General features: G+C 41.1%; 1 protein-coding gene across 1 annotated transcript; it reads left to right on the top strand.

Moving 5' to 3' along the window:
• The first annotated feature begins 27,010 nt into the window (after window positions 1-27,010).
• LOC131231308 (subtilisin-like protease SBT5.3) lies at window positions 27,011-52,821 on the top strand. Its single transcript, XM_058227458.1, has 3 exons — window positions 27,011-27,604; window positions 48,602-49,592; window positions 51,954-52,821. Exons 1-3 carry the CDS (start codon window positions 27,042-27,044, stop codon window positions 52,722-52,724), a joined length of 2,325 nt encoding a protein of 774 aa, XP_058083441.1. The 5' UTR covers window positions 27,011-27,041; the 3' UTR covers window positions 52,725-52,821.
• The last annotated feature ends 19,268 nt before the right edge of the window (window positions 52,822-72,089 follow it).

The following is a 72,089-nucleotide window of genomic DNA, read 5'->3' as shown; positions in this document are numbered from 1 at the left end:
AGCTATTATTATAAGAAAATTCAACAAAATGTAAGTTATCGTCCCAACTACCTTTGAAATCGAGAGCACATGCATGCACGTAACAAATCTTCAAGTATTTGATCCACACGCTCAGTCTGTCCATTAGACTGTGGATGATAAGTTGTGCTATAGTCTAAAGTCGTGCCCATGGCTTCTTGTAACTTAGTGTAGAATCACAAAGTAAAACGAGGGCGGTTGTGATCTGACATAATAGAACTGGGTATTCCGTGTAATCGCACTACTTCTTTGATAAATAGTTTGACAAGAACATCCATTGAATAAGTAATACAAATAGGAATAAATGCGCTGACTTTGTTAATTGGTCAACGATCACCCACATTGAATCGTGTTTTCCCTGTGTCATAGGAAGTCCAACTATGAAGTCCATAGAAATGCAATCCCACTTCCATTCTGGTATCTTTAAAGGTTGCAATAGTCCTGACGGGTTTTGATGATCGCCCTTTACTTATTGACAAGTGTAACATCGAGAAACATAATTGGCTATCTCTTTCTTCATGTTCTGCCACTAAAATGAATGTTTCACATTCTGGTACATCTTAGTACCCCTTGGATGAATAATGAACTTAGTTCTGTGCGCTTCCTTCAAAATTTCTTCCTTCAGTTCTGGAACATTAGGCACACAAAGACGACCGTGATACTGAACTCCCTTATCTTCCCACACTTTCCAAACTGATGTCTCATCACCTTGGTGCTTAGTCACCATTTTCATCAACCACTCGTCATTTCCTTGTGCTTCAATGTCTGCTGTAATGCTATGTTACATAAGCGAATACATTGTTCTCGGAACTGTAGTTCAATGTCGAAGTCCTTCACATAGTTCATCTGTAACACCCCGAATTTTCAGGGGCCGAGCTGGAACTCGGCTCCCAAATTCCCGAATGCCATGTGTGTTATAATGGGCTTCAGACTTTAATTACATCTGGATGATTTCATAAGCAATGTAGAGTTTAGCAGGGCATGAAGCATAAATAAGTCATAAAGCATAATCAAGTGCCACTAAATGTAAAAATATCCAAACCACAAATTTAAAAATATCCAAACAGGGAACTAGTCCCACCCATACATATGTCCCCAAAGTGACTAGGGCCCTAGCCCAATCCCCGTGGTTGCCAAGCTTAGTGTAGAAAGATCTACCATAAGTTTGGTAATGCTCTCGCTCCTCCTCGTCGTCCATGTCGGCATCCTCCAGCACGTCCAACTCCATTAACCCTACATTTATAATGTATTTTGGTTAGTTTTTTAGAACACCGTCCCAGGTGGGAGTGAGTAGCTAACTCAGTAGTTCCATTAGTTCTAAGTTACACATGTTATCAACTCAATCAGCGCAGGTAATGATAAAATAAGAAATCAAATATTTCCTAAATACTCTTGTTAAATATGCATATGAAGATATGACATGATGCATGCCCTTTCCCACAACACTCTCTCACACGCGACTCCAACCACCTGGTTCGCAAATGACAACACTCCCTCAAACGTGCGACTTCAACGCCTGTTCCGCCACATTCTAACTAATGCAATATGGTGCATGATCATGTTAGCTGAGTAATTATTAAGTTCAATTCATCCAGCATATTGGCGAAGTTTGGATATCGAGTTATATCACGAGTCCTTATCTGAATCATGTGGCTCGTTACCACACATAGCGACTCCTTACCAGTATCCCTTAATCCAACTTTAGGTATCACCCGTTTATCTCACAAATCAACAATTCAAAGATACGGTATAATACTTAAATATATGAGGATCAACGCATAAAACCAAAACACAGAAGAAAAGGGCTTGCACCCAATTCCATTCACGCCCTAAGTTGTTCGAATAGTACTCTAGCACGCAACTATCGGCCGGGTAATTTGACGAGGGTCGTTTGAATAATAGTCTATCACCTCCATCAGTGCTCACTGGTCACTATGGGGAGGCTCGTCACCCCAGCATAGGCCGACAGCTCAGACATGGTGTCCCATACCACCATGCCCGGCTCATGAGTCTTAGTTGCTCACTGGTCACTACGAGAAGGCTCGTTACCCCAGCGTAGGCCGACAGCTCGAACACAGTGTCCCATACCACTATGTCTGGCTCATGAGTCTTAGTGGGATCGTATCGTACTAACAGTTATGAATGAACTCATCCATTGGGAACGGGTATCTTAGATTCGATTTGGTTGTGTCATACGTTGTGAACATACATGATCAGACGACTTGTGAACTAATTTGATTGACCTAGGAGAACCCCAACGCAACCGACATTAGGTGCAAGCATCCCATGTAGTCCAACTACTGTCGGTCGTCCATATTTGACCCGAGTCGATCAAATAAGCTTAGGGTGGCCGCTCTAACTCGGGCCACCCCTTTAGTTTGAATGGTTAGCCAACTGACCCAACATCGTAGCAATCATAAGTATCGCTATGGACTAAGCATTACATTACATAATTATAGCATATGTTTTACTACACAACCACTTAGGCATTTTATCAAACATATGGGCATCAATAGAAGCAACACACCTACTTAGGCATTTTATCAAACATGTAAGCATCAATGAAACAACACATCTACTTAAGCATTTTATCAAACATATGGGCATCAACAAAGTAGCACATTCAATTGAACATTCAATCAAGCATATGAGCATCCATAAAAATAACATATTCAATCACCTAGACATTCTATCAAACATGTGAGCATTCGTATCTAACTAATAACATATATTATAGAAAAACTGAAACGTTGACATATTAGCATGCACAAATTCATCTACAAGCATCTAATCATTAACCGAGACCCTCAAGGGTCGATAAATGATAACCTAGAGATAATGGTCCGTACCTTAAGAAGGAATATCCAATTTTTGAGCTCTTATGGTTAGGGATTTGGAAAAAATCACAAATTCCTATATAAACACCAAGAACTATATGAGATTCATGTAATTCATTTTAGAAAGAACCTAGGTTAGGAAATAAGTTTATTTCCTACCTCCAAATCGCAAATGGGGTGGATTTGATAGAGGAAAATGATCGATGCTAGGGCTTTGATTGGAGAAAATTGATGAAGGGAAGCACTAAAGCTTCCCCACTCCTACTCTCACTCTTCTTCTCTTCTTCCCTTCTTCTTTCTCCTTCTCTTTCTCTCTTTCTCTCTTTCTCTCCCTTGGAGGATGTAAATTCGTATGGAGAGATGGGGTGCGCAAATGAGGCCCTTATATTGTGCCAGATTTGGTGTAAATGGCCCCAATGGTTGGGTTTTTACTATACTAGCCCTATGAGAGGCTTTTTCTAACCTCTAGGGCCCATTATGGGGTATACATGTCGATATACACCGTGGGATAGTTAGCTCTAATGATGATCTACGTATGGATATAATCGTCTCACCATTTGGATGTGCCAATCAACGAATATGATTAGAAGTGTGAGGCCCGTATCCTAGCCCGTATTGTTTCGTAGGCTTCCGCGGTCCTCCCGGTTGAATTCCAGCAACCCACGATCTGTTATCGACAGTTGCATGCAACCTTGAGTCGTGTCCCGTATTTCAGAGTCGGCTCAACCTAAGCTTGTACTTTAGCAACTGCGTCGTCGCCGCGGTTCCGATGCCGCGTCTCATGCGCCGAGGTGATACCCGGGCCAAGAGATGTGGGCCCGCATTCTGTTTGAGAAAAACACCGCATGTTACAAATCTTAAGAGAATCCATCACATCAAATTCAAGTACACTCCCATCACTCACCATCACTCACACCCATCCCCAAGTACAACCACCCTCCCTAAAAGTCAACCTTTTCTTATAATAAAGTACCTACTTACATCACTCACCATCCCTCTCTCCCATCATCTCTCTCTCATTTCTCCCAAGCACCATAAGAGCTTGGACGTCCATGGCTTCCTTGAGAGAAACTAGGTGTGGCCCACTCCCTACCACCCAATCCCACCCTCCAAAATCGATCTCAACCGTTGAATCACACCCCTTAGAGCTCTTGAACGCGTTGGTGGAAGAAGGAAGAATAAGATCATAAGGTGGGTGATCTTATTTGTTGATTTTGATCAATTGAGGGCCCACATATGGTGGGACCCATCTTGATGTATGCATTATTTAGGGAGGGCCCATAGTGGCCGGGTCCCTCCCCTCCATCTCTCTCTCTCTCTCTCTCTCTCTCTCTCTCTCTCTCTCCCTCTCTTTTTCCCATATTCCGCGGCCCACCTAGTGTATGTGTGTATGGCCCACCATGAGATATCTTATCCATGCCATCTACGCATGGGACACACCTTGCTGGACTGTCCAGCGGACGGGACTGCTGCCCGTCCGTCTGGACAGGCCCGGATGAAGGGATAACACAAATATTAGCTTTGTACAGGCTGCTGGTGGGCCACACACGTGGACCCACCCAATTCATGTATTTTATCCTGGCCATCCGTGGCCCTCATGATGTATGTGAGAATCCTCACTGTCCAGATCTGGACGTGTGGGAGTCACTGTGATGTATGCGTTCCATGCATGCTGACCGGACATGGGACCCACCCACACGTGCTACACGTGTGGGGTGGGTGCCCACCTTGATGGCATGTGTTTTATCCCCACACTGTTCATCCATTTATCCATGGGACCCACCTGCGGCAGTGGGGACCACCCCGTAGTACGTGTACCGCGTCCAGGGCCTGGACGTTGGTAGATTGAATATTTATATATATATTAAATATATATTCAGTACATATATGTATATATTATATGTGTATTACTATATTGTGGGCCCCACACGTGTAGTGGGACCCAACCATGATGTATTTGTTGTATCCTCATCGTCCATCAGGGATGGTGGGACCCACCATGATCTATGTATTTTATCTGCTCCATCCATCATTCAATGGGACCCACCTTGATGAAAGTATTTTTTTACCCACCGTTCAATCGTTTAGGATGTGGAGCCCACCATGCTGTATGGATTTCATCTGCACCGTCCATGTGCTGGGGCCTTAGACGTTGGTGCCTTGCATATGCACCATCCAGTGATTTGGATGGTGGAAAACCCACCATAATGTATGTGCTATGTCCAGCCGTCCATTCGTACAGGGCCCACCACTGATGTTAGTATTTTATCTATGTCGTCTATCCGTGCAGGACCCACATCATGTATGTGTTTGTCTATACCGTCCATCCACCCCAGCAGTAGCATGGCTGCTGTCATGATGTCACCAAGCTCTGTGGGTCCCACCATTATATGTGTTCTACATAGCCGTCCGTCCAGGATGTGGCCCACCCCACACGTGTGGGATGGGGCTACCTTGCACGCATGCATATTTTCATCCAGGCCGTCCGTCCATCTCTGGACGTTGGTTGGGCCTGGATGCCTTTCATACTCTATATTTATTATATTATAACATAATATAATATAAATTATAATTTACATTATTATATTATATTGTGGTGGGCCTTATGTGATATGGATTGGCTGTCTGCCACACGCACCAGCTATATAATTGTTGTGGTGACGCAGCTGTGCTGTGTGGAGCCCACCTTGATGTATTTATATCCACACAGTCCAGGTTGTGCTGGACGGTGTTGGACAATGTTTGGACGGTGCTGATTTATCTGGACAATGTTTGGACAGTGTTGATCATCATTAGTGGGCCATGTGCCCCATGGAATGATTTTTAGTGTGGTCCAAGTCCACTTGAGGCCCATTGGTGCGGCCCATCCATGAGGCCCATCATAATATATATTTGAGGCCCATGTGATAGGACCCACCTGCCTTATGTTTGAGGCCCATGTGTAGGGCCCAGCCGCTTAAATCTGAGGCCCATGGATGCGGCTCACCTATTGTGCATTTGAGGCCCGTGGTTGTGGCCCATTGTGATGTATTTGAGGCCCATTGATGTAGCCCACTTGATGTGTATAAGACCCATGTGTAGGGCCCGCATGTTATGTATCTGAGGCCCATGTGCAGGGCCCACCGGTTGTGTATATGAGGCCCACGAGTGAGGCTTATTGTGATGAATTCGAGGTCCATGTGATGCGGCCCATAGTGATGTGTATGTAGCCCTTGTATGAGGCCCATTGCGATGTGTATTAGGCCTTCGTGTGATGTCATGTGCCCACTATATGTTTAACCCTATGTGGGCCACTCCCTGGGAGCAATGTTGGTTGAATGTCCACATTGATGGGCAAAGATGGTTGGATATCCACATTATGACCTTTCCTTAGGCCTTGTTAGGACGATTCCGATTATCGATCGATTTCAATTATCGCGACTGATTTATTGATTCTGATTATCGATCGATTCTGATTGTCATGGCCGATTGCCGATTAGCAATCGAGGCCAATTATCATGACCGATTGCCGATTTCGATTGACGTGACCGATTTTTCGATTTCGATTATCGATCAATTCCGATTGTAGTAACCGATTTTTTGATTTTGATTATCAATCAATTTCGATTGTCGTGACCGATCTGCCAATTCTGATTATCAATCGATTCCGATTGTCGTGACCGATTTGCCGATTTTGAATGTCATGACCGATTTGTCGATTCCGATTATCGATCGATTCCGATTGTCATGGCCGATTGCCAATTAGCGATCGAGGCCGATTATCATGACCGTTTGTCGATTCCGATTGACATGATCGATTTGCCGATTTTGATTATCGATCGATTCCGATTGTCGTGATCTATTTACCGATTCCGGTTATCGATTGATTTCGATTATCGTGACCGATTTGCTGATTCTGATTATCGATCGATTCCGATTGTTGTGATCGATTTGCCTATTCTGATTATCGATCGATTCCGATTGTCATAGCCGATTACCGATTAGCGATCGAGGCCGATTATCATGACCGATTGCCGATTCCGATTGACGTGACCGATTTGCCGATTTTAATTATCGATCGATTCCGATTGTTGTGACCGATTTACCGATTCCAATTATCGATTGATTCCGATTGTCATGACCGATTTGCTGATTCCGATTGTCGTGACCAATTTGCCTATTCCGATTATTGATCGATTCCGATTGCCGTGGCCGATTATCATGACCGATTGCCGATTTCGATTATCGATCAATTCTGATTGATGTGACCAATTTACCGATTCCGATTATTGATCGATTCCGATTGTCGAGGCCGATTCCGATTGTCAATTCCAACTCCGATTGTCGAGGTCGATTGTTGAGGCCGATTTTAATTCTGATTGTCGAGGCCGATTATCGAGGCCGGTTCCGATTGTCGATACTTATTCCGATTCAGATTCTGATTGTCGAGGCTAATTATCGAGGCTGATTCCGATTGTCGAGGCCGGATATCGAGACCGATTGACAAGGCCCATTGTGATATATATGCGGCTCGTATTTGAGGCCCATTGTAATGTGCATTCGGCCCGTGTTTGATGCCCAATGTAATGTATATGAGGCCTATGTGATGAGGCCCATTGTGATGCATTTGAGGGCTAGGCGTTGTAGCCCATTGTGATGTATATTAGGCCCATGTGAGAGGCCCATCGTAATGTGTATTAAGTTCTTGAGTGAGGCCCATGGCATTATATATTAGGCCCTTATGTGAGGTCATGGTTCTACTATATGTTAGGCTCTATGTGGGTCATTCCTTGGGGGCAATGTTGGTTAAATGTCCACATTATCGAGGTCCATTGTCGATGCCGGTTATCGATACCGATTATGAGTATGTGACAGCATAGCATCATGATACATGCCCATATGCATCATCTGCGTGTTTGTTATGAGATATGGTTAACCATTGCATATGTATTGGGCAGGTTGTTATAAGACTCCTTGATAGGTGGAGGTTATCTCACATGAGCGCACGGTATGTGCAGGATTGATGCATGACTGGATTGTATGACTCATGCATCTTGCATTGTGATTACTGTATGCCCTAGCGACATCAGGGCCGTAGCCTCCATAGGCAAATCGTGGATGGCCAGATGGGACACCGAAAATCTGTTCTAGCATCGAGCTGCCATAGATGGCCCTGAGTGAAAATCCTTAAACCCTCTTAGTACCAGAGGATGCCCCAACGTCGAGACCGAGTGGATACATGAGCGCCCAAGTGCTGAATACCAGGAGGTCGCGTCTCCCATTGTGTTGTGGTCGGTTGGGAGGGGGTGTGGCCTTACCCGCCCGAGGGTAGGGGACATAGCTAGGCTAAGTTTGACCAGCTCGTGAATGGGTCCGCTATCGTCATGCCGGATAAGTATTGGTAGACTATTGTCCAGACAGATAGTGAGGTTTCTTACGCTCACTTGGACTGTGCGGCTGGGAGAGAGGCACTGCCATTTGGAGTGTACTAAACTCCGGTGATGATCCTAGAGAGAAACCGTACTGATATGGACTTATTGAGCAGGAGTTGCATACTCATTCATTCATTCATTCACTATCCACTTAGGCTGGTGATGCGTAACTATGTGTTACGGGTACCTTCGCAATGGTCAGGATTTCGGTTGGGGCGCGTGACTAACCTGAGATCAGGAGTCTACCACATTGAGTCTGATTATCTAAATTTAGGTATGGGACTGGTTTGGATAGAAGTCCCTTGTGATGGACCCCATAGCCTGCGATACTACGTACTATCATCCCGACTACACACTCCAGCATGGTCATTCCATTCGCACCACATATTGCATTACATCCACGGCATATGATATTTTGAGTTACTATATTTCTGTATTTATATGACCTAGATGAGGTTGTTGATATTTTTATAGACTTGCAGTATTTCCGCTTACTCTGATATCGTATGATTCATGCCAGTAATTCTGGTATTGTATGATTAAGGCATTGTATTGAATACTTGGCACTTATCTTGTACACACACTTACACCACCCTCTAACCTTTCTATAAGCTTATGCATGATAGATGCATACAGGTGGCAACAGGACACAGTCGAGCTGAGGCAGGAGCGTGCGGCAGAGCTTCTGGAGATTTCATTATATGCATGTATTTTCTTTTCAATATTGTACTCAAATGATTATATTAGTGGATATGTGGTGATGATGTTGTTCTTATGATTTGGGTATACTTGTGGTTATGCTTCTTATGAAACAAATTCATGTTGAAAATCCTCCTTGTAGGATCCCAAATTGGAATCTGGCGTATGAACGGTGGGAGTCGAGAATAGGGTACTACGGAGGTTGTTTGCACCGAATTCGGCGATCGAAAATTTTGTGAGCCCGGTTTCCAAATTTGGGGCGTGACAAGAAGTCTGTTTAAAAGTCACCGATGGTCGATCGGGGCCGCGGCTATACAGATATGAGCAAGAAAATATCATTAATCGGTACTCTAATTTTGGTTGTGGATTGATGGTCCAAAAGCCACAACTTAATGAAAGAGGGGAACGTCTATTTCATTTAAGTTTCAGATTTCGGCCTAAGGGATTCGCGCGTTACAAGCACTTAGCTTTCAACCCAAGTTGAGCCGTTTCAGGTACTTTTTTGGTTCGCCACCCACGATGGACGTCAAGCCCAGTGAGACGGATATTATTCTATAATTTCGAAACTAGTGACCCACTAACGAGCAGTCTAGAGCTTGTTCGGGAAATCAGGGCATTTCTGAAATGAATTAGGTATCAAGATTTCTTGTGCGCAATTGTTAGGGTTTGGATTAGCTAAGTTCATAGTGTGACTTATTCGCAACCAGTGGAAATGAAGATTCGATTATAATCACTCTAAACCGTCGGTTCTTAAGCTAAAAGAATATTGACTCAGTTTGATTTGTTAATTAAGATCCAACCCTTAGTTGTCACAACTTTTGGCATGTCTTTATTTATTTACGGTCATCTCAATTAGTCAGTGATAGGTCAGCTAGAATTGGACCCTACGTGAACAAATCTCGAGGCTATGCTCGATGTTTAAGTGATCGGGCGAATTCGTTGGTCTACTACGGTCAATCAATCGTATTTGTACGGTTCTTTATCGGTACCAACCACGTATAAGGCCATCTCGAGTGTCAAGGGTCAGTAAGTGATGACGTGGCTAGTTATAAAAAAGAAGATTTAAGGATTTTTGAAATTTTCAAAATAGCGAAAATTCGAGGTGTTACATCATCATTTGCCACTCTTGAAGCATTAGTCTAGCTATGGTTTGCTGCTTATGTTGCTTCATACTAAGGGCATCTGTCACAAGATTTGCCTTCCAAAGATGATATAATAGCTCAAAATCATAATCTTTCAGGAATTCGACCCATCTTCGTTGCCTCATATTCGGGTCTTTCTGGGAGAACAAATATCAAAGACTCTTGTGATCTGTGAAAAAATCGAATCTTTCGCCATATAAATGATGCCGTCAAATCTTTAAAGCGAACATGATTGCGCCCAATTCCAAATCATGAGTCGGATAATTGTGCTCATGATTCTTCAATTGACTTGACGCATACGCAATCACCTTATCTTCTTGCATAAGTACACAACCAAGGCCCAGAATTGACACATCAGTATATAAGACAAACTTTACTCCATCCTTTAGAAGAGTGAGAACAGGAGTAGAGGTTAAAAGCTTCTTCAACTTAAGAAATGCTTCCTCGCATTTATCAGTCCATTTAAGAGGTACACCCTTTCGAGTCAGACTTGTTAACGGACCAGAAATTTTTAAGAAGTCCTTGATGAACCTCCTGTAGTACCCAGCAAGTCCCATAAAGCTCCTAACTTCAGTTAGACTCTGGGGCTGCTCCCACTTCATCACTACTTCGATCTTGGCTGGATCAACTTCAACACCATCCTTTGTAATTACATGTCCTAGAAATTTAACACTCTGCTTCCAAAATTCACACTTAGAGAATTTGGTATACAGTTGATTGTCCTTCAATGTCTGTAGAGTAGTTCTTAGATGTGTCTCATGATCTTCTCTAGTCTTCGAATGGATCAGTATATCATCAATAAATACGATGACAAATTGATCAAGATATGGCTGAAATACTCTGTTCATTAAGTCCATGAACACAGCTGGGGCATTGGTCAGTCCAAAGGGCATAACAAAAAATTCATAGTGCCCATAGCGCGTCCTAAAGGCTGTCTTATAAATATCTAACTCCTTAATACACAGTTGGTGATATCCTGATCTTAAATCAATCTTGGAGAAATAACATGCTCCTTTCAACTAATCAAATAAATCGTCAATACGAGGCAGAGGATACTTGTTCTTAATCGTCACTTCATTCAGCCGACGATAGTTTATGCATAAACGCATACTTCCATCCTTCTTCTTTACAAAAAGTACCGGTGCACCCCATGGTGAAGTACTGGGCCTGATGAAACCCTGGTTCTTCAATCCTTCCAATTGTTCCTTCAATTCCTTTAGCTCAACTGGCGGCATTCAATACAGCTGCATCAATATCGGGGCAGTGCCTGGTAACAGATCAATACTAAAGTCTACTTCTCGTCGGGGCGGTAATCTAGGTATGTCCTGAAAAACTTCTGGATCCTCTCTTGCAATTGGGATTTGTTTCATGCTCAACTCTAGTGACTCCTCTTCGTTCAGCGCTATAATACGTTCCACGTTACTATCTCTTTGTATTCCTAGAATTTGGAAAGATTCTTTCCCGGGAATAGAGAATGTAACGGTCTTAGCATGACAGTCGATCTTAGCATGATTAGCGGAGAGCCAATCCATACCTAGAATGACATCATATTCATTCATATCCATAACTACTGCATCAACTGGCATTATAATACCACATATATTGACTTTATAGGACTTGCATATTTTGTTCAAGGTGACAATTTTCCCCACTGGTGATTCTACAGAAATTACTTTACTAAGGTTAATAGGTTTCAACCCTAGTCTTTTCACTATGGTACTAGCAATAAATGATATGGTGGCTCTAGAATCAAATGATATAGCAATAGGTTTATCGAGTACATTAACCGTACCTTCAATAACATTGTTATCTAGTTCTGGCTCTTTGACAGGTGTTATAGCATATACTTTGGCTTGAGTGGGCTGCTGTCTGAAGGATTGTCCCCCTTAATTCTGAGACACTGGAGGTTGAGCTGCTTGCTGAGGCCGGTTCTACTAATACTGTTGCGGCTTGGGAGGTAGAGATCGTGATGCCTGTGAAGACTGCCTGGACTGTTGAGACGGTGTAGGAAGTTGCAACCGAGGAGAAATCCGTTGAAGTGGCTAGATCTGGCCAATATCTGTAAGTCGAGTTCTACAAAAATGGAATTTGTGTCCGTACTTCCCACAGTAGGTACAGTTCCCAAAAAAAAAAAACTGATCTTGACTACTGGGACCTTAAAATTGACCGATAGTTCGCTGTCTCTTCTCTAACGGCTGTCGTTGGCTAGGAGTAGTCTTCACCTGATTTTCCATCTCTTTTATCTGTACTCGAGACTTTAAGAACCATTCACTATCTCTTTTAGCTCGAAGAGCCTTGTTAACAATTTCATAGTACTTTTTAATATCATCACAACAGAACTTGGTTCTAATATTTTGACGAAGGCCTTCATCGAATTTAGTGATCTTGTATTCTTTATCTTCCATCATCTTCGGGTCATATCTTGATAGTTCAGTGAACTTCGCCTCATATTGTGCCACCGTCATCTATCCTTGCTCCAGTTTTGAAAATTCGGCCATCTTTTGATTATGGTAGGCCTTAGGGAAGTATTTCTCATTGAATTTGTCTTGAAATTCTCTCCAAGTCCATACTTGATTAGTTGTAACCATTCTTTTAGCCGATCTCCACCAAACATCTGCTTCGCCTTGAAGCATAAAAGACACCAATCGTACTTTCTCAGTATTAGGGCAATTCATCACGTCTAATATCTACTTGACTTGCTTTAGCCAATCTTCTTCTATTAAAGGATCTGTGGCACCTTTGAATATTGGCGGCCAGAGTTTTATGAATCTCTCAAGGAGATCCACTACACGTGTCTGGCCAGTCCTAACTGGTGATGCCTGATGATGAGCTTGAGGTGTTTAGCTCATATTGGCCAACATATTCCATTGAACCGCAAATTACTCCTGTTGTTGCTTCGTCATGGCGGCTATTTGATTTACTAATCCAAACGCAACGTCCCACGGCTGCGTGCTAGGTCCGGAAAAATTGGCATGCATTGTAGATGGGGATAAAGGAAATTGGGTGCTTAGTCAGCCCCACCTTGATCTGCTGCAGGTGGAGGCACAGGATTTTGCAATCCCTCTTCAACCCTGTCCCCTTCGACTTCATTCTCATCTTAATTTACATTCGTCGTTTCACTTTCTTCAAGAATATTGGTGTCCACTACTAGGTCACGAGGAATGATAGCACTAGTAGAAGGGGCTAAGTCACGGATGTTACGTGTTTTCTTCGGGGCCATAGTTTTCTTATAAGACAAGAATTTGAATTTTAGTAGGGATTATGGATTTTTAACTGTACAATAGCCTCTAAATAAAATATTTTAGATAAAATTATTATTTTAATCAAAGGTAATGATCAAAATGAATGACACTATCAGTTAAACTGACAGGACACCATTTTTAGGCAGATTAGATTTCTAGTTGCCTGTTGTGGTTATAATTACCATTTAATATATTTAGGAACTTTAAATTAAATTCAAATTTTTTTTGAAGATCCTATTATAAGCATATACTCTCTCTATAAAATTTTAGCTAAATCTTCCAACTACAGAAAATTTTAAAATTCCTGTAGTAAGATCTGTCTAAAATTTGATGAGTTTTGACCAGCCTATACTAACTCCCAAAATCAGTATAATGATAGTCAGATTCAAATTTTCTAATTATTTTTATTTTTATTTATACTTGTCTATCATCGATCAGGATTTTGAATCGCCTTGATCGGATAAGTACTTTTATAGTTATGAATTTCATAAGTTGGGTGATTCCTGCTACCTATTTTTGTCCAGCGGGACTTTGTGGACTCAATATCCTAAAAATTAATTAGAGTCAAACTAACCCATCTCAATGTAAAATACACTCAAATTAGAGTACTTGGAATATCCTACTTAGTTTATAAGTTTTTGTTTCTACATTCATTATTTCTCACAACAATATCCAAATAAAAAATCCTAAGTGTTGTGTTTCTAATTTTAAGGGGGCCTACCAATTATGTACATGAGTGAGCCACATAACCTACGGGCCACACTAGGTTATATAAAAAGCCTCTCTCTGATACCATTCTGCCACGCCCCGAAATTCAGGTACTGAGTGTTATGCAAGGCACAAATATTTAATACATTAGAAATCATAATACAATAAATTATATCAACACAACAATTTATTTTAATCTTATGGAAAGGAAACATGTTGGGATTACTCACCTGATAATTTAGGGAGAAATCTAATGGTACAGATTAGATAATACCTATAAATAATCCATATGCAGTACACCATAATATTAAAAAAATATTAAGTTCATAAAGCATTTGATTTGTTTTGATTACTAATTAAGGTCATACATGGGAGTGATACTTAGGTTTTACAAAGTAATATACCTAATAAATAGGGTTTATTTTACCTATCGTAGCAAAAAAGGGCAGACTAGATATCTTGTAAGATGACCCACTATATGGATGGCTTGGATCTTGTAATAGCATGCCTTGATGATACATAATTTAGCCCATTATGTTTTATCCTAAACATGCATGTACCTTATATAAGTTTTATCGTCCATCCGAATGCTAAAATATATTAAATTATATATATCCAGCATACTTTTTTTATGTGGGTCCTACTTACAAGGATCTGGACCGATTATATGGTTACTACCACTATATTGACCATTGGAAAGAAATTTCAATCCAATCTGAAATCTGTGGGACCCATAATAGCCTAAATGATTATTGTACAGCTACTATCATTTTCTTCCTGTATGGGTCGCACACATTTTGTATATGTCCTAAATTTACACTCTTAACCCACACAAATCTTTCAAATCAAATGGATAGAGTGGATACAATACATATATCATTGTGGGTCCACAATCTGATGACCCAAGATGGTTTCTAACGTTAGAAACCGTACTTGGTTTCAACGCTGGAAACCAAACTTTTTTTTTTTTTTGTACTTATTTATTTATTTAATTTTTTTGATAGGTCCCATGATAATCTAAACCATGGGTGAGATGGGTAATCTCCTCATAAAGGACGAGCCCAAAAATCCTCCTCGAAATAACACTTTTGTGGCCCACACGAATACTCAACGGTGACCATTTAATTTTCACTGTTTAAGGTGTTGTGGTCCACATGAGTTTTCTTTCGAATAAAATTTTCAACTGTCTCTTATTAAATAACAAGATTAATAGACAGTATAGATTTAATACTTACATCAAGAAAGCCCTACATAGAAGGCCCATTAATTCGGAATAATTCGATAAACTTCACTTTTGCACGGTGGAGTGTTTTTGCACCCATTTTATATTATTATATCTGTTTTCATGATAGTCCATACATAATATGTGTGCATAAGATCAATCCCATTTACCATTTTACCAATATTATTTTAGGACATTGGTAAAAAAAAAAAAAAAGGTGGATTCGTTATTTTGATAGGCCATACTATCATGAACAACACCGACCGTTCTTCCACCATTAAAATACATATATTTCTTATTGCAGACTCTCCTAACTGTCTATATAAGATCTGAGTTGTTCATTGGTCTACCCAATTATTTTTTAATGGTCAAAATAATTGGTATCTCCTTCGGAACTCCCTGCGGCCCCGATAGATATTCTAATGGCGAATGCATCATGAATTCCATTTTGCATATTGTGGCCTACCAAAATGTTGATTTAGCCTAATTTTTGGAGGTTTTCCATATTTTGGTCCTTAGAACCGAATGGACCAAATTGATCGGGCCGTATATGCAAAATAAGTCCAATTGTAATTCAAGTATAATAAACAAAAACAACTTATGTGTTTACTTTTAATTCTTGTTACATGCGTAAGGTGTTCCAAGGTGCATCGTGTATATGCGCACATATTGATATATGTGCACATTCATTGCACCCATGGTAGATCTACACCATCCATCACATAAACCCAAAACATAATAACATATTAAAAATAAAAATCTAAAATAAAATAAATAAGTACTTACCTGTGAAAGCCATTCTTCTACTAATTTCTCTCATTTTATCTTTTCTCTTATTTTTGTTTTTTCTCTTTTTGATCGGCGAGAAATGTTCATCCTTATAAAGAAAAGAGAGTTGCTCGGATAAGATAGATAAGAGGTTGCAACTGTTTTAATCCCTTTTATAAATAATAATAATAATTAAAAAAAACAAAAATTTAAAATGTAAGGAAATGAAAAATTTGGAGTTGTCACACAGATGGGCTTGCTCGTATGGGCAATGGTGGTCAACTCCATTCGCTTTTTCTATCCACGCCCGAGTTTCCCCCTCTCATTAGAAGGCCTCCTTTTTCTAGACAGAGTAGGCTTAATTAGGATGCTTTTGAGAATCTTAGTGCAGATACCTCGTTTCAACACTTGAGGTCTTGGTATTGATCCCTAGTGGGGGTGGCTAACATGGACTGTGTGTACTGATATGGGTGTGTACTAACAACCTAACCTTTAAATAAATAAATAAAAAGAAGAAGAGAATCTTAGTGCTTGTTTATTCCCCTTCTTGGTAGGTGGGCCTGGTTATTCCTTTTTGTTGACAGGCTCATCCTTGCAAATATAAAACTTCTATTCTTCCTATATATGAAAATGCCTTTTTTGGGGAAAGAAAAAAAGAAGGTCACACTGTCCTATGCCTTCAATGGGCCTAAAATTTCAGAAGAAAGCAAATTTTGTGACGGCGGGTTTGATGATCGGTTCAGATTTAGAGCATATGGCCCAGGTTTGGATGTGTTTGAGATGAAATATTTCACAAGGGTGGCCCAACATGCAAATAGAGCCAAGTAAAGACTTGGTCGACTCTCCTGACTCACCTGTGAATGCCAATGGCTTGAGTTTTCGGGTTTTCTGAAGGAGGAAAACAATAAATAAATGGGTGCTGCATTCAATGCATAGACCAGATGGTTAGGATTGCCAATGGCCGGAAAGCTACTTAAACACATTAAACTGGCCTTGTCAATCAAGAATACTTCTGGTTACTAACAATGTGATTCACGTTTCCACTTGGGATGTGTGCTCCACTGCGACAAAAGACGGCCCTATCATATTCGTCGTATTCTAGCTCTACCACAGATCTAGAAAAGAAAAAGCTAATGCAGAGCGAAAAATCCACTCCAAAGAAAATTCCATACCACACAGGTGAGAAAACGATCAATGAAATTATTGATTACAAAGGAGACTCCAAGCATACAACTTGGATGTGTAACCACTATCGATGAATCAAAAATTGGAAGTTGGATTGGTCAAAAAGCAGCAACCTTTTATTCATGGACGTTAGCCTTTTTGAACGAGTTCGTTGATGTTTTTGCTTTAACCGTTCAATTATTAATTACAAAGGACACGAGAAGCAAATGGCTTGTGCGAATCCCACCCACGAAAGAAACTCCCCCACGTACGGCCAATAAGTCTTCTGCAATTCTGCTTCATAATAGAAGGCATTTCAAAGGTCCATAGTCACTGCCACTTGAAATGTAATCTTATTGGCCTAGAAGAGTGCATGAGAACCATATCTATGTACTTGGCCATCATGTATCTAAATGTTTTTTTTTTTTTTTTCTAAATTTGGATCTTTCGACCTTCCGGTGAATTCACATTCACTATTTTTTTAACACCTTGAGCAATTTTACTGAAGAGAAACATACATACACCAGCATATTCTGACATGCCCCACAAAAACACAGGAGAAGCCTATCATCTTCCTCTCCACCACTGCACAAAACATAAAAAATAACCAACTAAAAAAATGACCCTATTTCTTCACATGCATGAAAGCGGCCACCCCAGCTGGATCTGGATGTAATCAGAACATCACTAGTGTCCACATCCTCACTTGACTCCGTTGCATTGGCCTTTTTTGACATCATATGCTTTATCTCCTTTCTGGACTTTAGGATTCCGACAATCTTTCTTCATATGTCTATGTCTTCCATAGTTGTAACACTTCATCTTTCCTTTGCCCTTACACTTAGACTATAAATGCGACAAATTTTTCTTCTTCCTCTCTGAATTCATTCCCTTAACAACCAAAGCATCGGTAGAAGTACTTGAACCGTTGTCCTTCTTTCTTAACACCCTCGACTGAAAGGCTGAGATGACAGTCTCAACATCACTGGTCTCTCTATCATTGTACATAGTATCTACGAAGGTATACCACGATTTCGTCATGTACAACCTATCTAACTTCTTCCAAAGTCAATCGGTGGACTTTTGATCAGGAACAAAGGACATCATCTGCCGAACATAGTTGGATCGAGGTTTTTACTATTTCATTCAATTCTTTCTACTCTTCCTCATTCATAGATTCTAAACGCTTCTTAAAACTAAGGAGTGCATATTGCAGCCCCTATGGAACTAGGCCTCTCATATCTTCACCTTTCATAATTCGAAGTTTTTTTTTTTCCGAGGAACTTCTTCATTTCATATTTCACATTCAATCCCTTAATCGTCATGACGTCAATTCAAACTCAAATCCCAATGAACATGCATGCATAGGAACAAATGAGTTTTATGTGTAAAATTCATTGCGAGAAAAAACCACAGCATAAAGCGACAACGAATCACTATGAAAGCAAAAGTACAAGAGATGGATGCATTTACAACGAATCACTATCATTTTCTCCTTCCCAAACCCTAGAAACGTTTAACTCTCTATTAGAATTTCTTAGGTTACCCTAATCCCGTAATTACACCCATACAGTACACTTACACAGTTCCGCGCATGTCGTCGATTTATCAACTTGATCTTTTGATCAATCGAGTAGAACATCAACCGATTGAGCACCCATGTTCAATTGATTGAGCATACTTAAAATAGCCCAGAGAGTTTACATATGTTTCCAAATTTCAATCGATTAATTGACCCAACTGTTCAACCAATTATTGAGAATATCTAAAATTGTATAGAGACCAATCTGTATAATTTGGGACTAGTTCAATCGATCGATCGATCAAGGTGATTGATCTATCAAACCCCTATTCCATATACAGATTTAAGACATCTCATATATAACATACACAGCTTTATATTTATAGATTAGATAGCATCTATACGTCAAGATGAGTCCCACATAATGTGGATAATCTGATCAGTCTCCTCATCTCAACTGTTTTTAGTGTAGTCCAACTGCACTTCGATTGCCTAATTTTTTAGACCATGTAGAAACACAGATGGCACACATGATAGATGGGGTAGACTTCGTCAACATAGACAGGGAAGCACTCAGGCATGTGTCAACGCAAGTAACGGGTCCCTATGGAGCCTAGGGATACGCTCCTCCTAAGATGTCAGTAATCATCAACGTCCACCAGGTGTGCACCTCGATCCTTAGGCAAAGGGCTAAAAAGCAGCCAGATCCACAGCCACAAAATAGAAACTCCGAATTGGTGTATTTCACATATGACTTGTGGGGTCCTAAGAGCTTGAGTGCTCTCCATGCTGCAGACTGTTGTTGCAGACGATTTTGGACCCGTTAACAAAACAATGAGCTGCGTTTGTTGAGAGTACTATGCACCCGTGACGCATTCATACAATCCATCAAATCGATCACATGCTTATATTACCTTAAGCGCTTTATAATAAGGCCATATCAGTGAATTAGGTGGGCCACACCACAGAGAACAAGTTGAGAGGAAACGTTCATCATTGATTTGCATGGAATGTCCATCATACCGTTCATGTCAAATCTCTAACATGAAATGAAGCATCTGATGAACCAGTTAGACTGCCTTCGTTGACCTCGTGGATCCCACATCGACGGGTACGGTACCTCTTGAGCGCGTTCCTAATTAAAAAGGGTAGTTAAGGGTAGTTTTGTCATTTAAATAATCTTATTTAGACCACGCCAATAATAATAATAATAATAAAGTATTATTTTGTTCGTCTGATTCAATGCCCTACTTTTCTCTCCCTGGACTTGGATTGCGTGGCATAGAACATGGTATTTGAAGTATCGACATGGCAAGCTTATGCAGACTCCACCATAAGTATGTGTTATATCCACACAGACCATCCATTTTGTAAATTCATTTTAGGGTATGAGCTTATAAATGAGGCAGATTTAAAGCTCAAGTGGACCAAACCACATAAATTAAGCAGCAAGGACACTGACACCCACCATCTGAACCTTCTTAGGGTCCCATCCAACCTGTTGGTAAGGTCAAAAAGACTTGAATGAAGGATAAACAGGCGCTTGATACTGCTGGAGTGGGCTATTTCAGAAATTGGAAAGTGTCAAGGTCTCCTCATTGACAGCTCCCTTGGCGTGAGTGCTTTTTCGGGGCTGCTAGGCACGCAGTTGTATCTTCATAGTTTCCTCTTATGAGGCTCTTTGTATAATAGAGTTGCACATGAGTAGAACGAGTCGAGCTTGGCACGGCTCGGCTTGGCTTGGCCAATAACTAACTCCAGTTTGAACTCGGCTCAGCTCAGCTTGGTCTTCAATCTTGACTGGCCAGCTCGACTTAGTTCGGTCAATAGTTTGGGTCAATTCAAGCTGAATTCGAGCATGTGCAGCATTTTTACAAACACAAAATGCATCTTTAATTTCTTACTTAATGCAAAACAGCAACATTACCTTACATGTATTTCATCAATCAATCTGCCAGTAGCATTAAAATCAAGATATGCGGACAGTCTTATACTATAAAGTTTTTTTTTTAGTGATTTATTTCATATTCATTCCTTCCTTGCCACCAATCAATCCTGCAGGAAATGTACACACCCAAAATAGCACTTCATTAGGTCATTCCATCAAACACTTGGCAAGTAACATCAATATCAAAATAATTGAGTCACTAAGTTGATTCAATTCGAGTTGATGTTCGATTCAAGATAAGTTGAGCTCATGCAAGCTTGAACTCAGCTCAAAATTTTTTTTCGACCTCCAAAAACTAGACCGACTCAGTTCGAGTACGGTATTAAACCAGGATAAGACGAGTTTCTTGAAGTTGAGTCAATCTAGTTGACCAATCTAACGCCACTCATGTACAGCTATAGTTGTGGAGTGATTATAAAATAGGCAAAGTGCGGTGTTTTTTTAGAGTTGCACCTTGTAAAATAGTGTATATCCTTTGTAAATGTATTTTTTTTTTTTAATTATTTTTTTTCAAGTTTTTGTTGGCCCATGAAGTTTTCAATGGTAGGCATTCAATCACCATTGCTTTCTATGGTGTGGTCCACTTAAGCTTTGGATATCCTTCAATTTTGGGATCATCTCCTAAACTAAGTTGGCAAAACGGATGGATGGAGTGGATAAAGCACGTAAACCATAGTGGAACGTGGTCCTTAAACGACCAGAACGGAAGACCTGTTTGGCTGGCAATCCCAACACCATCCAGTTAGCTTGTTTCAAAGCTCTGTGGACCACACTATGATGTATGTGTTTTATCCACACCGTCCATCCGTTTTTTCAACCAGGCATAAGCCCGAACATAATGTAGAAGTGAATCTCAAGTGGACCACACCATTGAAAATAGTGGAGATTGAACTCCTATTGTTGGAAATCGGTATTTTTTTTTCTCAGTTTTCTTGATGATGTCAGCCGATGTCATCAGCTGTGGCGTGGACTTATGTCACAGGAATTCTCTGTGAATTCACACAATCCGAGCATCTATTAAATGTGTGAACCGGAAGGGCCGTCAAAAGTGGGCCCCACTTAAAATGTAGTGCACTCATTAACAAGGATAGACTGTGGTGATAGTTCACAGCCATTTACTTCAAGTGATGATGACTCATTCACCCCGCATATCAATCCTGTAAATGCAGTGATCCTGTCCGTCCAAATCACGGGGTCCACCGTGGAATCAGAAATGCCGGAAAATCAGAAAGCTACTTAAACACATTAGACTGGCCTTTTCAATCAAGAGTACTGTTCTGATTACTGACAATGTGATATACGTTTCCACTTGGGATGTGTGCTCCACTGCGACAAAAGACGGCCGTATCATAGTCGTCTTATTCTAACTCGACCACAAATTTGGAAGTTGGATTCGTCAAAAAGCAGCAACGTTTTATTCATGGGCGTTAGCTTTCTTAAATAAGGTCACTGATGTTTTTGACTTTAACCGTTCAATTACTGCTTACAAAGGACACAAGAAGCAAATGGCTTGTCCGAATCCACGAAAGAAACTCCTCCCCGTACGTTCGGCTAACAAGTCTTTTGCAATTATGCTTCATAATAGAAAGCATTTCAAAGGTCCATCGTCACTACCACTTGAAATGTTATCTTATTGGCCTAGAAGATTGGATAAGAACTATATCTATGTACTCGGCCATCACGTAACTAAATGTCTGTATGGTTTTTTCTTTTTGGTCCAAATTTGGATCTTTAGACCTTTCGGTGCATTCGCATTCACTACTTTTTAACACCTCGAGCCATTTTATTGAAGATAAACATACATACACCAGCATATTCTGACATGCCCCATAAAATTTTGGGAGAAGCCTATCATATTCATCCCCACCATTGCACAAAACAAAAAAAACAACCAACTAAAAAAATGACCCTATTTCTTCACATGCATGAAAGCGGCCACCCCAGCTGGATCTATAAGTAGTCAGAGCATCACTAGTGTCCACGTCCTCACTTGACTCTGCTGCATTGGCCTCTTTTGATATCATATGCTTTATCTCATTTTTGAGCTTTAGGATTCCGACAATCCTTCTTCATATGTCTATGTCTCCCACCGTTCTAACACTTCATCTTTCATTTACCTTTAGACTTGGACCGTAAACGCAACGAATTTTTCTTCTCTCGCTCTAAATTCATTCCCTTAACTACCAAAGCATCCGTAGAGGAACTTGAACCGTTGTCTTTCTTTCTCAACACGCTCAACCGAAGGGCTGAGATAACAGTCTCAACATTAGTGGTCTCTCTATCATTCCACATAGTATCTACCAAGGTATCGTAAAACTCTTGAAGAAATTTTAACAAAATTAGAGCTTGATCTTCCTCACCCATCTTCACTTTCACATTTATCAATTTGTAATGGATCTGATTGAATACGTTGATGTGTTCATTAAGATTTACCCTTCTTCCATATTTAGATTATAAAATTTCTTTTCTAAATACAGATGATTCGATGGTGATTTCATCATGTACAACCTATTTAACTTCTTCCAAAGTCAATCGGTGGTCGACAAAGGACATCATCTGCCAAACATAGTTAGACCAAGGTTTTTGTTATTTCATCCAATTTTTTTCACTCTTCATTATTCATAGATTCTAAACGCTTCTCAACACTAAGGAGTGCATGTTGCAACTCTTGCTGAACTAGGCCTCTCATCTTCACAATTCATAGTTTGAAGTTGTTTATTCTGAAGAACTTCTTCGTTTCATACTTCACATTCAATCCTTTAATCGTCATGATGTGAATCTAAACTCAAATCCCATTGTTATCTCCAATGCCACTTGTTGAGAATCAGAGAAAGCAAACCTCGAATTTGTATCACATGAACATCGACCGAGAAGCACACCAGCATGTGTCAGCGCAAGTAATGGGTCCCTATGGAGTCTAGGGATGCGATCCTCCTAAGATGCCAACAATCATCAACATCCACCTGTGCAACTCGATCCTTAGGCCAAGGGCTAAAAAGCAGCCAGATCCACAGCTAAGGTGAGCCATAAAATAGAAACTCCGTTTGGTAGATTTCACACATGACTTGTGGGGTCGTAAGAGCTTGGGTGCTCTACATGCTGCGGACTGTTGTTGAAGACGATTTTGGACCCGTTAGCAAAACAATGAGTTGTGTTTATTGAGAGTATTATGCACCCGTGACACATTCATACAATCCATCAAATCGATCACATGCTTATGTTACCTTCAGCGCTTTATAATAAGGCCATATCAGTGAATTAGGTGGGCCACACCACAGAGAACAAGTTGAGAGGGAATGTTCATCATTGATTTGCATGGAATGTCCAACATACTGTTCATGTCAAATCTCTAACATGAGATGAAGCATCTGATGAACAAGTTAGACTGCCTTCGTAGATCTTTGTGGGTCCCACATCGATGGGTACGATACCTCTTAAGCACGTTCCTAATTAGAAATGGTAGTTTTGTCATTTAAATAATCTTATTTTGACCACACCAATAAAACAAAGTATTATTTTGATAGTTTGTTTCAAGGCCTTATTTTTCTCTCTCTGGACTTGGATTGCGTGGCATAGAACATGGTAACTGAAGTGTTGATGTGGCAAGCTTATGTAGACTCCACCATAACGTATGTGTTATATATATCCACACCGACCATCCATTTTGTAAATTCATTTTAGGGTAACCACACCACATAAAGCACAGTGAGGACAATGACACCCACCATTGAAACCTTCTTAGAGCCCCATCCAACCTGTTGGTAAGGTCAAAAAGATGTGAATGAAGGGTAAACAGGCGCTTGATAATGCTGGAGTGTGGGTTGCTTCGAAAACCGGAAAGTGTCAAGGTCTCCTCATTGACAGGTCCCTTAGCATGAGTTCTTTTTCTGGGCTGTTAGGCACGCAATCGTGTCTTCGTAGTCTCCTCTTATGAAGCTCTTTGTATATTGGGTTGTGTTAATAGAGTTGTACATGAGTAGAATTGAGTCGAGCTTGGCACAGCTCAACTCGGCTTGGCCAGTAGCTAACCCCAGTTTGAATTCGGCTCGGCTCGGTCAACAACTAGGGTCAATTTAAGTCGAGTTCGAGCATGTGTGGCATTTTTATAAACAAAGAGTGCATCTTCAATTTCTCACATAATGCAAAGCAATAACATTAGTTTACATGTATTTCATCAAACAGTAGGCGAGAAGCATTAAAATCAAGATACAAGGACAGTCTTATAATAATAAAAAAAGAAAAAAAAAATTGTAGTGATATATTTTGAATTCATTCCTTCCTCGCCACCAATCAATCCTGCAAGGAATGTATGCACCCGAAACAATACTTTGTTAAGTCATTTCATCAAACACTCAGCAAGTAACATTAATATCAAAATAACTGAGTCACTAAGCCGATTCATTTTGAGTTGAGGTTCAATTCAAGTTGAGTTGAGCTCAAGCAAGATTGAACTCAGCTTGACTCCGTTCGTATACAAAATTAAACCAGGCAATACAAATTTTTAGGAATTGAGTTAAGCGAGCTGAACAATCTAACTGGACTCATGTACGGCTATAGTTGTGGACTGATTATAAAATGGCAAGGGGGCCTTTTTTTTTGTGGAGCTGCTCCAAGTAAACGAGTGTATATCCCTTTTTATCAATAAATTCCAGGTAGGTGTCCCCACCTGTTTTTTTCTTTTTATTTTTAATTTTTTAAGCTTCACCTGTGTTTTTTGTTTTTTCTTTTTCCTAAAGCTTTTGTGGCCCCATGAAAAGTTTCAATGGTAGGCATTCAATCACCATTGTTTTCTATGGTTTGGTCCACTTAAGCTTTGGATATCCTTCATTTTTGGGATCATCCCCTAAACTGAGTTCGCAAAACGGATGGATGGAGTGGATAAAGCACATAAACCATAATGGATCCCACACGGTCCTTAAACGGCCAGAACGGAAGACCTGTTTGGCTGGCAATCCCAACACCATCCAGTTAGCTTGTTTCAAAGCTCTGTGGACCACACTATGATGTAGGTGTTTTATCCACACCGTCCATCCATTTTTCCAACCAATTTTAAGTCATAAGCCCAAACATGATGTAGAAGCAAAGCTCAATTGGACCGCACCATTGAAAACAGTGGAGATTGAGCTCCTATTATTGGAAATCGTTATTATTATTTTTTTCTTAGTTTTCTCAGATGATGTCAGCCGATGTCATTAGCTGTGGCGTGGACTTATCTCACAGGAATTCTCGCTGATTTCGACGCACACAATCGGCACTTATTTATTTATTTAGCGAAAAGGCGCTAGCAAGGGGATTTCATTGATCATAAAAAATTTACAGGCATTCGGGTGGGCCCAACAGAAAAAGATGGCGGGCCACACCTATCATATATCCACGAGCTAAATTTGGCGAAAGGTTAAAAGATAACCTTCTAGGAGAAAACAAAAACTCTACAAAATTCTAGACTGAAACAAAGGAAACCGCTGCCCCAGTCACTGGCATCTTAGAGCTCTAATCCCTGCATTATCTAGCACTAAAGCTCCTCTGACTAACCTCGGAAGATGGGAACGGTGAGTGAAGATTTTGTAGGGACAGCCCTCACTTGCCATTCTTGCTATAGCATCTGCCACCGAATTCCCCTCTTGAAAAATGTGACTGATCACCAGATTTAGGCTCCGAATCTTGTCCTTAATATCCCCCAAAGTGTACCATAAGTTCCAAAGGTTGGACGTGGCTGAATCCCCCAACGCATCCACAATGACCTTTGAGTCAGTTTCAACTATGATATTCACAAGGCCCAGGTAGGAACATATTTTAAGCCCATCCAGCATGGCCCGAGCTTCTGCACAAGTGTTCGAAGAAGCTCCATAATATCTGTGAAAAGCAAAGATGAGCCAGCCTAGATGATCCCGACATACACCTCCTCCACCACACTCACTTGGGTTTTCTCTCGAGGATCCAGGTTGTAGAGCATCTACTAAATGTGTGAAACGGAAGGGCCGTCAAAAGTGGGCCCCACTTAAATGTATTCCACTCATTAACAAGGATAGACTGGTGATAGTTCACAACCATTTACTTCAAGTGATGATGACTCATTCACCCACCATATCAACCCCGTAAATGCAGTTATCCTGTCCGTCCAAAGTATAGTGTCCATCGTGGAATCAGCAATGCCAGAAAATCACACTAATTATACATTCTTAACCATCTAATCACACCCATCAACCATAAATCTGATCAGCATGACCTTCGGCATGCATGCTCCATTCAAAATGAGCACCAACAATACGATGATATTGACTTATTTACGGTTATGCCACGTCGAGCCCATTATATGAAGGCATAGTGGGGAGAGAGTGATTCAAGAAAGAAGAAGCAGCAATGATAGCTACAAAGCTCTTTCTTTTCCCTCTTCTGATATTTGTTTCTTCTTTCATCCAAACACCCACATTTGCAAGCAATAAGAAATCTTATGTCGTGTATTTTGGAGCCCACTCTCATGGCTCCCAACCTTCTTCCATTGACTACGAACGAGTCACGAACTCCCACTACGAGTTCTTGGCATCGTTTGTCGGGAGTAAAGAGAAGGCGAAAAATGCCATTTTCTACTCCTACACGAAGCATGTGAACGGTTTCGCCGCAAACTTAGAAGCGGAGGAAGCTGACGAGATATCAAAGCATCCGGATGTTATATCGGTTTTCAGGAACAAGATGGCGAAGCTACACACGACTCGGTCCTGGGAGTTCCTAGGGCTGGAGAAGAACGGCAAGATTCCTGAAACATCGTTGTGGCAGAAAGCGAGGTTTGGCGAAGATATAATCATTGGGAATCTTGATTCGGGGGTTTGGCCGGAATCGGAGAGCTTCAATGATGATGGAATGGGGCCCATTCCAAAGAGGTGGAAGGGATCATGTGATAGTAAGGGTGGAGTTCGTTGTAACAGGTAATTTTCTCTCTACTATTTTTTAACTATCCTTCCTAATCAATGTGGTTTTGGGGTTTATCGCAAGGGTCCTCGCTTTAATAAGGTTAAATCCCTTAAAAACATAAAAATAAAAATAAAAATAAAAACAACTCTACTGTCTCTCTCTTGTACGTTCAAGCCGTAGATGATTCCCTCACGTTCTCTCTCTCTCCCCTTTATATAGTTGTTGCTGTTTGTAGTCTGACTAGAGTCGGCGAACCGACTCTCTTTGTGATTCCCGTTCGCAGCGGGACCCCACGCGAGCCTCTGTTTCTGCGCAAGAAAACGCAAAGACTGATTGTGTTTGGAATGAAGTTGAGAGGAGGAATCTTCCCATCTTTGAAATCTGCCAGCGTGGTGAGGGTAAGAACCCCTTTCCGGATCAAATGGACGGTTTGGATCAATGATCTGGCCATGATCACAGTCAAGCAACCGGCCCACATCGGCCAGTTTTCTCGGACACAGAACCAACGCAGTTTCTGTGCTGGACTGATGGTGGGGCCCATGATCTGGTTTCGATGAACAATCCACTCCGTTAATTGTATTCCCCTAGAAATTTTGGTCGAGAATGAGGTTATTACATTCATATTAAGTGTGGCCCACCTGATCTTTCACTCCACCGTCGGCCTTCCGTTTAACTGGGTGCAATTAGATCCTTGCTGCTTCTTGAAAATTTTCCACCTAGATCTTGGTCAGTAGGCCTGTAGTACTATGATGGACAGTCAGGATCACTAATACGGTGACTGAAAGTGGGCCACACAACCTCCCAGCGGACGGCCTGTATAACTGCTGAAGAAGGAAGTTTCCTTCTTTTGAAATGAGAAAATGACCATTGTAGACAAAACCTTTTATCCAGCGGTTTTTATGAAAGAATACAAACTTATGTTACCCACTTAGACTAGCACGTGTGGACAGCAAATTTGAAGATGAAACTACCCCTCCTTATCACTTTTCACTGCTGCGTCATTTCCTCTCCCTCCCTTCCCTCGCTCCATTTTCAAAAAAACAAAAAAAGACAAAAACTCCACCACTTCATTGTTGCTTGGATCGCACCACCCTCTAGCTAGATCCCACCCTCTCTATTCATCAGCATTAGGGCGTTTTTTTTGAAAATTGTCCCTCCACGGAAGAAAGTACGCACTACAGGTATAATGTAATACATTTACCTAAACGGTGTAAATTTTTTGTGGGCCATTCAACTGTTGGATGAAGCTCGTATCTTGGTTTTCGGTTCATCCATGTAAAAATCATCCTATGAACATGATGGATTACAAGTAAAACATCATTTTCGGGCCATAACAAGGTTTCTATGGTGGAACCACTGTTTCCTGTGGTGTGATCCACTTGATATTTCGATATGCCACCATTTTGGACTGAAACCCTTACTTTAGATGGAAAAACGGATGAACGTCATGGATAGTCCACATACATTCAAGGCGGGCCCAACTTAATTAACTCAGTACTATAATAGAGTACTGAGCAAACTATAAATCCAATTTACAAGAGATTTTGGTCCATTTGACCTACTTCTCGGTTTATGATTGGTGAAATTCGCTAGGGATCCATACCCAAACCTCAAGTGTTGACACAAGGTATCTCCACTTAGTCTGCCAATTGAGTTATGGATCTGGGTGTACCCAACTCAGTTAACTCAGCACTATAAGTGTGTACTGAGCAAACTATAAATCCAAATTGTGAGAGGTATTGGTCTATTTGACCTACTTCTCGGTTCATGAGAGGTGAAATTTCCCAAGCAATTCATAAATTTGATGGAGATATCATAAAAATATGATGGGGAACTTCCATGGATTCATGTAATGTAGCAAAAAAATTTATCAACCGCTGGGTCAATTTCATTAATTGCTCGGTCAAATTCACCAAAGAGAATTTCATGTAAATCTTGGTCAATTTCATTAACGCTCGGTTAAATTCACCAAAAAGCAAATTGTTAGGCGAGGTCAATTATATTTAAAGTTCATTCCAATTCATGTTAGTCTCACCCAATTTCAAGCATGCCTCACTCAAATTCATGTTTCCCTTGCTCAATTTCTCGGTTGCCTCGTTGAATTTTTACGTTGTCTTGCTCAATTCCTAGGTTCCCTCGCTCAATTTCTAACTTCCCTCACTCAATTCCTAGGTTGCCTCGCTCAATTGATAGGTCGCCTTGCTCAATTCCTTGGTTCCCTCGGTTAATTTCTAGGTTTCCTCGCTCAATTTCTAGCTTCCCTTGCTCAATTCCTAGGTTGCTTTGCTCAATTTCTAGCTTCCCTCGCTCAAATTCTAGGTTGCCTGGCTCAATTTCTAGATTGCCTGGCTCAAATCCTAGGTTGCTTTGCTCAATTTCTAGGTTCCCTCACACAATTTGTAGCTTCCCTCGGCTCGTTCAAATCATAGGTTGCTTCACTAAATTTCTAGGTTCCCTCACTCAATTTCTAGCTTCCCTTGCTCAATTCATAGGATTCCTCGCTGAATTTCTATGCTAATTCGCTCAATTCCTAGCTTCCCTGGCTCAATCCCTACTTTGCCTCGCTCAAATCCTAGCTTCCCTCGCTCAATTCCTAAGTTCCCTTGCTGAATTTCTACGTTGCCTCGCTTAATTCACAGGTTCCCTCGCTCAATCCCTACGTTGGCTCGCTCAATTCCTAGGTTGCCTCGTTCAAATCCTAGGTTGTCTTACTCAATTTCTAGGTTCCATCACTCAATTTGAGGCTTCCTTCGCTCAAATCCTAGGTTGCCTAGCTGAATTTCTCAGTTCCCTCGCTGAATTTCTACGTTGCCTCGCTCAATTCCTAGGTTCCCTCGCTCAATTCCTATGTTGCCTCACTCAAATCCTAGGTTCCCTCGCTCAATTCCTAGGTTCTCTCACTCAATTTTTAGGTTGCCTCGCTGAATTTCTAGCTTCTCTCGCTCAATTCGTAGGTTGTCTCGCTCAATTCATAGGTTCCCTTGCTGAATTTCTAGCTTCCCTCGCTCAATTCGTTGGTTGCCTCACTGAATTTCTACGTTGCCTAGCTCAATTTCTAGCTTCCTTTGCTCAATTCCGAGGTTGCCTCGTTCAATTGATAGGTTGTTTCACTCAATTTCTAGGTTCCCTCACTCAATTTATAGCGTTCCTCGCTTAATTCCTAGGTTCCCTCTGTTGCCTCGCTTAAATCCTACATTGCCTCGCTGAATTCCTACGTTGCTTCGCTCAAATCCTAGGTTACCTCGCTCAATTCCTAGGTTCCCTCACCCAATTGCTAGGTTGCCTCGCTCAATTCCTAGGTTGCCTCACTCAATTTCTAGGTTACCTCGCTCAATTCCTAGGTTACCTCGCTCAATTCCTAGGTTGCCTCGCTGAATTCCTACCTTGCCTCGCTTAATTTCTAGGTTTTCTTGCTCAATTTCTAGCTTCCCTCGCTCAAATCCTAGGTTGTCTCGCTAAATTTTTAGGTTCCCTCGTTTAATTTCTAGCTTCACTCGCTCAATTCGTAGGATTCCTCGCTGAATTTCTACGTTGCCTTGCTCATTTCCTAGGTTCCCTCACTCAATTCCTGTATTGCCTCGCTCAAATCCTGAGTTGCCTCACTTAATTTCTAGGTTCCCTCTCACAATTTATAGCTTCCCTCGCTCAAATCCTAGGTTCCCTCGCTCAAATTCTAGCTTCCCTCGCTCAATTTCTAACTTCCCTCGCTCAATTCCTAGGTTGCCTCGCTCAAACTAGGTTTCCTCACTGAATTTCTACCTTGCCTCGCTGAATTTCTAGGTTCCCTCGCTCAATTTCTAGCTTCCCTCGCTCAAATCTTAGGTTGCCTCGTCGAATTTCTAGGCTCCCTCACTTAATTTCTAGCTTCCCTCGCTCAATTCCTAGGATTCCTCGTTGAATTTTTACGTCGCCTCGCTCATTTCCTATGTTGCCTCGCTCAAATCCTAGGTTGCCTCGCTCAATTTCTAGGTTCCCTCACATAATTTGTAGCTTCCCTAGCTCAAATCCTAGGTTGCATCGCTGAATTTCTAGGTTCCCTCGCTCAAATTCTAGCTTCCATCGCTCAATTTCTAACTTCCCTCGCTTAATTCCTAGGTTGCTTAACTCAAATCTTAGGTTCCCTCGCTCAATTTCTAGGTTCCCTCACTCAATTTCTATGTTGCCTCGCTCAATTTCTAGCTTCTCTCGCTCAATTAGTAGATTCCCTCGCTGAACTCTTACCTTGCCTCACTCAATTTCTAGGTTCCCTCGCTCAATTCCTACCTTGCCCCGCTCAATTTTCAATTTGCCTAATCAATTTCATGTTTACCCCCGCTCAATTTCTAGTTTCACCGCGAAGTGATCGAAATTGACCACGAAGTAAATGAAATTTATTTTCGACCATCGACTTGATGGAATCTTGGAAAATAACTAGGTTGGTTGGCTAAAGTAGCTTCTCCTACCCCAAAATCATATGTGGTACGTCAACTAACTAATTTTAGTTTAGAAGATATTCTTGTTAAATGAATAAAGAAAGAAATGAAAAAAAAAAGAGAAATTTTTTTTTATATGCATATATATACATATTTATATAAATATGTATTAGAGAAAAATTAGGTAGAATAAAGTTTTCCATGTAAAAAATAAAAATAAAAAGAGAAAAAAGTACATAGCATTACAGTTATGCTACGATTATAATCCGTAGCCATTGGCCCAACTTTCAACCCTAAAATCATATATGGTACGTCAAGTAACTAATTTTGGTTTAGAATATATTCTTGTTATATAAATAAAGAAATAAATGAAAAAATGGGAGAAATTTTTTTTATATGATTATATATACATATTTATATAAATATGTGTTAGAGAAAAATGTAGGTAGAATAAAATTCTCCATGTAAAAAGAATTAAAAAAAATAATAAAAATAATAAACAAGTGCACAGGATACGGCTATAGCTACGGTTATAATCCGTAGCCATAGGCCTGTCGTTTCAATCGGTGATAAATCGCGGATTCCGTGATCCATCCCCAAATCTTACCGCGAGCCACGGTGGAAAATTGGAATCCACGATTCATCACCGATTCAAACAAATGGCTACGGATTATAACCGTAGCTATAGCCATCTCCCAGCGACAACAATCTGTTTTTTTTTTTTTTTTTGCTATGGAATTTTCGTTGCTTTTGTGGGTCCCATCATGAGGTCTGTGTTATATCCAAACCGTCCATCTATTTGGCGAGCTCATATTAATGTTTGAGACGAAAAATAAGACAGATCTAACTATCAAGTGGACTACACTGCAAAAGGCAGTGGGGAATTGAACGTCTACCATTGAAACCCTTTTAAGGGTTACAGAAGTTTTGGATCATTATGAAATTTGTTTTTCCTCTTCATCCAGGCCTTTGTGACCTTATGAATAGATTGGATGGAAAATAAATGTTATGGTGGGCCCTACAAAATTTTTAACTGTGAAAATCAATTTCCCCGCTGCTCTTTGTGGTGTGGTCCAGTTGATCTTTGGATATGATTTTTTTTTTTTTGGATAATGCTCTGAAATGATCTCGAAATATGGATGAACGTTGTGGATATAATAAATACATAGTTGTGGGGCCATGTAACTTTGATCTCTTTTAAGCCGTTCATACAACTCTCAGTTGGAGGAGCGTCAGCGCTCATCTTCGCAGTGAAAAGAAGGGGTAGTTTCATCCTCAAAGTCGCTATCTGCACGTGCTAGTCTAAGTTGGTAACTTAAGTTTGTATTCCTTCATAAAAACCGCTGGATAAAAGGTTTTGTCTATAGTGGTCATTTTCTCTTTTGAAATTGCTCGGTAAAGAGTCGGTTTGACTGACTCTCTGCTGTCGTGCACGGCAAGTGAAATTGTGCACTATGCACACTCATGCATAAATGGGGTTCACTATGATGGTTTTTGGGCATCCGCACCGTCCAGACGTCTTGTCTCTTTAGATAATGGGTTGAGACAAACTTTGAAGCATATCCAGATCTTGGGTAGTCCTTAAATCACTGATATATAGTATGATCTATCCGTTGGGCCACTTACAGAGAGATCCAATGAGTGAAATTTTATATTTGGGGTTAATTTATGGTCCTCAGACAGTATATGAAGTTTCAAGCTGAACAGATGGTGAGAACCCTATGATCTTGCATCTTGGATGACTTTCGGGCCTCTTTAACCGGAATGGCTTAATTTTCTTAGATCCCTGGTATGTAAATCCATTGATCTTAATCCCTCGGGGTCCGTCTCTTGCCTTGGTCACTTCAGACCATTAATTTCATCCTTTTAGTACCCTTTTTCAGTCCAGACTCCTAAATTCACCTTGCAGTACAAACACGATTAAAATATGGCATTAAACAGTCTCATGTTCGTAAAAGCAGGTAATAACTGGGGTCTAATATGCAATATTTGACCCTCAATATCCAACACCCCCAATAATTTCATCCTATCATGATATACATATAAATCAATGTGCAATTTAATAATCAGTAGACGACACATATTTATTTGACACATGGGTCCCCTCTTTCAGCTCAAAGACAAAAAACACCCTCACATAATCATTCTACTTTCCATTTTCAATCAAAGACCACCCAGGGATGCAGATAGGGCATTATCCCTCCTGTTTTGGAGCTCGGCACAGGTTGGGGCTTTGAGTGGCCACCATGATGTATGAGTTTTATCCACACCCGTTATCCATTTTTGTCATATCATTTTAGACCATGAGTCAAATAAATGAGATAAATCCAAGACTGAAGTGACCCACAAAGTAAGAAACATTACGATTGGCCCTAAGAAGGTTTCTATTTGGGCATCATTATAATTGATGCTTCCCATAGTGTGCTCCACTTGATCCTTGTATATTCCTCATTTTTGGGCTCACGGCCTAAATTGATATGTAAAATTGATGGACGGTGTGAATAAAACCCATACGTCATGGTGAACCAGGCCCCAGCTGATGCCCAGCTCAGGACAGATGAGGGTTGTACACAAGCCTTGTCTTTTGAGTAGCAATTTGGTTGCACCTTTAGAGTAGATCTCACTTAATTTCCCATGTCCAACAAGATCCAGGCCCAAGGCCTGCCCACAACAAGGCCCAAGTTTGGTACTAGAGAGAGAGAGAGAGAGAGAGAGAGAGAGGCTTGTGTTAAGTTGGGGCTTGGAGATTTGGGTAATAAGACTCATTGCCCTAGTGGGATTTTGGCCTGCAGAATCACACAGATCTAGATCTGGGATGGCAATTCAATGGCACCAAGCACATATAAGAGAAAACACAGATTTAACGTGGAAAACCCTTGCGGGAAAAACCATGGCACAAAGCGACAAATCTCCACCGTGAAATAGAAATTACAAAGAGAAAGGACTTACCCAATTCGAATAACCCTGAATCTCACCCTTGCTACACCCTTTAGAAACCCTAAAACCCATTTAGGAACCTTTAGAACTCCTTTAGAAAGCTTTAGAATACCTTAGAATAGCCCTAGGGACCCCTATTTATAGTTTAAGAAACTTCCCTTTCGCACCCTTGCGAAACTGCCTTAAATTTACGCAGTCTGCACCAAATCCGTGAAAGAATCTGCATAACCTCGACTAGTCGAGCCGAGGCCTCGACTGGTCGAAGGGCACCCTCGACCGTTCGAGCTTGACCCTCGACTGGTCGAGCAGCTTGGACACCCAAAACCTGTGCTCGCTGAACTTCGAGTCGAGATAGCCTCGACCGATCGAGCCAGTCCCTTGACCGGTCAAGCAGAGCAGAACAATGAAGACATTAGTCTTTTGACAACAATCTCCACCATGTCTTCAATCTTCAAACGTGTAGCTCTCTGACCTCTTCTCTTATCTCTGCATCACATCATAGCTTCTCGTATACAGTCCGTCCTTCTTTTACGCCATCGCTAAGCCCAGAGAAGTTTCATAGAACTTGAACTTCTCTACAGGAACAATTTATGTGAGTATGTTTACTTGATCAAAATCCGCGTGCTCAACTACCTTTGCTCATATCTTCTCAAAAGGAAAGACGTAGTCTTCTTACCATCTCACCGCTACCTAATATTGCTTGCCAGAGTACTTGCTCACAACACTGATAGCTTGTGAAAACAACCGGTCTAACCCAGACTATGGCATACACTGCCAACCGCATTTGAATAAGGCTCATGAGATATCCTGCTTTTCCTCATTTGTTTTGGGACATGTCCTGAGGAAAACTTGAGGAGAAACATGTAGGGAACGCTCTCCGGCTTTTCCTGACCCATCACATCCTTAATCAATACCTACACACAAGGTATTCCTCCTGTGATTACCAAAGCCTACTCCTTTAGTCTCAATGCCGAGAACCATCTTTGCAGCCCCCCGATCCTTCATCCTGAATGTCTCACTTAACCGAGTCTTCAGTATATTGATTTCAGACATGTCACAATTGGCGATCTATATGTCATCAATTCCTGACTCACCATGAAGGAATCAAACCACTGCCTAGGCGACAGGTCGAACCACAACCTCCTACAAAGTCTTTTCTCAGCCTCTTTAACTTCGAACCGCTCTGGTTGCTTCATGTAGATCTGCTTTTCACTTTCCCTTACAGAAGTGCAGACTTTACATTCATCCTTCCAGCTCAAGATCACATTGGCCAACCAGCGCTAATCACGGATCTAATAGACACCTGCTATACCGTCGGTGCGAATATCTCTGAGAAGCCGATCCCTTCTCTCTGAGCATAACCCTTCACTACCAACCTCGCCCTGTATCTATGTTGTATCCTCCTGAAGATCCACCTACATCCAGCTGCTCTCCGGCCCACTAAAAGCTCCACTCGCTCCCATATGTCGGTCTGGTACAACGAATCCATCATATCGTCCATAGTCACCTTCCACTTCTCAGCACCAGGCTCACCTAGAGCCATCAGAATAGAAGGCGGATCCTCCTGCGATATTGGAGTCGTCCATGTACCTCACCGATATCTTGTGATCATGTCGTGTGATTCTTCTCATAGATGCCTGCTCCACCTACTTTGTACCCTTGTCCGCACGTCTCAGCCTTCCTGCCATGCCCGCTCATATGGCCCCATTTGTTAAATCTGAAGTCTAAAGCTTGAATCTGAAAGCTGAAGCCTGAATCTGAAATCTGAAGTCAAAAAACATGTTTGGTAACTATAGCTGAAGTTTAAAAATTAAGTACTGAATTTGAAACAATCTGTTTGTTAACAAACATCTGAAATATCTGAAATATGTTAATTTGACACATTTGCCCCTATCTATCTCCTGTTTGGAAATGTTTTACATTATAAATAAATTATTTTTTATTAAATAAAAATAAAATTATTCTATTTAATTCAAATAAATTATAAAGTACTTAATAGAAAATTAAAATATCATTATTCATAAAAATAGATTTAAAAAAATTAATGATTTGCATGTATAAGTGCGACGGCAATTTCTTCTCGCATATTGGACATAATAGTTTGTTCAAAGTTTCCAAATACTCCTTCTACTTCAGGCATATCATTCTCTGATTCAATATTCATCTCCGAAGGAACATTTTCATCATTGTATTGTTGGAAGAGTGGATCGGAGATGGATTCTTTTCTGATGTAGTTGTGTAGTGTCATGCATGCAATAACTATGTCTCTTTGTGTTGGGAAGGAATATGGTGTCATCTGCTTCAAAATTGCAAAACGGGCCTTCAACACGCCAAAAGACCTTTCGATTACATTCCGTAACTTTGCATGCATATGATTAAAAACTTCTTTACTAGTAGGCCGCCCACCACTACGAAAGTCACCCAACCAATACCGAACATTACATGCCATCCATACCGTTCATAACGTCATTCCTACTGGAATGAACTGAAAACACAAATATTAGCATGATTCAAAACTTCAGTGGCCCCACAAATATTTAAATTGTGGACGTTTAATTATCACGTTTTCGGCCCACTTGAGCATTGGATACGATTCATCTTTGGCCTCATGTCCTAAAATGAACTCACAAAATGGATGGACGGTGAGGATTTCTCACAAACATCCCAGTGGCCCCACCTACTATCCCAGCGTGGAAACTTCCCGCGAAAGGCTTTCGGCAGGAAATCTGCGTCTAAGACGGAAACGGATTGGCTACTCCCCCAGCCACTAGCCCGGTCGCTGATGGTTGGTGCTCTGTTAGCCCTCAATGACGTATGTGTTTCATCCATTCCGTTCATCCATTTTTACCGATCATTTTAGTGCTTCACTCCAAAAATTAGAGGGATATAAATCTCAGGTGGACCACACCATAGGAAAACAATAATGATTGGATATGCACCATTAAAATCCTCATAAGGCCCACTGTACTGTTTATTTGACATCCAATCTTTTGATTAGGTCATACAGGCCCAGATGAAGGGAAAAAACAAAGGTCAGCTTGATCCAAAACTTTTATGGCCCCCAAAAGGTTTTGAATGGTCGACGCTCATTTAACATTGTTTCCTGTAATGTGGCCCACTTGAGATTTTGATATACCTAATTTTTTGTCCCATACCATGAAATGATCTGAAAAAATATATGGATGGCATGGATGAAACACATACATCATGGTAGGGCCCACAGAGCACAGAGCAACGACCATTAGCTGGTGGTAGTGGGAGTAGCCAATCCGTTCATGTCCCAAATGGACGCGGATTTCCTAAAGTTACCGCGTAATAATACTGGTTGGGGTCCACTGCAATGTATGTGATAAATCCATTCCGTCCATACGTTTTGAGAGATCAATTTAGTTCGTGATACCGAAAATGAGATGGATGAAAAACTCACGTGGTTCACACAAGAGGAAAATTTGGGGAAAGAAATTCCTACCGTTGAAACCTTCCTAGGCTCCACCTTGATGTTTATATGCTATCCAAACCATTTATAGAGTCATTCCCAATGGAATGAATTGAAAACACCAAAAATATAGCCTGATACAAAACTTTTATAGCCATAAGAATGCTTCTACAGTTCTTACTAAATTCCCACTGTTTTCTCTCGTGTGGCCCACTTGAGTGTTGTATACACCTAATTTTCTGTTTCACGTCCTAAATTGATCTCCCAAAACAGATGGACGGAATGGATTTATCACATACATTACAGTGGACCCCACCCAGCATCCTTGCGAAGGAACTTCCTTCGAAAGGCTTTCGCAGGAAATCCACGTCCATCCCAGACGAGCGCCGAGTTGTACGAACGGTTCAAAGAGATCAAAGTTACACGGGCCCTACAATAATGTATTTATTATATCCACACCCTTCATCAAATTTTCGAGATAATTTTAGAGCATTATCCAAAAAATGAATCATATCCAAAACTCAAATGGACCACACCAAAAATAGCAGCGGGATAATGATTTTCACTATTAAAAAATTCACAGGTCCCACTTTAACGTTTATTTTCCATTTAATCTATTCATAAGGTCAAAAATATTTGGATGAAGAGAAAAAATAAATTTATATTAATCTGAAACTTCTGTGACCCCAAAAGGGTTTCAATGGTAGATGTTCAATCCCCCGCTGCTTTTTGCAGTGTGGTCCAGTTTTTCTTTAGATCTGTCTTATTTTTTGGCTCAAGCCTTACGACGAGTTCAAAAAATGGATGGACGGTTTGGATATAACAAATACGTCATGATGGGACCCACAAAACTTGCTGACGTCATTCTGTTTCCCAATCCATCCCAAGCTCCCAGAGCCCATCCGCTTTGAACGCAGATGGCGTCCTACCCCCGCTCGGACGGTCCAGGGAGAGATCTATAGGGCACACCATGATGTAAGTGTTTTATCTAAGCCGTTTATTGTTTTCTAATATTATTTTAATATATGATATAAAAGATGAAGTAGGTCCACAGCTTCAGTGAGCCACACCAAAGGATGTTGTAATGATAATGACATCCATCATTGAAACCTTTCTAAGGGCCACTGTGATGTTTTTTTTACCATCCAACCTATTCATTAGGTCATGTAGACGTGAATGAAGTGAAAACGCAAATATCAACTTGATCTGGAACTTCTCCAGCTCTCAAGAAGTTTTTAACGGTGGACGTTCAATCCCCACCTTGTGGTCCAATTAATCATTAGACCTACTTCTTTTATTGGATCACACCTTAAATTATTTGAAAAAGTTGATGGACAGTGTGGATCAAACACATAAATCATGATGGGGGATAAAGAAGTTTCACAGGTTAAAGGTTAATTTTGTATTGCGCAAACAATTTAAAAGAAAAAATTGTCATATTAACTTGAAAAGGGGCACTTTTGTAAGCAAAAATTTTTGTTTAATGAAAAATCATGGAGCGCATGTCACGTTCACCATTAAGCCAGACTCCTATCACGGAAAGAATTTAGTGAAAAACCACTTAGCGCTTACCATCTTCCGTGTTAACAACGCATTAACAAACACCACTAAACATGAAAAAATTTTCCAATTCCGCATTAAGTGCATAAATTCAGCGTTAACAAACACAGCCTTAGAGCCCCATCTTCATGTAGTTGAAGGGTCTAACCATACAAAATCGAACTGAACTTCCTTTGATATAGTTTTCAAGAGATGAAAGTTATATGAATTAGAATGGATTTCATCACCAAACTATGCCCAGGAGACAAAGTAAACAACATAATTAAACTAATTACCAACCAATCAATAATGTATGACGGTTAGAAAGGGTACCATCATCCGACCATGCCCAGGAGACGATGGTGAACAACATGGCTTCCTGACGTCATAAACCAAAAAAAAAGAAAAAAAAAGGAACACGCTCAAAGCTATCGCAGACCCATTGTAATTTTAGTCATAACAGATCATTAAAAACTAAAAACATTCCCTTAATTAAACTAAAATCAACATCAGTACAATCTAAACGAAAGGCACAAGCAAAAAGTCTCCCATCGCGCTACAAGCTTCACCTCTTAGCCCTAGCTAAGAGGTTTAGCCACACATATACATGATGACACTAAATCCCTTAAAAACATAAAATTAAAATTAAAATTAAAAACAAACTCTACTTACTCTCTCTCTTGTACGTTCAAGCCGTAGATGATTTCCGCACGTTCTCTCTCTCTCCTTTATATAGTTGTTGTTGTTTGTAGTCTGACTAGAGTCGGCAAACCGACTCTCTTTGTGATTCCCGTTCGCAGCGGGACCCCACGCGAGCCTCTGTTTCTACGCAAGAAAACGCAGAGACTGATTGCGTTTGGAATGAATTTGAGAGGAGGAATCTTCCCATCTTTGAAATCTGCCAGCGTGGTGAGGGTAATAACCCCTTGCCAGATCAAATGGACGGTTTGAATCAATGATCCGACCATGATCACAGTCAAGCAACCGGCCCACATCGGCCAATTTTCTCGGACGCAGAACCAATGCAGTTTCTGCGCTGGACTGATGGTTGGGCCCATGATCTGGTTTCTTTGAATAATCCACTCCGTTAATTGCATTCCCCTCGAAATTTCGGTCTAGAATGGCGTGATTCCATTCATATTAAATGTGTCCCATCTGATCTTTCACTCGACCGTCAGCCTTTCATTTAACTGGGTGCAATTAGATCCTCGTTGCTTCTTGGAAATTTTCCACCTGAGACTTGGTCAGTTGGCCTGTAGGACTATTATGGACAGTCAGGATCACTATTACGGTGACTGCAAGTGGGCCACACAACCTCCCAGCGGACGGCCTGCGTAACTGCTGAAGAAGGAAGTTTCCTTCTTTTGAAATTGCTCGGTCAAGAGTCGGTTTGACTGACTCTCTGCTCCCGTGCACGGCGAGTGATATTGTGCACTATACACACTCATGCATAAATGGGGTCTAGTATGAGGGTTATGGGGAATCCGTACCGTCCAGACACCTTGTCTCTTCAGATAATGGGTTGAGACAAACTTTGAAGCATATCCAGATCTCGGGTGGGCCTTAAATCACTGATATGTAGTATGATCTGTCCGTTGGGCCACTTTCAGAGAGATCCAAAGGCTGAAATTTGATATTTGCGGTTACTTTATTGTCCTCAGACCATATATGAAGCTTCAAGCTGAATGGTAGGTGGAAAACCTGTGATCTTGCATCTTGGATGACTTTCGGCCCTCTTTAACCGGAATGGCTTGATTTTCTTGGATCCCTGGTGTGTAAATCTGTCGATCTTGGTCCCTTGGGGTCCGTCCCTTGCCTTGGTGACTTCAGAGAGTTAATTCCATACTTTTAGTACCTTTTTTCAGTCCAGGCTCCTAAATTCACATTGCAACACAAACACGATTAAAATATGGCATTAAACAGTCTCATGTTCGTAAAAGCAGGTAATAACTAGCAATATTCGACCCTCAACATCCAACACCCCCAATAATTTCATCCTATCATGATATACATATAAACCAATGTGCAATTTAATAATCAGTAGACGACACATTTATTTGACACATGGGTCCCCTCTTTCAGCTCAAAGACAAAAAAACACCCTCACATAATCATTCTGCTTTCCATTTTCAATCAAAGACCACCCAGGGATGCAGATAGGGCATTACCCCTCCTGTTTTGGAGCTCGGCACAAGTTGGGGCTTTGAGTGGCCATCGTGATGTATGAATTTATCCACACCCTTTATCCATTTTTTTCATATCATTTTAGACCATGAGTCAAATAAATGAGACAGATCCAAGACTGAAGTGACCCACAAAGTAATAAACATTACGATTGGCCCTAAGAAGGTTTCTATTTGGGCATCATTATAATTAATGCTTCCCATAGTGTGCTCCACTTGATCCTTGTATATTCCTCATTTTTGGGCTCACGGCCTGAATTGATATGTAAAATGGATGTACGGTGTGAATAAAACCCATACATCATGGTGAACCAGGCCCCAGCTGATGCCCAGCTCAGGACAGGTGAGGGTTATACACAAGCCTTGTCTTTTGAGTAGCAATTTGGTTGCACCTTTAGAGTAGATCTTACTTAATTTCCCATGTCCAACAAGATCCAGGCCCAAGGCCTGCCCACAACAAGGCCCAAGTTTAGTATTAAAGAGAGAGAGAGAGAGAGAGAGAGAGAGAGAGAGAGAGGCTTGTGTTAAGTTGGGGCTTGGAGATTTGGGTAATAAGACTCATTACCCTGTTGGGATTTTGGCCTGCGAAATCACACAGATCTAGATCTAGGATAGCAATTTAATGGCACCAAGCACATATAAGAGAAAACACAGATTTAACGTGGAAAACCCTTGTGGGAAAAACCCACAGCACAAAGCGACAGATCTCCATTATGAAATAGAAATTATAAAGAGAGAGGACTTACCCGATTCGAACAACCTCTAATCTCACCCTTGCCACACCCTTTAGAAACCTTAAAACCCATTTAGGAACCTTTAGAACTCCTTTAAAAAGCCTTAAAATACCTTAAAATAGCCCTAGGGACCCCTATTTATAGTTTAAGAAACTTCCCTTTCGCACCCTTGCGAAACCGCCTCAAATTTACGCAGTCCGCTCCAAATTCGTGCAAGAATTTGCTTAACCTCAACTAGTCGAGCCGAGGCCTCTACTGGTCAAAGGGCACCCTCGACCGTTCGAGCCTAACCTCGACTAGTCGAGCAGCTCGGACACCCAAAACCTGTGCTCGCTGGACTTCGAGTCGAGATGGCCTCAACCAGTCGAGCCAGTCCCTCGATCGGTCGAGCAGAGCAGAACAATGAAGACATTAGTCTTTTGACAACAATCTCCACCATGTCTTCAATATTCAAACGTGTAGCTCTCTGACCTTTTCTCTTATCTTTGCTTCACATCATAGCTTCTCGTGCACAGTCCGTCCTTCTTTTACGCCATTGCCAAGCCCAGAGAAGTTTCATAGAACTTGAACTTCTCTGCAGGAACAATCTTGGTGAGCATATTTGCCGGATCAAAATCCACGTGCTCAACCGCCTTTGCTCCTGTCTTCTCAAAAGAAAAGACGTAGTCTTCTTACCATCTCAACGCTACCCAATATTACTTGACAGAGTACTTGCTCACAACACTGATAGCCTGTGAAACAACTGGTCTAACCCAGACCATGGCATACACTGCCAACCACATTCGAATAAGGCTCATGAGATATCCTACTTTTTCTCATCTGTTTTGAGATATGTCCTGAGGAAAACTTGAAGAGAGACATGTAGGGAACGCTCTCCAACTTTACCTGGCCCATCACATCCTTAATCTACACACAAGGTATTCTTCCTGTGATTACCAAAGCCTACTCCTTTAGTCTCAATGCCGAGAACCATCTTTGCAGCCCCCCCATCCTTCATCCTAAATATCCCACTTAACTAAGTCTTTAGTACATTGATTTCAGACATGTCATAATTGGCGATCTATATGTCATCAATTCCTGACTCACCATGAAGGAATCAAACCACTGCCTAGGCGACAGGTCGAATCACGACCTCCTGCAAAGTCTTTTCTCAGCCTCTTTAACTTCGAATCGCTCTGGTTGCTTCATGTAGATATGTTTTTCACTTTTCCTTGTAGAAGTGTAGACTTCACATTCATCCTTCCAGCTCAAGATCACATTGGCCAACCAGCGCCAATCACAGATCTAATAGACACCTGCTATACCATCGATGTGAATATCTCTGAGAAGCCGATCCCTTCTCTTTGAGCATAACCCTTCACTACCAACCTCGCACTGTATCTATATTGTATCCTCCTGAAGATCCACCTACATCCAGCTACTCTCCGGCCCACTTGAAGCTCCACTCGCTCCCATATGTCGGTCTGGTACAACGAATCCATCATATCACCCATAGTCACCTTTCACTTCTCAGCACCAGGCTCACCTAGAGTCATTAGAATAGAAGACAAATCCTCCTGCGATATTTGAGTCGTCTATGTACCTCGTTGATATCATGCAATCATGCCGTGTGATTCTTCTCATAGGTGGCTGCTCCACCTGCTCTGTATCCCTGTCGCGCGTCTCAGCCTTCTTGCCCTGCCTGCTCATGTGGCCATGCCCAACATGCCATACACGTGCAGAGGTGGCATGCGCTACATCCACTGCAGCTCCACCTGTTGAAGTGCTCCCGATCAACCTGTACATGTTACCGAGTCATTGCGCTTTCATGATAACTCGTGCCCCCTTAAATACTTTAAGAGCACCATCAATATTTATGTACTTGCATCCTTTTGCCTCAAGTACACCAAGAGAAATTAGATTCTGCTTCAAATCAGGAATGTGCCTGACATCGGTCAAGGTACGCTCCACCCCATCAAACATCTTGATGCGCATCGTACCAACAGCCACAATATTACAGGCAAAGCCATTGCTCATAAACACCTGTCCACCATCGCACTCCCTGTAGCTGGTGAACCAACTCCGATAAGGAGTCATGTGAAAAGATGCCCCTGTGTCTAACATCTACTCGTCCTTACGATCATCGTATGAACGCCTGATAGTAGACACAAACAAAACATTACCATCACATCCACTCGATCTATCTGACATGGTAGCATTGGCCTCCTTGTACAAAGCCTCAGAATCTTCTCTATTCGATTTAGGATTTTCATAATCCTTCTTCACATGTCCTTCCTTCCCACAATTCCAGCACTTACCTTTCCTTTGCCCTTGCCCTTGGATTTGGATCCAGAAATTGAAGAACCCGTACCTTGTTCAGAATTTTTATCCCTTGTAAACAGTGCATCAGAAGATGTCCCCATGTCATCGTTTAGCTTTCTCATAGCCTTCCCTTGAAGGGCTGAGATAACGGTGTCGACACTCAAGGTTTTATTCGTGCTGCACATAGTGTCCTTGAATTACTCATACAACGCCGAGAGAGAATTCAGCAACATACATGCTTGTTCTTCATCTTTCATTACTTCCTCCATATCTAGCAATTTGTAAACTAATTTATTAAAGTTGCTGATGTGAGCCTCTAGATATTCACCCTCTACCATCTTGAAGTTATACCACTGCCGCTTCAAGTGGAGGCAATTTTCAGAGAATTTTTCGCATAGACATCCTTGAACTTCGCCCATAACTTAGCCGCAATTTTCTCTCTCATGACGTTATAGAGAACCTCATCCATGAGACATAAACGGATCAATGATAAAGCCTTCTTATCAAGAGTATTCCATTCATCATCAGTCATAGTAGACTTTCGCTCCTCAAGAGCACCATCTTCGCCTTGCTTGATTAAGGAACTCATCATCTTGATTTTCTATAACTCAAAATTATTTTTCCCTGAGTACTTCTCAATCTCATACCTAGTGCTTCCCATTATTATTAATCTCTCATATTCAGATTTGTGCCACAACGATTGCTTTGATACCACTTATTAGGATTTTGGCCTGGGGAATCACACAGATCTGGATCTAGGATAACAATTTAATGGCACCAAGCACATATAAGAGAAAACACAGATTTAACATGGAAAACTCTTGTGGGAAAAAACCACGGCACAAAGTGACAAATCTCCACTATGAAATAGAAATTATAAAGAGAGAGGACTTACCCGATTCAAACAACCTCAAATCTCACCCTTACTACACCCTTTAGAAACCCTAAAATCCTTTTAGGAACCCTTAAAACTCCTTTAGAAAGCCTTAAAATACCTTAGAATAGCCCTAATGATCCATATTTATAGTTTAAGAAACTCCCCTTTCGCACCCTTACGAAACCGCCTCAAATTTACGCAGTTCGCACCAAATCCGCGCAAGAATCTGCATAACCTTGACTAGTCGAGCCGAGGCCTCGACTGGTCGAAGGGCACCCTCTACCGGTCAAGCCTAACCCTCGACTGGTCAAGTAACTCGGACACCCAAAACCTGTACTCGCTGGACTTCGAGTTGAGATGGCCTCGAACAAAGCAAAATGTTGAAGACATCAAACATTGAAGACATCAGTCTTCTGACAACATGCCCGTTGTTCAAAATGTTGATAAACCCAACCATCGCTTCCTAGAAAAAAAAAAATTAATGATGTTGCCCTCAATTCAATCAATCAAATTCACTCGTTCGATCGAAGGTCAGGATTGAAAGTATGTGTGTAGTTGAGCAGCGTGTCAGAGTTTACTCAACTCAAAGGTATTGACTAAGTTGGTCGGTATGTTTACATCGAGATGAATAAATTAGATATGGAACAAATTCCTAGGTCCACTCAATCACCACTTGGTTTAGACGTGCACTGTACTCAGGTGATTTGACCAAGGAGGTTATGCATCACAAATGAGTTTTTTTTTTTTTTTTTTTGCAATGCACGATGGATCATGAAGTATTAAGGAGATTTTATCTCACCACTTCTTTCCTGTGATATTTTTCAATCAAAATATAAGATTCACATGTAAAAAGAGGATAAAGACTAGCCTTAAATGATCAATCTCCATTAATATATTGGCCATGTTATAATCGTTGTGTCATGCACTCTTAATATTAACATGAAAAGAAAAGAAAAGAAAGATAAATACCCAATACACCTATCAGAACTAGCGACTAAGGCTAATGATTAGTTAGATATGATGAAATTATGAACAACTTAATCGAAGGTCTGACGAACATAGGGATCTAGTAGCTTAAAGTTGCAAATATTTAATCTACTCATATGATAAACAAATTGTAGTGGGAGCCACTAGGCAGTACCGAACTAAGCTAGGAAAAGTAAAATAGAAATAAATGTAAAGTAGACATGTAAATTAATGCATTTGGTATAGGGCCCGAGCTCTTTTTGGGATGTTGATTTTATAACTTAGGCAATGGAAGCCCATGGCTTGGCCTTAAGATCCTTCTAGATTCTTTGCATGGGCTTTCCAAGCATGTAATTTTTCTTACCAAATCCGAAGGATCTCGACTATGATGGTCTTTGAAACGTTAGATCCTTACTCTTGCTCCGGTGGTAGACTCTTAGGAGTTTCAACACCAGGAAAGGGTCCTAAGTATCCATAGGTGGTGAAATCTCATTATTGCATGAGTGCGTACGTGTAAAAAAAAAAAAAAAAAAGGTATTCCAAATGTTAGTGGTGGCTGAATCTCATATTTCAACACGAACTTATTGGATTAATCAAGGGACAGAGTCTCTCCCAAACAGCGCTTCCTAATAAACTCTAGCACCGATGACCCTCATTAGCCTCTCATAGAGAATATTTATATTCATACATTTAAATTTTTTTTAAAAAAAATATTCTCACAAATAACCTATTCTTTAAACGAGGTTTAAGATCAATGGCAACTGTGATGGCACGACTACGTGATGTCTCGTAGCTCTCATGCAGATTATTTTCTGGAAGCGGATTAGCGGTGTATCTCACACCAGCTATATAGCTGCTGTAGGCACGTGTTGTGCGAAGACGAGCACTGACGCTCCTCGAGCTCCAAGTTTTAGTAACGGTTCAAAGGAGATCAAAGTTACATGGCCCCACAATGATATATTTATTATATCTACACTGTTTATTTTTTTTAGAGATCATTTTAGAGCATTATTCAAAAAATAGATCATATCCAAAGATCATCTGGACCACACCATTAATAGCAGCGGAGATAATGATTTTCACTGTTAAAAAATTTGTAGGGCCCACCATAACATTTATTTTACATCCAATCTGTTCATAAGGTCACAAGTACAACAAATTTCATATTGATCCAAAACTTCTGTGACCCAAAAAGAGTTTCAATGGTAGAGGTATAATCTCCCACTAGTTTTTGCAGTGTGGTATAGTTGATAGTTATATCTGTCTTATTTTTTGTCTCAAGCCTTAAAACAAGCTCGCCAAATGGATAAAAAGTTTGGATATAACACATACCTTATGATCAAACCCACCTAACTCGCTGACGTCAATACAGCAGTTCTTCGACCGTGTCATATACCAAGAATATTCTATCCATAGAAAAAGTAAACCACGCTATGATTTTCACATGGTACTTAAATAAGGCCCATCTACTCATTTGGGTTGCCACACGAGTACGGTCCAATACCATCTGCCGTCCAGATCATCTTCAAGGACATTTTACACATGTAATACGTTTATGAAAAAGAATGTATCTTAAATTATGATACAGCCACTGTATCTGACCGTTCTGACTGATTGATTCCCTAGGAAGCTGATCGGAGCGAGATACTTTAAGAAAGGATATGAGGCCGAACGTGGCCAAATCGACGCCACACTCTCGGCACGTGACACCAATGGCCATGGGACCCACACTCTCTCAACGGCTGGCGGTCGCTCCGTTCCCGTAGCAAACGTCTTTGGTTATGGAAACGGCACAGCAAAAGGCGGATCACCCAATGCCCGTGTGGCCGCATACAAAGTCTGCTGGGAGGGGTGCTCTGACGCGGACATCCTCGCAGGCTTTGACGCAGCAATCAGCGATGGCGTCGATGTGTTATCCGTCTCCCTTGGTGCTGATGATTCAGCTGTTGAATACTCAGCTGATGAATACTTTCAAAGTGGCATCACGATTGGATCCTTCCATGCTGTCATAAATGGTATCACAGTCATCTGCTCGGCTGGGAACTCGGGCCCCACGAGTGGTACAGTTGACAATGTAGCCCCTTGGATCATAACTGTGGGGGCCAGTACAATGGACAGGGAATTCCCATCATACGTCCAGCTTGGCAATAACAAGCGCATCAAGGGACAGAGCCTCTCACAAACAGCCCTTCCACCCAACAAATCATATCCATTGATTATATCCCGCGATGCTAAATCTGCCAAATCAACGGTTGACAATGCCACCTTCTGTCTACCTGGTTCACTCAATCCTAAGAAGGTAACAGGAAAGATTGTTGCCTGTAATGTTGGAGTAATCGAAAGTGCGGAACAGGGCGATGTAGTTAAAAGGGCAGGAGGTGCTGGTGCCATCGTTATGAATGTGCCGATTAGCGATGCCCAGGCCCGGCCTCATCTCCTCCCGGCTACTGATATCGCCTGGGATGGGACTCTTGCATTACTAGCCTACATTGGATCCACTCCATCGCCGACAGCTTACATTACCCGACCCACAACTCAGCTCGGAACTAAGCCCGCTCCCATTATGGCTGCATTCTCATCACGGGGGCCCAATCGAATCATACCGGAGATCCTCAAGGTACGTACTAAAGTGCTATGAATGTGGTCTAGTTTCTTAGATACTCAGTTCAAAATCTCACTAAATCGGTCGACTTGGCCTACTTTCAAGTCCTCCCAATGAGATTTAGAACTATGGGCTGGATTAGTTGAAAATCACATTTGGAAAAATGAACAAAAAACAATTTGGTCAAGTCTTCCCATGATTAGCTTATCTTACTTTCCATCTATTTAATAAATAATAAATAAGCATATTGGGTTAACAACGCACTTATCAACTAGAAAGTAGAAAAATATATTTGGTTTTCAATATTATAAGTATTTATCACACAGGTTCGTTTGGCCCCCTCGACACTTCCACCATTCATCATATGGGGCCAACCTTTGACGTAGACCATTCATTGCGTGGCACCATCTTTAGTGTGGGTCGTCCATCATGCAGCGCTGACCTTGAATCTAGAGCATTCATCACTAGGGGCAACCTTTAATGCGCACCATCAATTACGTAGGGTGCACCTTTGATGTTGGTCTTCCATCATGTGGGGCCCACCATAAATGTTATTGTCCATCATGTGGAATCCAACTTCAATATTCACCACCCATCATGTGGTGTGGGCCTCACCTCCGATGTGGGACGTCCATGATGGATATAAGTTACTCATCATTAAGGCCAACCTTTAATGTGGACTCTCCAACATGTAGGTTTGATGCCAATCATCCATCATATGTGGGGGCCCTCATTGTTAATTGCCCATCACTTGGAGCCCAACTTTGATATGGCTTGTCCATCATGTAGACCCACTTTCAATGTGTGGTGCCCATCATGCAAAGCACGCCTTGGATGTGGGTCATTCATCATTAGGGGCCAACCTTTGATGTGGATTGGGAAGAGGATTGGCTGGTGTACCACACACCAGATAGATAGCCGGTGTATTAATGTCAGCAAGTTTTGTAGGTCCCATTATGAGGTATGTGTTATATCCAAACCGTTCATCCATTCGGTGAGCTTGTCTTAAGGCTTGAGCCGAAAAATAAGACAGATTTATAGATAAATGGGACCACACTGCAAAAAGCAGTGGGGGATTGAACGTCTACCATTGAAACCCGTTTGAGGGTCACAGAAGTTTCAGATCAACATGAAATGTGTGTCCTGTTCATCCATGTATTTGTGACCTTATTAATAGATTAGATGGAAAATAAGCGTTATGGTGGGCCCTATGAATATTTTAACAGTGAAAATCGTTACCTCATTGCTAATTTTGGTGTGATCCATTTGAGCTTTGGATATGATTCATTTTTTGTCTAATGCTCTAAAATAATCTCAAAAAATGGATGAATGGTGTGGATATAATAAATACATCATCATGGGCCAGGCCCATGTAACTTTGATCTACTTTGAACCATTCATACAACTCGGAGCTGAGGAGCATCGGCGCTTGTCTTCGCACGACATGTATCTACACTAGCTAGCTATATAGCTGGTGTGTGGTACACCAGCCAATCCGCTTCTTGTGGACCCTCCATCATGTGGGGCCAGATTCAATGTCTATTGTCCAACGTGTGGACCTCACCATTGATGTGGAGTGTCCATCGTGTCGGTCCCACCTTGGATGTGGCCAGTCCATCATGTGGAGCCTCCTTTGATATGCCCAGTGAGAGTGGAGCATATTTCAAATTAAATAGTTAAAAGAGTGATGAACAATTGTAAACACCTTTCCTCTAGTTTTGGTGGTTCCACATGCATCCCTTTCACTGGGGATTCAATGCGACTTATCCTACATAGTCTATAAGCATGATTGGCTCAAACTGCCCCGGTTGTTGACTGAATCGAGCCAAGCTGGCCAGTCAGGGCTCGGGGACCGATCTGAGCTCACTCTAGTCTATAAGCATGATTATCTTTGAGAAATTGACTATTTTGCCCCTATCTCTTTGATATCTAATTATAGGCATGTGGACCTACCATATTGTGTAGGTTATCTAACTCAAAAGAGAGACCCCAGGAATCAAGCTGATTTGACCATCAAGCATCACACTAATTAAAATATAGAGATTTTTGGCATTTGAATTTTTATGAAGTGAACCAAAGTGGAGGGACTGGAAACATTTACACCCACAAGCAAATGAAATAAACACCTACTCAATATCAAGATACTTTTGGCATTGGGTGGCAATTTCTCTAATGGAGGAGAGTGTTTACAATTACTTCAAAAAAATAATCGCACACAAAATAAAGGAAAATTGAAATCGACCATAATTTCTTGTCAATTTTTTTTTCTACTATCGAAATAAAATCAATGTTTTTTTTTTTTTTTGTTAGCGTAAACCGTTAATTTTCCATGCCATACATTAATGTTTTTTTTTTTTTTCTATTTCTTTTCTATAGCCGGATATTACTGCACCAGGAGTCGATGTCCTTGCGGCTTATACCCAATACACTGGGCCCAGCGATCTCCCTTCTGATCCACGCCGAGTTCCCTTCAATATAATATCTGGAACGTCCATGTCATGCCCTCATATCGCTGGCATTGTCGGCCTTCTCAAGGCAGTCCACCCCAAATGGAGCCCATCAGCGATCAAATCTGCAATCATGACCACTGCACAGTCAAAAGACAATATAGGAGGGCCCATTAGAAACTCTACTTTATCTAAGGCTACCCCTTTCAGCTATGGTGCAGGACACGTGAATCCTAACCGTGCGGTGGACCCTGGCTTAGTCTATGATCTAACTATTAAGGACTACTTAAATTTCTTATGCGGCGCCATCGGATACAACAAGACTTTATTTGAGAGTTTCATTGGTGAACCCTACTCATGCAATCGGAAGTCTTTGAATCTCTTAAACTTCAATTACCCTTCAATAACCATCCCGCATCTCTCTGGCCTCACCACTGTAAGTAGGACCGTGAAGAATGTGGGCCACCCAAGTACCTACACAGCCAGGATCCTTGCTCCACCAGGAATTTCTGTATCAGTCAAGCCAATGAGCTTGAAATTTGAGAAGATTGGTGAAGAGAAGACATTTGAGGTAAGCCTGCGAGCCAAGGAAGGTGGTGTGGCTGGTGAGTACGTGTTTGGGAAGCTGATATGGTCAGATGGCAAGCACTACGTGAGAAGCCCTGTAGTTGTGAAGGTAGCAAAAGCTAAAAAGGGTTGAATTTGCTTAATGGCTTTGGATTGTACGTGGCTTTTGGTATTGTACAAGTTCATGTCTAGCATGAATTATTAAGTTAAGGAAGAAATTATCTTATCTATATTTAAGTAAAAATTTCCTTTTAAGGGGTCGTTAGACAAATGTTTTATTCTTTTTTACAAAGATCCATTGGCTATCTGGTCAACCAAAGGGAAATTGAGGCAAACCCCGACAAGATCCAAGCTTTGTTAGACATGACCTCGCCGAAGTCGACGAAAGAGATCCGGTGCCTCATTAGAAGAGTCACCGCCTGTTGACAACCCCAAGTGCAAGGTTGCACTATAATAAATACTCGGTGAGACTGAGGTCGAATCCACAGGAACTTGCCTTGTACATATTCTGAAAATAATTAGAATTAGAACTGGAATAAAATCTAGACTAGAATCTATAATAAGAGAGATTAATTGTGAATAAACTATCAATAATAAAAGTGAAATTAGAGTGCCAAGGATCCACTTGTATCTATTAAGATACCTCCTTACTTGATTTAACAAAAACAAGTGGAATCAGAGTCCTATCTTATTCAATTGGATGATAAAGCAGTTAAACCATAATCTGAACTTTCCATTGAATTAGTTCCCATATGAAGCACTATTCCATTGATCGTAGGAAATTAAACCATCCACCATGCTTAGGAGACAATCGTGGATCACAAATTTTACATATCTGACAATTACAAAACAGGATAAGAAGATATCAAAAGCGTTCTAAGCATCTATTGTAATTGAAGTCATAATAAACCATAGAAAATAGAAAATATTCTTTCACTCAAACTATAAATCAATAGAAGTTTCATATAAATGTGAATCAAAGTAAGATAATTATCTAAACAAACTACAAGTTTCACCTCTTAGTTCTAGGTAAGATGTTTAGCTAATCAAAGACATAATTGAAATTAAAACTATTAAACAAAATATAAAAACTAACTAGAAGAAGAAGATAGGGGAAGAAGGAAGAACTCCTTGAAGTTCTCCAACAACTTGTTCCACTCTTCTAACTATAATTCGTGCTTAAAAACTCCTAAAAGACCCATATTTATAAGCATTGCTTAGACCGACTTTGAAACCGCCTCAATCTTGCATAAAAAATTACACTTCGGTCGGACCCAATTAAGGCTGAAATCTCACTTTCTCGTTGGACTATTCTGCGCAATTTCGGTGGGACCGAAATTGAACTTCGGTGGAACTAAAGTTTGTTTTGGAATTATTTCTGGAGTTTTTATTTTAAACTCAAAATTTCGTTATATGATTTTTCTAGCCAATTTTCAGGATTCATTTTTTTCATTTCAAATATTCGATTTTCTTCATTTCTCACTTGGTTTCTTTGGATCTTTAGTATGTGAATTCTTCATTAATGACTTTCAAATATTTAAATCTTCATTTAGTAATCTTTTGAGCATAAATCTTCTCTTTAAGCGTTCTTTTCTCCATAGCTCTCAAAACCACCTCACAAGAGAAAACATGTGAAAATAGATTAATGAAGCGTATTTATGTTCCCAAAACCAATGAATAACAAGGCGGAAATATGCAATATTTGACACTCAATACACCTAGCAACTAACATTTTTCTAGTCCCGAGCAAAACATGCGTGAAGCTCAATCCTCAAGTTTCAAAACCTCTCCTGGAAAACAACCTTTTGTGCAATCAAGTATGAATGAGTAGGATTTCAAAGACGAGATAGTGAAAATTAAAAATTTAGAGCCAAATTTCATGAGTAAACAATTGAATCAAGTCTTCCTTCATTAATTAATAGTATAAGTTCATATATCAATTTCCTATTGTGCTTAGTTATTCTCAACTTACTTTCAATAGTAAATAACTATTGTTTTATAATCTTAGTAATGCACATCATTTCAAGGCAATTGGATTAACGCAGGTTCTGATTTCGAACTTATGCCATTCTTCTTCTTCTTCTTCTTTTATATCGATGACCCCTTTTTATATTAATTTCAATCTTTTTATTCTTCTTCAGAGAATTTCTCAATTGAACACATGGCCTTTTTGTCAATCTTACCATTTTTTTTATATATATATACTGGTTTTTCTCTCCTTTTAGCGGATGAAGATATCTAGACTTGGTTCTCAATGCTTATCAGTGATATACATACTAACAATCAGAAATTCTAGTGTTCTCCAAAGAAAATAAATCAAGTGTGAATGTGTGAATTAGATCAAATTAATATAGGTCTTATCAATGGTCTACTCACTTGATTGAACTCCAACAATTCAATGTTCAATTCTATATCATATCATCATACTCAAAACATTCTTAATTACACAAACTATCACTTTCCAAACAAGTTTTTAACTTTGAAAAATTGAAAATTTTTAAATTTTTTGCTCGAAAAATAAGAAAATACTGATTAGTTTACCTAATCCACACCCACCAACCTAAAATCTACATTGTCCTCAATGTAATAGATATGAACATGTAATGCATATGAGACAACAAAAGTAAAGGGAAGTGATGGAAATATAGCACCTGAAGAAGAAGAAGTTGAAGTTTTTCTAAAGTTCAGCATGCAATGGGTAAGCACGAAGACTAAACAAAAATTAAAACAACTATCATAATCCTAGGAAAGCAATAAATATAATCATAATATAAGAATTATCCAAATGCGATGATTCTTCCTTTAGAAAATATCTTAACAAATTTCTCAACAAAGTTTTCAACAAGATCATCCAATAACATGCTTTAGAGCAAGTTTGGATGTCCTAGACCATTATCGTCCAGAGAAACTTGATCGCCTCATTAACGAATTTCTTCTTTATGTCGTGAGGTGTCCAACGAATGTATAATTCACCTACAGTAGACAATTTCTCAATATTAGTAGGCTGAGGTGAATGAGAGACTAGAAACAATTGAATAATAGAAATTTTGTTCGTCGTGGTCTTTTTAAAATCTGAAGTCGTAGGCTCCAGTTCAGAATGCATCTCCTCCACCTATAATGGTGAAAATTCAATGTTAGTGGAGGGAATGTTATCAACTTCCCGAGCAATATCAGGTACCGGAACACAATCTTGTAAGGCATGCACTATGTCTTGTATTATGGGATCATTTAAATCCGCAAAGTGAGCCAAGTAGCCTTCTAGTGATTTATGATTTCCAGTTGAAAGAGGCTCTTCTTCTTTAAATGTTTTAATCAAGTTCACCTCATGAATCATGTCCTCATCTTCTTATAGCTTGTGCAAGTTAAACACATTCAAATCTACAATCATATTCCCAAAAGATATTTTCATAATTCTATTCCGGCAATTAATTATGGAATTAACAGTGGCTAGGAATGGTCGACCTAATATGATAAGAATTTGAGTGCCCACATTTGTAACCAGGTATGTGTCCATGACGATGAAATCTATCGGGTAGTAGAATCTATTAACTTGGATCAACACATCTTCTACCATTCCTCTTGGTATTCTAATCGAGCGGTCGGCCAACTATAACATTGTTTTGGTGGGTTTCAAATCACTAAGGACCAATTACTCATATACCAAGTATGGTATCAGATTAACACTAGCCCCAAGGTCTAAAAGTGATTTATCAACCCAGAAGTTTCCTATCACACAAGAGATTTTGGGACTTACAGGATCCTTACATTTTGGGGGAGTGTTTTGATTCATGATGACACTCACTTATTCAGTCAATAATGCTTTCTTATGTATGTTCAGCTTCCGCTTCACTGAATATAAATCTTCTAGGAATTTTTCATAGGATGTGACTTGTTTAATTGCATCCAACAAGGGGATGTTGATCTTGACTTGTTGGAAAACTTGTAAAATATCTTGATTCTCACTTGGCCTTTTTGATGTGATGAGACGTTGGGGAAATAGGGCCACATGTTTGTGTTCCTGCGATGGCTCTTTATCATATGGAGCATTGTTAGATTCATCCATCCCTTCCTCGAAATTTCTTTGTCAATTCATTTTCACTTCTTAAGGTGGTGATGGCTTGAACATGTTTCATATGTTGAGTTGAAGAGTTAAGACCACTTGTTTAAACTTGACCTTTTGGGTTAGGTTGAGGCTTGGCTGAAAAGGTCCCAGTCTCCTTAACATTTAATCGTGTCTCAAGTCTTGCAACCGATGTTCTAAGTTCATTCATAGCCTGCAGTTGCCCCTGCATGAAAGTGTCCAAAGTATCCTTGAGGATTCTCTTGGGTGGGGGTCCACTAGGTGGCCGTTGGGGATAAATGTTTACATTTGCAGTTGGTCCATTTCTTCAATTAAATTTCTGCCAATCAAGAGTGTGCGTGTTGGAATTTGGTGCACTGAAGGGTCGTTGGTATGCATTTGCAGCATTTGCTTGAACATGCAATACCTCTTGAAAACTTGGGATTGTAGGACAATCTTTGGTTATGTGTACATTAATCTCACAAATTCCACATATAGTTTCAATGATTGTTTTGGGTCGAGTTGATTCATTTCTATATTCCAAGACCTCAATTTTCCGTGTGAGGTTATCTAACTGTGCACTAATGTCATCCTCCTCCTTGAGTAAATGTACTCCTCTCTCTCTCTCTCTCTCTCTCTCTCTCTCTCTCTCTCTCTCTCTCTCTCTCTCTCGGCACTTCCTTGGGATTACTAGCTCAATTTGATGTGTCCCATGATAGGAGTTGCTATGTTAATTGCTACAAAATCGAAACCAAGGTTAGTTTCTAAAAATAAATTAAGAAAAACCTAACCTAAAAACACAGAAAAAAGTTAGCCCTAATCCTAAACTAATTACAATACTAATCAATCTCGGAAAAACATAGCCAAAGTCCTTGGCAACAGCGTCAAAAACTTGTTAACAACCCCAAGTGCAGGGTTATATTATAGTAATAACTTAGTGACACCAAGGTCGAATCCATAGGAACTTATTACCTTGTACGTATTCTGAAAATAATTAGAACTCGAACTAGAATAAGATCTAAACTAGAATCTAAATCAATTGTGAATAAATTATCAATAATAAAAGAAAAACTAGAGTGTCAAGGATCCACTTGTAGCTATTAAGATGCTAGCTTACTTGATTCAACAAACACAACTAGAATTAAAGTCTTATCCTATCCATTTGGATGATAGAGTAGTTAAACAATAATCTGAACTTTTCATTGAATTAGTTCTCACATGAAGCACCATTGTAATGATCGTAGGGAATTCAATCATTGACCATACCCAGGAGATAATCATGGATCACAAATTTTACAGATCCGACAATTACAAAACAAGATAAGAAGATATCAAAAGCTTTCTAAGCATCTACCGTAATTGAAGTTATAATAAACCACCAAAAAGCTAAAAATATTCCTTCATTAAAACTATAAATCAATAGAAGTTTAATATAAACATAACTCAAAGTATAATAATCATCTAAAAAAATTACAAACTTCACCTCCTAGCTTTAGCTAAGATGTTTAGCCAACCAAAGACATGATTGAAACTAAAACTCCTAAAGAAAATATAAAAATTAACTAGAATAAGAAGATTGGGGAAGAAGGAAGGACTCCTTGAAGTTCACTAACAACTTGTTCCACTCTTCCAACCCCACTTAGTGCTTACAAACTCCTAAAAGACCCATATTTATAAGCTTTGTGTTGAGGGCCAAATATTGCATATTAGACCCTAATTATTACCAAATTTTACATACATGATAATGTTTAACGCCCTGCTTTAATCTTGTTTTTGGTGCAAGGTGTATTTACGAGCTTGGACCGAAAATGATGTTAAAAGCATGGATTTAACGCTAAAAAATTACCAAGGCAATGGACGGGACTACAGGGGACTGAGATCGATAGATTTACACGCCAGAGATCCGAGAAAATCAGGAAACTGAAGCTCAAGTAGCCCAAAATTGGTCCAAAATGCAAGATCATGGGGTTTCCACCATCCGTTCAGCTCGAAACTTCATACATGGCCAAGGGACCACAAATTAACCATACACGTCAAAATTCAGTCCTTGGATCAGTGTGTAAGTGACCCGATGGATAAGATCAGACAATAACCATTAAGAAAGCATCTTGGACATCCTTGGGAGATCAGGACCCAAACTGAACCGATGGAAAGAGCATGAAAAACGGTGGATACTCGTCAAATTTCACTTCTTTTGGATGGTACAGTAGGGAGAAACGAACGATAGACGTTTCTAAAAGGGAGAGTGGCAAATTTGTAAATAACCAAAACTCTATATGCATGCACGTAAGCTAGAAGAGGTTTGCTTCAACGTTCCGTATTGACTCATCACAAGTAGATGGTGTGGCCCACCTAGAGTTTGTATCTACTTCATACTTTGACCCATAGGCTTATACTTTATTAAGAAAATGATGAGCAGAGTAGATCTTCGAAAATGCCATCAGAAGTGGGCTCCACTTATTTTTTGCAAACCATCCAAATAGAGCCATGCGAAACGTCCAGTGACGGACGTGCCATCCACTGAGTTTTTACAGTGGGCCTCACCCATCAGTCTGATCACCAATCCAGACCGTCCATGTGACTCACGTGGTTCATCTTTCCCAAGCCTAGGTGACAAAATAAGATGCGACAGCGAGGATGAGTTCCTATCTGTCCAAACATAGGACGGACAGCAGAGCAGAAAATGATGTGGGCCACATCGAATCTAATAAAAAACCTAGCCATTTCCAATTGGTTTTTCGAGTATAATCCAGTGAACGGAGTGGATTTTATTCCAGAGCATTAATTATGGGCTTGCCAATCATCACACAAGAAGGGAGTGCGTAAGAAAATTCCTACGTAAAGAGAGTTGCTTGTTACGCACTCCACCGACCCAGCCACCATTCGTGCTGCTATAAAGAGGGAGAGAGAGAGGCACAGAGGAAACTGGGCTTGGCTGGACGTGAAGCAAAAGAGCAGAGAGAGAGTTGTTTAATTCTTTTTTTTCCATGATTATTTTTGAGAGATTTAACCCCATCATGTTGGGCTAAACCTCTTAGCTAAGGCTAAGAGGTGAAGCTTGTAGCGTGATGGGGAGACTTGTTATTTATGCTTTTTTATTTAAATTGAATTGAACTTGATACTAGTTTAATTAAGAAAATGTTTTCAGTTTTTAATGGTCTGTTGTGACTAAAATTACAATGGGTCTGCGATGCTTTGAGCATATTCCCTTCCTTCTTTTGGGTATGATGTCAGGAAGCCCTGTTGTTCACCATCGTCTCCTGGGCATGGTTGGATGACAAAACCTTTCCTAACCCTCATATCATGTTGATTGGTTTTAATTAGTTTAATTCTGTTGTTTACTTTGTCTCCTGGGCATGGTTTGGTGATGGAATCCATTCTAATTTATATACCTTTCATCTCTTGAAAACTATATCAACGGAGGTTCAGTTAATTTTCATGGTTACACCCTTCAACTAGATGAAGATGGACTCTAAGTTCAGTTGAGTTCTTGAAGCAAGCATAAGATCTCCTTAATCTCTATAAGTGGATCCTCTGAATTCCTAGTTTCCTTTTCCTAAATTTCTCAAGGTTTAAATTAATATTTCACCATTATTCCTTAAATTCTACTTAATTTAGATTATATCTTAGTTTAGTTTTAGTTCTACTTAATTTCAGATTATGTATAGGTTTCAGTCCCTTGGGATTCGACCTCGGTCTCACCGAGTTTATTACTACATCACAACCCTATACTTGGGGAGTGAACACTTTGCTTGGACCGACTTTGAAACTGCCTCAATCTTACACAAAAAGTTACGCTTCGGTTGGACTGAAGTTGAACTTCGGTGGAACCGAAGTTTGTTTTTGGAATTATTTTAGGACTTTCTGTTTTAGACTTGGAATTCATAATATGATTTTTCTGGCCAATTTTCAGGATTCATTCTCTTCACTTCAAATCTTTGATTCTCTTCATTACTTAGTTTTCTTAGATCTTTGGCATGTGAATTCTTTATTAATAACTTCCAAATATCCAAATCTTCATTTAGTAATCTTTTGAGCATAAATCTTCTCTTTAAGCGTTCTTTTCTCCATGGCTTTCAAAATCACCTCGCAAGAGAAAACATGTGAAAATATATTAATTAAGCGTATTTATGTTCCCAAAACCAATGAATAACAAGGGAAAAATATGAAATATTTGACACTCAACACCGCCCTTAATCGCTTCGTCTCCCAGGCCACTGACAAGCGTCTTCCTTTCTTCCAGCAGTTGCAAGGCAGAAAGAAGGTGGAATGGATCATAGACTGGGAGCAAGCATTTCAACAACTCAAGCAGTACTTAGGTTCACCCCCGCTACTTTGCAAACCCGAGCAAAGAAAACCATTACTGCTCTACCTAGCAGTTTCTACCATAGTGGTCAGCTTGGCCTTTATTTGGGAGTAAGGGAAAAAGTAGCTCCCAGTGTACTATGTCAGCAAGGCCTTGGTCCTATCTGAGACTAGGTACTGTTGAGGGTCAAATATTGCATATTAGACCCCATTTATTACTTGGTTTTAAGAACATGATAATGCTTAATGTTCTATTTTAATCATGTTTGTGTTGCAAGGTGAATTTAAGAGCTTGGATTAAAAAGGATGCTAAAATCATAGATTTAACGCTCAAGAATCACCAAAGCCAAGGATGGATCTTATGAGATCAAAAATGAAGAATTCACATGCCAAAGATCTAAGAAAACCAAATGAGGAATGAAAAGAATTGAAGACTTGAAGTGAAGAAAAGGGACCCTAAAAATCTGCCTACTTCGACTAGTTTAAGCCCTTCTTCGACCAGTCGAGGATCCTGCTCGACTAGTCGAAGCTTCCTCGACTCGAACTCCAGCAACAAGATCTTTTAATTTCTCATCATCCTCGACCAGTCAAAGGAAACCCTCGACCAGTCTAAGGTTACGCAGACAGCACCATGGACTGCATAAATTTGAGGTAGTTTCTGGTATTTTCCAACTCAGTACGAAAGTTTGAGTTACAAAACTATAAATAAGGGTTCCTAAGATGTTCCTAGGCATCTTTTAGCGTCTGAGGAGTGGAGCAAAAGTATGGAGAAGCCATCGCCAAGAGTTTTTCTTCCTTTTCCTTAGTTGTTTTTATGCTTTTCTTAAGAGATTATAGTTCAATCATGTCTATGGTTGGCTAAACCTCTTAGCTAGGGCTAAGAGGTGAAGCTTGTAGCGCAATGAGATGTTTCTTTTACTTTGATTCATGTTTATGTTGAACCTTCTTTAATTCTATTTTGATTTTAAAGGAATATTTTCAGTTCTTAATAGTTTATTGTGACTCAAATTACAGTAGATCTGCGATAGCTTTGAGTATCTTCTTTTCCTGATTTTGAGATTATGGGATTGGTAAATCCTGTTGTTAGCCATCGTCTCATAGGCATGGTTTGGTGATGGAATCTCTTCCAATTGTCACAATTCTCTTCCATTGAGAATTAGGTCAAGGAAAGTTCAGATTGATCTTAATTGTATATCTTCCAATTGGATAGGATAGGACTCCAATTCCAATCGTGTGACTTGAATCAAGTAAGAGGGCTCCCTAATCTCTACAAGTGGATCCTTAGAAACCCTAGTTACCACATTTGAATTTGTTAGTTTTAATCACTTTAATCAGAATTACTCTCTTAATTAATTCAGATTTAGATTCACATCTTCTTCTAGTTCTAGTTCTAGTTACTTTCAGAATACACTCGAGATTAGTCCCTGTGGATTTGACCTCGGTCTCACCGAGATTATTACTACATCGCGACCCTACACTTGGGGTTGTGAACAGGTACCTAGACATTGAGAAGCTCTTCCTAGATTTGGTCGTATCGTCTCATCGCCTCTGTCCTTACTTCCAGGCCAACACAATCATAGTACTGACCAATCAACCTCTCTGTCAGGTACTCCAAAAGGCCAAGGTGTTAGGGAGATTCATGAAATGGGCAATCGAGTTAAGCAAATTCGACATCAAATATCAGGCTTGGACTGCCATCAAAGGTCAAGCGGTGGCTGATTTCATAGTCGAGTTCGCCTACGGCCAATACCTAGAAACTTATCCAAGGAGAATTCACCCTAATTAACTGGTCGAGGCTAACCCACTGACCTAGACATTGTATGTACATGTTGACGACTGATCCAATTCTAAAGACAGTGGGGCCGGGATATTCCTCGAGGCACCCGACTAGACCTACATATAATATGCCTTAATATTTGGATTTTAGTCATCGCATAATGTGGCAGAGTATAAAGCACTACTCACCGGGCTCAGGCTGGCTACAGCAATGGAGGCCCAGATTCTAAAAGTCTACAGTAATTTATAGCTCATTGTCAACTAGGTCGCCAACGAGTACCAGGCAAAAGAAGAAAAAATGATCGCTTATCTTCAAAAGACCCATGAACTCATCAGAAAACTTCAAAAATGTGAACTCTCCCTAGTCCCCAGAGCAGAGAATTCCAAAGTTGATGCATTAGCGAAGTTGGCCATGAAGAGCGAGGACGACATTCTGAACTCAATCCCCATATAGTTCTTGTCCGACGGGCCCAACCCGGAAGTCGCTTGCCCTGTCAGCTCGGCGTCGAGCTGGATGGACCTGATCATTGAGTACCTCCGGGAAGGAACGCGGCTTAAAGAGAAGCTTGAAGCACGCAGGATTCAGGTCAGGTCAAGTCAGCTCGGTATGCCATGGTAAGAGACATCCTCTACAAAAAAGGATTTTCCTTTCCCTATCTGTGATGCCTCCAACTTAAAATAGTCGATTACGTTCTGAAGGAGATACACAAGAGAATCAATGGCAACCACTCCGACAGTCATCCTCTTTCCCATAAGGTCATCCAACAAGGATACTTTTGGCCAACCATTCAGAAAGACGCCTAATAGTATATCCGAAAATGTGATAAGTGTCAAAGATTCGCAACGATACCTCATCAACCTCTCGAGCAATTGACCTCATGTCCAGACCATGACTGTTCGCCTAATGGGAGATATACATCATTGGCCCACTACCAACTGGTAAAGGCTAGACTAAGTACGATGTTGTTGCAGTTAACTATTTCACCAAATGGACTAAGGCAGAGCCATTGGCTAAGATCACCGAGTAGAAAATCACTGATTTCATCTAGAAGAATATCATCTGCCGATATGGAATCCTACACACAATCATCTTAGATAATGGCAAACAATTCGACAATGATCGGTTCTGAGGCATGTGTGAAAGGCTGGGGGTCCGCAATGCTTACTCGTCTCCGCAGCACCCTCAAGCTAACAGCCAGTATAAGCAGTTAACAAAATCATAAAAAATCACCTCAAAAATAGGCTCAAGAAGGCCAAAGGAGCATGGGCCGAGGAGCTTTCCTATGTACTCTGGGCATACCAAAGTACTACTCAGACGTCCACCGGAGAAATTACATTTTCCCTAGCCTTGGGGCAGAGGCCGTCATTTCAGTCGAAATGGGGCTCCCCACAATGCGTGTTTGATCCTATGATGGAGCTCAGAATGTCGAACAAATGGCTCTAAGTCTTGATCTCCTCGAAGAGGGGAGGGAGAGAGCGCAACTGAAGGTCATGACCCGACATCAACAGGTCGCCTGATTCAACAATTCTCGAGTAAAAGTGCAAAGGGTTCAGGTAAGAGATTTGGTCCTCCTCGGAACCTTCCAAAACACCAAGAAGCCCGGTTCAAGAACCATAGGGCCAAATTGGGAGGGGCCCTACAAGATAATGGATACGACCCAACCTAGGACCTATCGACTTGAAGACATGGAGGGATGACTTCTACCACATCCGTGGAACGTCGAGCATTTAAAGATTTACTACCCGCAAAGACCGATCTAGACTCAGATAAAAAACAACCGATCAGTTAGGTCGGAACGGCTTGTTTATCTACTGTACGGAACCTACAATAAAAATCCCCAAGATCGAGAAATTTCAAATTCCACTCATTGTCTAAACTATTAAGACTACATGGCCTACTGAGGATTTCCCTTAGTGCAAGGGAAAACAGTCCTCTCACTAATTGTCTGACCCTTAGAGAAGAGGTTAGGCTATTATTTGTTTTCACTACTTAAACTACGTGATCTACTATGAGGATTTCCCTTGGTGCAAGGGATAATAGTCCTCCTAATTAAACTTCTCAACCCTTTATGAAGAGGTCATTGCAGCTAACCTATCTATTCTACAAGGGCAAGGCTTCCCTAAAGAAAAAGGAAGAACTCCTCCCCAACTCTTCGACTATCAGTAGGGCGTGACCAATCTACAACTACGCAACACTTGACATACTAAAACATTAAGAACATAGATCATGAAGAATGCCCACACCAATAAAAAGTCTTTTTCATTAATAATCAAAAGGGGAGTACATCAAAAGTATAGGAGTAGAGGAAGTCAGTCCATTAGAGGAGGCTGCTCAGCTTCCAGCGAAGTCAGCGCCTTAGCTTCGGCTGGGGTGGGGTCCCCAGCTTCTTAGGGAGTCAGGTCCTCAGCAAAAGTGTCTTCAAGGCTAATCAAATCAAGCTCAGGGTATCTCTCCTTGATATCCTCAAGGCATTTTTCATACCTAGAATTGTATATCAGGTCTTTCTCCTCTGATCGCTCTTTGGAGGACTTGAACTCTTCCACCGCTACTACTCGAGTTGCCGAGATGGACACCTTGACTTTCGTCAATTTCGTTGTTGAGCTGACCTTCACTTCGGCTAGCTCGGCCTTCAGCTTGGCGATCTTGGCCTTCGCTCCATTGAGGTGCGACTGCGCCACCCCCAGATGGGCTTTCGCCTGGGCCTCCCCCTTTTGGGCCTCCTCCATTTGGGCCCTCAAAGTCATCAATTCCTCCACCTGGATCTTCAGAGCAGATAGCTCCTCCCCAGATTTCTCTAAGGCAGATCGAAGTTGATCAGCCTCAGTAATCTTGCTCTTAAGCTTCACCTCTGCCTCCTCGCACTCCTTCCTGACGCAGATCATCTCGTGGTGAGCAACTAAGAGAACAAGAGTGAGCTGAAAAGAAAACAAATATTGTGCATCAGATAGCACATCAAATAACACCAGAACACTAAAGCGACTATAAGACAGAACTCTACCTTGTAGAGAGTCGCGACCGCCTGACCCATGAAGGTGACTTGGTGGGTCTTCATCGCCTCAACAATCTCGACATCAGGAATGTGTCGAACTATCCAAGGGAGGATACTCATCATATAGGTTAATCGGGGCAAGGGCCCCCTTAGGTACCACCCGCCTGCTGACCAGACGAGATGCTTACCTGGGCCTGGGCCGCGGGGGCTGAGCCCCATCAATTGACCCAACCTAAGCTGAGGGGTTGAGATTCAATGGTAGGGGCAACCTCCCGTACCGGGGAAAGTTCCAGGTCGACCACCTCTGGATTTGTGGTGGTAGGAACGACCTGATCAGCCGAGCTTGACTGCTCCGTGATGGGCTAACCAAAACCTGACACTGACTTCCCTTCTGCAGTTGCGAAAGAACTCGCCCGCTGCAGCTTGGCAGGAGGGATGACTGCTCTCCTCTTCGAGGGCACCTTCTTCTTAGCCAACTCAGCCTCAGAAGGAGTATAGCCTCATTTAGTTAGGCTAGGTTGATCAGCCATTGCTACACAAGTGACAAAGGCTGGTCAGAAATGAAAAAGGAAAAGTTAAAGTTAATAGATTAGTTTGTTTACCTCCCGAGATAGACAAGGCGAGACCAGACTGATGGAGAAGCTCGGGAGTTATCAACGGCTTCTAAGATCTCTTGGAAGCATCTACTAGCCTCGCTTGAGCAATCCAATTGCATTCTGAATCAGTCATCTTGGTAGGCTTACTGGGCATAACTACAAAAGACTACTATAGTTAGAAATGAAATGAAATAAATGTAAAGTACAAGATCAACAGTTGGATATACCCAACTTGGATTGCCAAAGCGGGTCAGAATTCGAAGTCGCAGCCCAATTGTAGCCGGAGCTTCCTAGTCTCCAGACACCCAAAACCACTTGTCCTTTCAATTCTTGTTAGAGGACGGGTTGTCAATAATGAGGGCCTTGCCCTTGCTCGGCCAGGACGAGAAGTAGTACCAACCTGGGTGCTTCAGGTTAGACTTCGCTTGGTATAAATGGAGAAATTTGTCAACAGTCAGCTCGGGTTGTCTGAGCTGAAACCACAGTATGGAGGCCCCCACCAAAGCCCTCCAAACATTTGAGATGATCTAACCATGGGCCAACTTTAGGCGGGATACGACCTCCCTGACTCTCCGATGGAGTGGAAGTCTGAGGCCGCACTGCAAGGCGACTAGATGCACAGCCACCTCGCCCTCGCCCGGGTCACCAGGAACTTCGCCAAGTACAAGAGCTCGGAGTACCACTAAGTCAGGTATGTGGTACTACGACCTGATTTGCACAAGGTCAGATTCTATCAATCTCGACCCAAATGTTGAGGGTCAAATATTGCATATTAGAACCCAGTTATTATATGATTTTACGAACATGGTACCGTTTAACGCCCTATTTTAATCATATTTATGCTGCAAGGTGAAATTAGGAGCTTGGACTGAAAAAGGGTACTAAAGCATGGATTTAATGCTGAAAAATCACCAAGGCAAGGGATGGACCCCAGAGGACTGAGATCGAAGAATTTACATTCCTGGGATTCGAGAAATTTCAGTATTTCTCGCTAAAGAGGCCCGAAATTCGTCAAGAATGCAAGATCACAGGGTTCCCACCATACATTCGGTTCAAAACTTGATATATATCCTGAGGACCATAAATTAACCATATACATCGAATTCAAACCCATGGATCCCTCTAGAAGTGGCCCAACGGTCATATCATCTCATAAACGTCGATTTTGGGCCCACTTGATCTTTGGATATGCTTCAAACTTGGGATCGACCCCTTAAATTATCTAGAAGAATGGATGGATGGATTAGATTGCTCGAAACATCACGGTGGGACCCACTTATATGGAATGAGTGTGCATAGCACACGTGCACGGGGGTGCACTGGACGCAAAGTCGGGTCAAACCGACTTTGACCCGCATCTCATTCAAAAACGGAAATATCCGTTTTCAGATGCTGTGAACTCGGACGCACGTCTTCCGTGCGGACGATGTGGGCCCACCATCATGGACCATCTCTTCGATCCACAACGTCCATCAGGTAGCCCGGAAGAAACCGTCCTAAACCCGATCTGTTGCATGTAAGGATGTATACCGGTGTGGACAAAATCTCCGGCCGAAAGAAGCCCTTTACACTGCGACATTAACTGACGGTGTCGGTTTGTAAATTGATGTGGCCCACCAGCACTACTAGTTGGACAGATCCAAACCATTCACTGGATACAGCCCGCACCCAAGTCTCAAAACTTCCTTACTTTACAGTCAGGGGACATCAGAAAACGACGTCCCATTTGATCCAAATCGAACCCCGCACAAGGATGATGGCCAGAATTCACTGCGGCATTCCTTGCTGATCTGGATCATCTTCCAGAATTTCATCACAGCAATGCTTGATGATCTGGACCATTCAAAACAGGGCAATAGAGCGTCCGATCTTGCTCAAGAAGATCGGAAGAAAAACGGCAATACAGAGAGTCGGTTCTGCCGTGTCAAACACGCTGTAACTCAAACAATACGTCTGCAAAACGGTGTGGAATCAGCGCCAGCAGACCTTTGATTCAGTGGGCCAGGGGTAAATTCATGATGATCAGGGATGTCCAGAGGATTGATCCAATGCAGCAAGGTACGGTACTAATTTGTTTCTAAAAACAGGGGATTAACAAGTTGATTCAACATCAAACAATGGAACAAGAAACAAGATGATCAGGGACCAAAAGCTGACCTATCAGGAGATCATCTAACGGCCAATAGCGTGAATGGTGCAGATGGAGGATGATCTCCAAGAAATTCAGACTAAAACCATCTCAGCGGTGTAGTTGCGCATGGTATTACGCAGTCAATAGCGTGTAACCAATCCACTAGAAGATCGAACGTAGATGGTTTGCGTTTTCCTCTGCTGCAAACGTCCAACCGACCATCCTCCCACCACGACCGACCTTGGTGATCTTATAAAAGGAGACCTGAGAGAGAGAGAGTGGAAGCATTCAAGCTTAGACGTATGGAAGGAGAGAGAGAGAGACAGAGAGAGAGAGAGAGAGAGAGAGAGAGAATTGTTTTACTGTTTGTTTTATAATTTGTTGGAGATTTTAGCTAGATTGTCTGGCTAAACCTCTTAGCCAGGGCTAAGAGGTGAAGCCTGTAGTGTGATGGGCTGACTTCTATGCCTTTGATTCATGTTTAGACTGCACTGATGTTGATTCTAGTTTGATTAATAGGAATGCTTTCAGTTTTTAATGATTTGTTGTGACTTACATTACAATAGATCTGCGATGGCTTTGAGTATATTTCTTTCCCTTTTTTTGATTGTGAATATAGGAAGCCCTGTTGTTCACCATTGCCCCTTGGACTTGGTTGGATGATGGAATCTTTCCCAACATTCATACATCTTTCTGATTGGTTGTGGATTGGTCTAATTATGTTGTTTACTTTGTCTCATGGGTATGGTTTTGTAATGGAATCAATTCTAATTCTCATACCTCTCATCTCTTGAAAACTAGATCAAAGGAAGTTCAGATATGGTTTTTAATGGTATATCTTCCAACTGGATGCAGATGGGACTCTAAACCCAGTTGAGTTCATGAATCAAGCATAGATCTCCCTGATCGCTACAAGTGAATCTTCTGAATGCCCAGTCTCCTACCTTTGAATTTTACAAGTTTTAGATTAATACTTTCACCATTATTCCCTCATATTCACTTGATTTAGATATCATCTTCTTCTAGTTCTAGTTTTGGTTACTTTCAGATTACATACAAGGTTCAGTCCCTGTGGATTCGACCTCGGTCTTACCGAGATTATTACTACATCACAACCCTATATATGGGGTGTGAACACCAAACAAGTCAATCTCCTCGGAACCTCCCGCGGGGGATCGAGCTACCTTTTCCTTCACTGGAGCAAATCCCACTTCAACCTTTGCGGGTCAATCTACCAAGGGCTAAGCTGACGCCTTCACAGTTGGGGTCGATGTGATCTCCTTATCTCCCAGTAATGGGATCGGAGATGGTGGATCATTGGAAGGCTCTGGCCAAGAGTCCCAAGTCTTCGACCCAGAGTCGTTGTGGAAGGCCATGGGCTCATCTTAGTCATCCGATATGTTAGACATTTTCGGTCGGAATATGGCCAGAAAGCATAAACAAGAAAGAAAAATGAAAGGAGGGGGAGAGATGAAGGAGAACGGAGGAGATGAAGCTCGTCGGAGGAAAGATTTTCGACTTACCGGAAATCACCGAGTCCGGGAAGTCGAGGAGCAGCAACAGAGGCAAATGGCTGGGAACGCTAGGGCATCCTCCTTTTTATAAGGAGCTCAGTTTCCTGCATTGATTGTTCACATTTAATGTGACAGCCGAAGGGGCTCCTCGGCACGTGCATACAGCCACGTAGAGATCTCCCCCTCACCCGATGACCTGACTTCCCTAGAGATGCCATGCGTCCATGACCCATAGTGTAACACCCCGAACATTTCAATACCAGAGTATTGAAAGTTCTCGAGTGTTACCATGAAATCTAACTTAATGCGTACAAATGTACAATATCAATTTAACTATCCTAACCGTACATCCATTCTCCAATGTGAATTTGACCATTGGGAACGATCGTCATCCATGAATCAAGTCATTTAACCATTGACTTCCACGATCACTCACAACATTCCCGATAAAGCAACTTTAGATGCGATCCAGGCCTTTAGGATTAATCATCAATTGATCTAATCCTTGGATCATAACTCTCATATTCTCATGGAATATCCATGTATCTACGCTCTCATTTTCTGAGAAAATCCCGTGAGGCATCGGAAGTATACTTTAGGGACAATCCACCCGTCGGACTGTTTGGATGATCATCGAACGAATAAAAATTAGGTGCTTGTTGCAGTTAACTTAAGAATCGATCCCTTAATTAAAAAAAATTATTAGACTTCCTCTAGAAATTTCTAGGGACCCCTAGGAAACCCTCGAAATCAAACATGGGGCCAATCCGACCGTCGGATTGACTAAGATTGGTGAAATAATCGAAATCGATTGAGTGTGGCCCACCTAAACTTGTACCCACCCCATACTTTGGGATGGGCCCTAAGGTGAGTTGAAAAAATGAATGGATGGAGGAGATCCATCGAAACCATCACTGAGGGGCCCATAACAACAGATGCGTGTGCACCCAATTATTGCAGTCGCAGGCCACACAAATACAAGGCCCAGTCAATTGCTGTTTGACCGAACTCTCTCGACCTCTCCCTCCTTTCACGCTCCTCCGCAGGGAGATTCAAAGCAAACCACAGTTGCGAATGGAGATGGGACCCACCATCTTAGATCATATGAACAATCTGAACCATCCATCATGAACGGACCCCACCTCCGACCAAAGCCTAGCAAACAATACTACGTGACGCATGCCGTGATTAATAGCAGGGGCCACCAGAACGCGAATCGGCCCCCAACCTTGGGCCATTGCCCGAAATCTCTCTACCAAGCCAAAGAACGGAGTAGATCCTTCAAAAGATCAATAGAAACGGGCCCCATGGACTCTAGAAAGATCTGAATCAAGTCCCTCCGCGCTCCTTCCGCTTTCTCTCCAAAAATAGCAGAGAAAACGAAGCATTTTCCTCATACATAGGAAAACCAAAAACGTGCTTCTGGCTCAAATCTAAGCTATCCAAATTGAGGAGAGGGGAGTTCCGATCAACTCCACGTCATCTGAAAGAAAGAATGGCGAACAGGGATTCGCGAAATGCTGGTTGGGGGTTGTGTTGAGGATCAAATATTGCATATCAGACCCAGTTATTGCATAGATTTACAAGCATGATACCGTTTAATAGCTTGATTTAATCGTGTTTGTGATGCAGAGTGTATTTACAAGCATGAACTGAAAAATGGTGCTTAAACCATGGATTTGACGCTCTGATGACACCCAAGGCAAGGGACGGACTCCAGGGGACCAAGATCGATGGAATTACACACCAGAGATCCGAGGAAATCAAGTTATTCACGTTAAAGAGGCCCGAAATTGGTGAAAAATGCAAGATCACATAGTTCTCGCCATCTGATTGGCTCAAAACTTCATACATGGCCTGAGGGCCATAAATTAACCGTACATATCAAATTTCAGCCCTCGGATCACTGTGGAAGTGCCCCAACTGACATATCAGCCCATAAACCGTTGATTCTAGGCCCACCTGATATCTGGAACTGTCTCAACTTTGGTCTCGGCGGTTTAAATAAGATGAGAAAACAAATGGATGGATCAGATCTTGCATATACGTTATAGTGGGCCCTGTATATACAGCGTGTACATAAGGTACACAACTGCCGCGAGCCGCACCGAATCCACGTACAGCGG

Source organism: Magnolia sinica, chromosome 17 (genome assembly GCF_029962835.1).
Source record: "Magnolia sinica isolate HGM2019 chromosome 17, MsV1, whole genome shotgun sequence".
Lineage (NCBI taxonomy): Eukaryota > Viridiplantae > Streptophyta > Magnoliopsida > Magnoliales > Magnoliaceae > Magnolia > Magnolia sinica.
The sequence above is the reverse complement of the archived record's forward strand: the minus strand, read 5'-3'. Positions and strand labels throughout refer to the sequence as shown.

Excerpts from the sequence above, each read along its gene's own strand:
- LOC131231308 (XM_058227458.1), top strand. The coding sequence starts at position 27,042 with ATGATAGCTACAAAGCTCTTTCTTTTCCCTCTTCTGATATTTGTTTCT. Across the intron at positions 27,605-48,601 it reads GGTGGAGTTCGTTGTAACAG|GAAGCTGATCGGAGCGAGAT; the intron begins GTAATTTTCTCT and ends TTGATTCCCTAG. Across the intron at positions 49,593-51,953 it reads TCATACCGGAGATCCTCAAG|CCGGATATTACTGCACCAGG; the intron begins GTACGTACTAAA and ends TCTTTTCTATAG.